The sequence below is a fragment of the Dicentrarchus labrax genome, unplaced genomic scaffold, assembly GCF_905237075.1.
Source record: "Dicentrarchus labrax unplaced genomic scaffold, dlabrax2021, whole genome shotgun sequence".
NCBI classification, from domain to species: domain Eukaryota; kingdom Metazoa; phylum Chordata; class Actinopteri; family Moronidae; genus Dicentrarchus; species Dicentrarchus labrax.
Window position 1 is genome coordinate 6,804,589 of NW_026136707.1, and position 72,089 is coordinate 6,876,677.

Here is a 72,089-nt window from a genome sequence, read left to right on the forward strand (position 1 = left end):
TCGATAATGTGGGGATTCCAACCACAGTGACTGTTTCCCTCACTGTACATATGGAGCAAATAGACTCCAACAATTGTGTGCTAACAAATACTAAGCTTGTAGTCTGGACTTGGCAAAGCCTATATTTGGAAACAGCTTGGCTATTTACACCCGCACCTAATGCACACACCCAAATGAATCATAAGGGAAAAAAAATAAAATAAACGTTCAGCGAGTTATCATCTCTGCTGTTGAATGCAAGCCGCATTTCCATTTTGGAAAGGTAAAAGCAGTCTGAAGGATCCTAAGAAAGTGAAAGATAAAAAAAGACCCGACCTGCAACCACTGAGGTCAATGTGTTGGAACTGGTTACAACCCCATCACTGTGAGGCCATGATCTAAATGCATCACTGAAGCTGTTGGTATTGACTTTGTGTGGTCAGAGTAGTGTTGGCAAACTTCCCGTTGCGGCTCAGTTGTTCCCTCTTTGTTTCTGGTAACACCGAAGCCGAGGCGGGTCACTGAAGTTTAGGGGGTTGTGCAGGGACCCATGTGGAGGGCACTAACGATTTTTAAAAACTTTTTTGGTGACTGTGTCAGGGCTGCATGACCCGAGGAGATTTAAGTCACCACCGGCAGTCTGTCCATGCTGCTGCAAGGTAAATGGAAATGGCAAATGCGCCGAGCTCTGACCTGGTTTATATAATGGCACTGCTGAGGGGAATGGTTTTATTAAGACAAAAACTGGATAGCTGAGCAGTCAAGCTAACATATCAGTGGATGAACAAGTCCTCTCCCTCTACTTCTACTTTTCTACTTGTTAATGTTTAATTTTTCCAACTGAGAGGTACTGTCATTTTTTGATACTTCTGTTGTTACTGGGAAATCTAAAGGAGGATTCTTTTTCACAATTTTTCTGCACTCTTTGGTTGTTTACTACAATTTTGTATATCGTGTTCATTTAATCTGATAAGCTGTTATTATTGTCAATATGCATTTACTGAATGTCTTGTTATTGCATGTTCATTGTACTATTATCTTTAAAGATACCAGTTTTAAGAGGTTTCAAATGGTTTCTTCCTTAATTATTTCCCTCCAGTCAAAATGGCAGAGTGAAGATGGGTGACTGGAACTTCCTTGGGGGGATTTTGGAGGAGGTGCATATCCATTCCACTATGGTAGGCAAGATCTGGCTCACCATCCTGTTCATCTTCCGTATGCTGGTCCTTGGGGTGGCGGCTGAAGATGTGTGGAATGACGAGCAGGTTGACTTCATATGCAACACTGAGCAGCCCGGGTGCAGAAACGTGTGCTACGACCTTGCTTTCCCCATCTCCCTCATTCGCTACTGGGTGCTGCAGGTTATTTTTGTGTCTTCTCCCTCGCTGGTTTACATGGGCCACGCTCTCTACAGGCTGCGGGCGCTGGAGAAGACACGGCAGAAGAAGAAGGCTCTGCTGCGGAAGGAACTGGAGTTGGTCGATGTGGAGTTGGCAGAAGCCAGAAAGAGGATTGAGCGTGAAATGAAGCAGCTTGATCAGGGGAAGCTTAACAAAGCTCCTCTGAGGGGCTCACTGCTGCGCACCTATGTGGCTCACATTTTCACTCGCTCTGTCGTTGAAGTGCTCTTCATGACAGGCCAGTACCTCCTTTACGGCTTCCACCTGTATCCGCTCTTCAAGTGTGAGCGGGATCCTTGTCCAAACGCAGTAGACTGTTATGTTTCCAGACCAACAGAGAAAAGTGTCTTTATGGTGTTCATGCAATGCATTGCTGCAATTTCCCTCTTCCTAAACATCCTGGAGATCATGCATCTGGGTTACAAGAAGATTAAAAAGGGCATCTTGGACTTCTACCCTCACTTGAGAGAAGAGAGAGACGAACTTGACGACTACTATGCCAACAAGTATAAGAAAGAATCTGTTGTACAAATGTGCGCCGGTGCAACCCGAAAGGCAACGATTGCCTCTGCACCCAGTGATTACAACCTCTTGATGGAGAGGGCGCAGGGCACAATTATGTACCCGAACCTTATCAAACCTTCAACCTTTCTACCTCTTCAGGGCGAACTGGCCACTCAGCAGGATCTGGATGATTCCAGATGTTCAGCTCAAAGCCCCCCGGACTGCAACTGCCCCGCGACTACCAACGAGCCCTGCTCTCCGTGCTGCAAGTCCCTGATTAATCCGAAGCAGGAGACTGAGGACTTTTTGCATCCTCCCACACACAGTAAGGAGGATGACAGCAGTGAAAGAGGGAGCCCAGACTCTCCAAAAGGCCCACAGAAGGCAGCTCACACTTCCTCCTACCCCACGCTGCCGGTTAGTGCGACGAGGAGGCTGTGGAGGGCTAACAGCTCTCTCAAATGCTCCACAGTGTTGGAGGGTAAAAGCTCTGACACAGACTCATACGGGGGCGCAAAAGGCAGCAGTGGACCTCCCGCCACTCGAACACAGACAAAATCAGATGGCAGACATCAAAGCCGGCCGTCCACCCCAGAGTCACTGGATGACTCCAGCTCAGGATCCAGACCCAACTCCAGACCACCTTCCTCCAACTGCAAAACATCAATGGCAAGCAATGCAAGCAGCAGACGAGCGCCAGACCTGCATGTCTAAACTTCAAACGTGTTTTAATTTGCATTATTGACACACAGCCATACATAGTTACAGGTTTCTACACTTAACTCATGGATTTAACTGCACTCTAAGCTGCTTTCAAACTGGTGAGACTTTGCTAATATTTCTGTTTGGTCTGTGTTTTTGTTCCATTTTAACACATTTATTAAGTAATGTGGCATGCTTTAGAAACTCACTGCAGTTCAACTAATTCAGTTTAAACGTTTTAAATTGCTTTTGGTGACATATTACAATAAAAAAACAACAGAGGACTTGAACTATATGTTTTTTATATTTTTTCCAATAAACATGAGATTTGTATTGTGACTAACTGCATGTATTGCTACCAAATAGCTTTAAAAAAAGTATTTAAGCATAGTTAATATTTGAGCTAACAGGTTGTAGGAAAAGTCCAATATAATTTCACTACAAAGAGAAGTGGCTGCTAAATTCAAGCTAATTTGCTCTATAAGGCTGTCTGTATCTTTACTTCTGGTAACTGTGACACTTATACCAGTCACATAATTGGTACTAGTTGTAGCATGGCACACATGTAGGCTTATGAAAAGCTTTTGCAATCTGTTCCATAGCAATGTGTACATTTGTACCAGATGCTAAACAAAAGAACATCCAGATATTTTGAAAGCAAAGATAATTTTGTCTGAGGTTTGCCCCTTCATTACGTTTTAGGGAATTAGCAGAAGGTCATCTCAGAAATGTTGAAGAGATATAAAATGTGGTAATATTAGTTCTGTTTTCATCCACAATGAGGAAAAAAGCGGTTCTGTCTCAGCATTGCCATTAAGTCCTGTGTATAAAACACTCCTGAGCATATCAACAAGCAGCTAACACAGCAAGACTCCTCACCAACAAGAATACTGTTTGATTACAATCTTGCTTGATAGTTTTGACTTTGTTTGTCCCTGATGATGTTTTCATTCGTCTCTGTATTACCTGGTTTGTTTCCTGGGGATGCACAGACAGTTATGCATTATTGACATACACAGCTGGAACTCACCACACTAACAAAATCCTCTGATATTCCAATGAAAGCCCTGATTGATAGATTGCCATTTAGAAATGAATACAATCGGTGATACAACAATAACTTAATTACAAGACTGTGCTTTATTTTACCGGCGACTTACATTGTTGAACTTTTTACAACCATTTTCTTACACCACACCTTTGGAAATAAAGGATAAGTGTGTGTTTCTGTATGTTTAGACATTGGTTATATTCTCACACAGAGCCCTCAAAAAAGGTCACATGTCTAAAGAACTTAAGGACACCTACTATTGTAAAGCTATACTTAAGACTGAATGACCAAGAAAGAAAACTTATATACATACATGTACAGAATAACTTAGATTCTAAGAAACTATAAACTATATGGGAACTAAGATTTATATTTCTTGTTGAATTCAAAGTGACAGCAATATAAACAAAAACATTTATTTATTAAACCAAAGCTCTGCTTAGGTCTAGTCAGCTGTGGCTCCATCTTCTGGTTCATAATGCTGCAGCTGGAGAGATAAAGGTACATATATCTTAGCTATCTTTTCAGAAATTCCCTTTGTGTCTATGGCAATTATCAGACCAAAACAACAACAACACCACAAGGCATTACAGTGAAAGACAAGACATTAAACAGCATATTCCTCCATAGTGTCAGACAACATCAACAGCAATCATTTAACGAGGATTTCTATAACAGAGCTATACTGGAGGGTATGAAGGCATGTAATTGTTGTTAACCCCTCCTGTGTTAAAGTCCCCTGAGACAGTTTTACATCGATTACTGTCCCTAGATATTTATTTAACCTCGATACAGTCACCACTGACAGCTACAGGGTGTTTTGGCGTCTTTCTGCTATTTCTTAAATCAAAAATAGTTTCCTAAGAAAAGCGGCCTGACACCAATCAACAAACATATCCTCGGGTCACATGCAACTTTAAAGATAAGAACCCGGGAAAAGCTTACCCTTGTTTTGAGGTCTTTGTTTTCCTCTGTCAGACGTGCACACCGCTGCCTCAGGTCGATCACCTCCTGCTGCAGAGCCTCAGTGTCGGCCGAAGTCACGCCTGCAGCACCGAGATGCTCCTTGACAAATCTGGAAGGAGCTGGCTAAAGAATCTAAAGCAAGCAGTGGCCTCTTTTATCAACTTAATTCTGGAAATTTCTCTTCATTATTATTATTATTTAGTGTCAACTCACTACCAACTAAACAGACAATTTCTCCAACCGGTATACAAGGATACTCCAGGGCATTGTTAGGCTTTTCTTGTTGTTCATACAAAGCCACTAGAACTGAAATCCAGGAGAGAAGAAAAAAAAAAAAAGTAAATGAAATTGCACAAGAGTGGAAACAAATATTGTATAAGTATCAAATACTTTTTTTAGATTGGTACAAACCAAATCTGATACAGAAACTGAGTGATGGCAGCAAATGTCTTTACTTTCTTGTTCTTCAACTAGATTTTTCCTGAGTTAAATAATAATTTTGATCATTTTAAACTGTATTTGTTTAGTCAAAGTTCTTGTACTGCTGCATTAAATTCAGACTCAATTAAAACGGATACATTTGAGAAGTTTGGCATCATTTGATATTTGTTTTGTAAGAAAAAGGGACTTCTGTAGAATAACATTTTTAGATTATGTCCGGCAAAATGTTTTGCTGTCAGTACTGAAAGTCCTAATTACTTCCTAATTAAAGACAGCTGATTTAGTGTCATCAGATAATAATTTGGTGCTGTTCACCACAGGGAATAAATCTCTTGCTATGCATTTGTATTTTCAGTTCAGTCATGTCTTTTAATAGTGTTTAGTAGTGTTAATAGTGGCAAAGCCCAGTGAGAAAACAGGGGTGGAGAAAGTACCATACCACTGGTGAGACTGTCTACAACCCCAGCTTTCTCCAAGTATCTCCGAAACTGTTCCCTTTTGGGGTCTGGACCCTGGAGGAGGAAAAGCACAGACATTTAATTACCAACTGATTACAGTCACCTGCCAGGTGTAGTTAACTCACACCCTATAGGAATTTAACAGCATGGTTAAACATGACTTTATATCTGAGTTCACATCGGTGGTTAATGTGCCTGAAGGTCCTGTTAAAAGTCACCTACACAGTCAGTTAGTGAGTTAGCTGTTCACGTTTGTTACCGGGCATAAAAATAGTCAAATTATGATCAAGAAGCAGTTTTTAGTTGGTTTGTTGACATTATCTTGTAGGTTCACTACTTTACTGAACCATAAAATATTTACAACCCCCTCAAAAAACCAAATGAGGAGCTGTCACAGGTGGTCAGTCTGCTCACTGATGAACACCTTGTAACCTCCCTGGTGGCTAATATTAGCTTAGCTTACAGTTACAAGACAAGAAACAGTTTCTACAGAGCATTAACAATAGTGAAGGCGACGAGACAGCAAAGCAAACTTACTCTATAATGTGCCATAACGATGGAGGCTATAAAGTTCACTTTCTTCTTATATATATACTATGTTTTGTGTCCCGCTTGATGTCGCGAAAACTATTTTGAAAAGCAGGTAAACTGCCGGAAAACTTCAGTTTCGTTTATCGGGTCCTTCCAGCAGCAAGGGATGCTGCCTTCAAGTGTTCCTCGTAAAAGTAAGAATATATGTGAACCAGAGGGAGATTGGTTTTATTTTGCTGAAAGCGCTGGACACCTTTTGTATTTTTTAGAAATCGTAAAGTTATCGATCCAACCTTAGATATAAAAAAAATATATATAAAACTCTAAGTCAAGTGTGTGTTTTTTGTTTTTTTTTAACAAATCACATTCTGTCGTCTTTTGTTTAAATTAATTTGGTTCAGACTTCAGTGGAAACGCTTACATATCCCTGCTTTAACTCGTTTCTATCTATATTCTCTCAACACACGCCGCGTAGTCGAGTGTATATCGTAGAAATTACAATTTTGCGTCTTTCTAGTGATATGCATTATTAATTCCGACACTTTATGAAGACACTGAACTTTACTGTTTATGGCTATCTGACGCCCTCTGCTGGTAATATCGCAGAACATACACAGCTGCCCACTTTTCTATTTGTTTTTAGTTTTTTTAAAAACTTGCCTCAAATTTTCACTTTATTACACCAAATAAAAATAATAACTATTGCTACAAACTCACACTGATTCAAACTGCTGTGACAACAGTGCGTATTCGCCTCTTATTCGGGTGATAGGTCACACAACAAGTCTGAGTACTAGTCAGGTGACAGCGACAAACCTCAGTAGAGTGACAGGCAGCTCGACCAATCATTTCTCGTGTTTTAATTCGGGCAGCCAATCGGAAACAAGGGGGCGGGACTAAGGGGGGGCGACTTTTTTTTTTTTTTTTTCAAGCGAGAGGAAATCCTAAGGAAATGTGTGGGATCACGCTCGGTGTTTCCAAGTAGCCAGGACATTACTGACTAACTATTTTCATTGTGTGACGTTACTCTGTGGTGCACACCGGTCGTCCGATACAAAACACGGGTGTGGTGGCCTAAAAGTAAAGAGGGGGGGGAAGCGGGGAAGCGACCGTCGTTAGGTCAAAATGTCGATTCAGTACGAGGTGGAACAGCTGGCTGACAGCTACGGGGTTGCAGACTCGTTCCCCAAAGATTTCGGTTATGGTGAAGAGGAGGCCGACATCGAGGACAGCCCGGCGCCGTCCGACAGCAAGCCGAGGATCCTGCTCATGGGCTTGAGGAGAAGTGGCAAATCATCCATACAGAAGGTAAAGGCAGAGAGCTAGTAGCCTTTTTTTTTTTTTTTTGAGGCGAGCGGCGCCTTCCTCCCCCCCCTTTTTTTTTTTTGCCCTCACGCAAGTAAATGGGATGTTAGCCAATATGGCTAGCAGAGGGTACATTAGCATGTCGCCAGTGATGATAGCTATCAACCAGCAAGAGTACACGTCCAGCTAACACAAGAGTGGAGTTAAAGAGCTCCCTCCGCAGCTAGTTGGCCCTTTCAGTGTGAGCTAACATTCAAAGTGTAGCTGTAAATTATTAACCAAGGTGTACAGAGACGCTGGGTGCATCTTTTTTTTTTTTTTTTTTGTTATTGACGTGTGGACACAAAAGCATGTGACTGTTTGGTTAACAACTCGTCCAACGTGCCTGATATGTCTGTAGTCGCACCCCAGTTGTAAAAGGCAGTAGGCTCTCACATGATAGCACACTGTGGGGTGGGGTGGGGGGGGAGGGCACACCTTCCTTTCTGCAAGTCATAACACTTTGTTTAAATAAATAAAAAAATAAAAAAATCAGTGCACCAGGCCACAGCACCTGCAGCTTGTGTTTTAGAATCAGGGCCGGAATAAGGAGTTTAAGGGGGCCTCCTAAGGGGAAGAAATGTGTTTGGGGGCCCCCTGCTGACCACCCCTTGTGTAATATATGTATGTGTCCAAGTTCCCAGTAAGTCCAGAGCAGCCTTTAGTGATGTTCCTTTAGCTCAAAGCACCCAGATCCTGACGCAGCTCCTCAATTTACATAGTAGATGAAGGCCTACATCGTAGTCATCCTCATTACACACGTAACGTTTTGCTGTGTGACTTAAGATAGTTCACCTGTGCTATAGCAAACCTGACTTATATATATTTAATTTGTGTTTGGTTGTGGGGACTTAATTAACTGAATTCATTCAGATTATGCCATTTGTGAGACACAATATAAAGTAAAAATTATAAAGCTCTTAAGATTTAATATGTCTCCTCCTACAAGACACAGACACAGCTTAGCTTTAGTTAAACCTGCAGTGTGGGACTTTTGTCTCAACCTTCTGGCAGTGAGAGTAATAACACAAAACACTGTCAGTGCGTGCTAATAATAAATGCCTACAGATGTAATTGTTTGACATTGTACGTCACTTTTCTGGGACGTTTCTTAGTTTTTTTCCCCCGCCGTACTCCTTCTTGTTGTCTACCCCGTCGCCACAGTCGCTCCCGCCCTTCAGCTCGGTCTAATCAATCATTGCTGGTTGACATTAAACTCATCGCCACCAGTGCGCCAGCAGGGGAGTGACGCCACAGACAGCAGATTTTAAAACTCTGCTATATTTGCGACAATACAGAGATATGTACCTGGCAGCGATCGGCACCGCTTGGCAAAGGCTCGACTGTAACAGATGTTTATTTATATGTCAAAGTCCCACACTGGTGTTGGTGTGGTGCGACGTCCTCTGCAATAATCAATTTTACCAAAACCAGCTGACATGCAGTGAACTTGGAGCATTTGGCCCCTTGAGTTGTTGCCCACTTTGCCCAGTTGGTAATCCCTCCTTGCCTTCTTTCTTTTGCGTGATCAAGCGTAAGTCCTACAAAAAAAGGTTAGCTGTCTCAATCATATTCTTCAAACCGCTTTCAGACTGGCACTGTGGTTGAATAATACATGAGATGAAGGTTTGGACTTCTATGATATTTTATTATTTATGTTAAAAATTCAAAGGGAAGTAGAATCAGGCTGGATATAGCGTGACTGGCCAGGAGTCCATCCTACAGACGCTGCCTGAAGTAGAGTAAAGAGTTGCAGTTTTCTGTACTGGACTGCACTCGTACTGTTTAGCTGTAATCCACACACCATCAAGTCTCAGATTAACGTTCTCCTGTAAGCCTCCAGTGTGGGCTGGAAAAACGTGATTTGGCTTTTTTGCTGGTTCACTGGCCTGTGACCTCAGTGGCTCACACACTGATTCAAGATGGCACTGGTGGAGAGATTACTCCCAGGTCCTCCACCATCACCGACTGCAACTCGTGTTCTACCTGTTACTGTATTCAGTAAAACCAAGACCACGATGAAAACGATTTTTAAAAAAAATGCTGAGTGTAGAGAGACGTGTGTTGCGTCAGATGAGTGAGTCTGCAATGTTTTGCCCTTTTCCCTCTTGCATGTGACATTCGAATGATGTGTTTGTGCTTAAATTACACCATAAGACAAAATACAGTACTGTCAGGATTATCTCTCCCATGAAAACAATATTCTAACACACATTTCTACCAGTGTAACCAGTGAAGAAAACCCGTAAGAACAATTAGTCCATATAGTTATATTCTTTATGCATTTGCTGTTAAATTCTTCATATTTGTCTTAATTTTATAGGCAAATGAGATTTAAAAAAAAAAGTCATTTAAAAGATATTAAAACAGAAGAGAGAGAGAGAGAAGAACAGACAAGTGCTGCACAGTATTGTTCAGTTCAGTCACTCGCTCAGACTTTAGGGGTTGTCTGTACCCTTGAGAATATTTTCAGGGAATTGAAACTCAAAATGTTCAATAAAATTAGTGTCTTGGATGAACAATCAATGCATTTTGTGTGTCAGATCACCAAAGAATGTATTGCATTAGACTGTAGACTAATATATATATATATATATATATATATATATATATATATATATATATATATATATATATATATATATATATATATATACCACTGTCTACCAGCGTTAAATTCCTTTTATCTTGTATTATTATTAGGACTCCAGATTACCCACACCAAGTCATTGTGCCAACATTAACATTAACAATTTGGATTTCAGGTGGTGTTCCACAAAATGTCTCCCAACGAGACCTTGTTCCTGGAGAGCACCAACAAGATCTACAAGGACGACATCTCCAGCAGCTCCTTTGTCAACTTCCAAATTTGGGACTTCCCTGGCCAGGTTGACTTCTTCGACCCCACATTCGACTACGAGATGATCTTCAGAGGAACCGGGGCTTTGATATTTGTCATCGATGCTCAGGTGAAGAACTGAAAAATTTGCGGTTAATTAACACGGTCATAAACACAGGAAGTGAATGTGTTGTTTCACAGACAAAGGTCATGCTTCACATAGGTTGACTTTAAAAATGTGGATTTTTGCTTTTCCTCTTCCCTTCCGGGTAATGACTGGACATTTTTATGTTAGTTGTTGTTGTAAGGTACAGTAGAAACCCTCGAGAACTGAGTCAGTAATGAACAGCCAGAGCGGCCGGGGTAAGAGACAATTACATGCCATGGCTTTTATGCCAGTGCTATCCACATGACCCCTAAGTGCTTTCAAGAAGTAATCTCAGCCTCAGCTGATCTGATTGCAGGATTTATTTGTACTCATGGAGGTGCATCAGATTCAATTTGTTTCAGCAGTTGGTCACACAGTGATGACGGAGGAGACTTGTTTTTGTCTTGCTGTTTCAGAAGACAATGCAGCAGTACGTTTCCTCATACCTGTTGGTCCTGTAACACGTTCCAGTGTCTTGTTTTTCCTGTTCATTTTAGCATTGTTCCTATAGTTGATCTTTCGTGTATAATTATTGGCTAATTAAAATATTTAAATTGGCCGTTTCCAAGGTTCATCCAAGCAGAAGATATTCACATGCAATTTTGAGGTATCTAAATGTTTAATGAAGCTTAATAGTTTTGTTCTCAATTATTTTAACTCTGCTGACAGTGTAGCAGAAATAAAGGTTATTAATTATATGTCGGCTGTGTCCATGAATGCAGTCATAAAGCATCGCTGGGATCTAAAATAAGGAAGTTTGCGTTTTGTAATGTATTTATGGTTTTATGTATTAATAGCTTACTTCCCTCTTCCTAAGGATGATTACGTGGAGGCCCTGGGAAGGCTTCACCTCACTGTGTCGCGGGCCTACCGAGTCAACCCAGAGATCAATTTTGAGGTGTTTATCCATAAAGTGGACGGCCTCTCAGACGATCACAAGATCGAGACGCAGAGAGACATCCATCAGAGAGCCAATGACGACCTGGCAGACGCTAGCTTAGAAAAGCTGCATCTCAGGTACACTATATTATTATTATTATTATTATTATTATTATTATTATTATTATTATTATATCTGTACAGGGTGGAAGAAGAAATAACTATTTCCCTGCTACCTCTGCAACCACAGAGGATGCTGATGGTCTTTTCACTTAATGGTGTCTCACACCTACTAATAGATACAGACACATTGTTTTCAAAGGAAGTTTGTTCACACTTGTTATATATGCATGTTCAGTCTTAGTTTTGCTGTCATTTCTCATTACTACATAACTATAAAAGTAATGCAAATAACAGGCCCCTCTCTCTTTCCCCAGTGACATCAGAGACCCTCAATATAAAAATCTTCCATCCATTAATTCATACTGGAAATACACCAAAGCGTATTGGCACATTTGACATCAGGGTGCCCTAGCTTCTTTTGTTGATATAATTTAATTTTCAGATTATTCTGTGGGTTTTAAATAATTTATTTATCCTTATCTCATGAAGAAACACTTAATCCTTCAGCTAGCTGAATATTTCAAAATCCCCAAAATTGGAGCCACATGGTTTAGTTTGGACAGCGACGACTAACAGTCACTGTCACAAAATCAAATCAACAACCTAACTCGACTGCCTACTGTTGTAATGCAGTAATATAACACATGAGGCACAAAGCTGCACAGCACACGTTGTATTAAATGCTTAGAGTAAGACTGTTGTTCTGCAGAGCAGATTAACCCAAATTTGATCAAAAACACATTCTGCTTAGAAATGAGCTCTAACACGTTGGTACAGCAACTAACCAGAAACGTCAAATCCCCTCGAAAATATTTCCAGACTACTTGAATTTTAGTGAACTCCAGCGTAACGCCCTCAGATGTAAAGACATTTCTTTCACTTCAGGGAGCTGATAACATCTTCAGTGGTAATGTACATTTATTTTAGGCGTGGTTTGATTTCCTTTAACATGTGAACAACACTTTGGCAGAAAGAAAACAACATGTACTTCACTCTAAGCAGCTATCTCTCTGTATCTCTTCGTCTCGCTGTAGTTTAAAAGTGGCAATGCCAAACATTGGAAGGCAGTGCAGACACATAACAATATGATGCTACTGAGTAATGATCCATAATAAACATGAGAATGAGGACTATTTAGTGACTTCAGCTTTAAAACTGTGCCACAAACCTCCTTAAAATGGAGACTTTATACAAGCCCCGCTGTGTTTATCCATAACTTAATAGTCGCACTAGCTTAATGTGAACACATCAGGAACAATATCTAATGCTAGTGTTCCCTTTTTTAATTTGCTTCCCACTGACTTTATCTAATTAAAGAATAAGTTGTCATACATACAGTGAAGTATTTGGGTAATTTGTAGTCGCTAAGTTAAACGCATTAATTCAGTATTTTTCTTAACAATTCTCTGTGTTAAAACAACTTTGTGCTACCACAACACATGTAGGTGTTATCATGTCAGCATAAAGTCCATCCAGCCGCACCTCCCACTGCACCAAACTTGTTAAGTTTGAGAGTGAAAATAAGGCTGCATTTGCAAACAGTTTTAAGGTGTCCTTTTTTTTCCCCACTCAAGTCTGAACATGTAATCACAACATCATCGTTATCTGAGTCTTATGACTTGTAATTTAATCCCAGAGAGGAAATTGTTTTCAAGATGATTCTAACTTTATGTGAAACTCCTGTGAGCAGCAGAGTTTATGGTAAAAGTGTGACAGCTTGTGTGCATCAGCAGTAACATGAGAGACAATATGATAACAGTGGAAATACAAATATGAATTGTTATTTGGTAGGTGCTTTTAATAAGGCCAAAACTCAAAGCACACACTGTTGCTGAAACATGTTTGAGGTTTGTGTGTGACTCAGTAATTCAAAGCAGAACTTGATTGCTTGGTTGGCTCTGTGATTTCAGTAGTGTTGATGTACTGTAGACTGTGTCCTGCATGCTCTTTAGTGTTACTGTGAGATTCCTCTTTGACCTCCTAATGAAGAAACAATGGCCCATGCTTCAGATACCGCAGTTGTTATGATTCAAGTTCCAAAGAACTGACATACTGAGGATGTAGAAAGAAAGCTGTGCACATGTATCTTGTTCTGTAGCTTTACAGTAGCCATTGCTGTTGTAGGAGATTGACTGATTGGTTTGTTTTCTTTGGAAAATATTGACAGGTTTACTCATGTAACCTGAGGAAACAGCCCATAAAAAGGCCTGAGTAGAGCTGAAATGGTTACTTGATTAATGGCTTAGTCAATAGACAGAAAGTTAATTCATGACAGTATTGTTAATTGAATAAATAAATTGTTCAAAGGTTCATTGTGTAACATTTAAGATGATATATTGGCAGAAATCATAGGTATGTTTTCATTAGTGTAAGAATTGTTTTGTTTTTGTTACCTTTTAGAACGAGCTGTTTTTATCTTCGAGTCCACCATGTTGATCTGCCGTGTTTCTACAGCCCAGTCAAACGCTGACTGTAGACACGGCCTCTCAAGTTTTTTTCGAGTTTTGTGACCACAGTAGTTTACACTTGGTTGAGTCCAGGTGTTTCAGTTGATTGCAGTCTGCAACTTCACCGCTAGATGCCACTAAATCCTCCACACTGGTCCTTTTTAAATCATTTGTCAAGTATGTGGTAACTGTTTGCTTGTTAAATGTGAAGATTTCTGTGCTTTTCACCATTTACATTACATACATTCTATCACATGACTGAACAAGTCATCAAGTCATACACGACTAATCGAAATAATACATTATTCAGTAATGAAAATATTGTACAGCCTCAATCAAAAAATAAAAATGATCAATAATAGCAGCCTTTGCCCTGACACACTGTGTAGAAACTCTAAATATGTTGCGTACAAGACTAAGCAGGCTGTTCTTGCTGATCCCGGTCAGCTCTGTAGCAGCTTTACTGTTGATGTTTGGGCTCCGTTGGCACGCCCTGCACTGTGTTTTATGTGGGGTGAGATTGTTGTTTATTCCGGTTAGACAGCCAGAGCGGTCCTGGATATATAGTGTCGCTGAGAAGGCTTCTTTTTATTTATTTATTATTTTTATTTATTTTTGCTCTGCCTTGTGGCTCTCTGGTGCTTTCTTACTGTAATGCATTGTAAAGTTGAGCTCCTGCCAAGCGTATGCAGACAGTTCCATTTGGCTCAAGCTACGGGCTTCCTCAGGGGCTGACCTTTTATTTATATATCACAGTAAAGTCCATAAGTCATGTGTGTCCAGTTTTGCCACAGCCATGTGCAGACCGGTTTTTGCTAACATTTTCTTTTTATTCCCGTGTTTTATTGTTGAATCAGGCTTAAATGCGTCGACTAACAGCTCTTTTCTGTCATTCAGTGTCTGTTTGTCATGTGATCTCGTGACTATCTGGTTTTTTACCTGCTTTCATGTGTGTTTTGAGGAAGTGAGAAGTGTTTGCTAGGAGTAACTGCTTATTCACTTCCTTTTTTTTAAATGTTTTTTTAATCTTTTATCTCATTCAGCTTTTACTTGACGAGTATTTACGACCACTCCATCTTCGAGGCCTTCAGCAAAGTGGTGCAGAAGCTCATTCCTCAGCTTCCCACTCTGGAGAACCTCCTAAACATCTTCATTTCTGTGAGTAAAGAACAGCCAACACTTTGAGTATGAACCTTTTTTGTAAGTTTGTCATTGACCAGCATGATTTACGTGTGACAGCCTGCACAATGTGAGTCACTGCCAGCTCCCATGCCGCTGTATGGTTAGCAGTTCCTCCAGAGCCCTTATAATCCTTGATTGTACTGCCGGTTTGTGGATGAGGATTTCTAACTCGCACACATTGGCAATGATCCAATTCGAATTATGTTGCTGTTGAGAACACCTGAAAGACCACAGGGAGAGATTTATCTCAGAGCACACGATATGAGGGTGAACTTTTTCTTCATTTCCCGGGTGCTGTGAAGTCTTCTTCATGAAGCCATTATATTTCATGATTAAATAATGAAAAACAGCATTTGATTTAACTGCTTGCCATTAGACCCCAGCTTAGGACCGACTTGCAAGATACAGCTAACATCCTGGTGTGACTCTGTATCTGTTTCCAAGTGTTTGATTTTTTTGACTTTGTGTATATCTCATCTGTCGACTGTATGATTAATGTTGCATTTAAACAAGTAAAACACTGTATTTTAAAGCTTTACAAAGTGAAATGAACCAGAGTGAAGCCTAGTACTTCTTTTTGCAACCTCTTTTTGTTTGTGGCTGTCTAACAGGTGTGTACATTTATTAATACATACGGTGAAATGTCCGAACATTAGTATGGAGCCCTATAATGATCATTGATAAGTTAAACCATCCGTTAACATTAGCACTGGCCTTCCATATGAATGCTCACACAACATTTGGACCATTTCAATATGTGGATTTATACGTTCTGGACAATCAATTGAAAAAAATTGTAAATGGATTAAATATGCAGAATGTTTTTGAGCAAGTTAAATATCTGACAAATCACAGTACAGAATTATATAAAAATCCAATATTTCCATAAAGCAGTCTTGCTCACTGATTTGTGACATGAGCTGACATTGGCTTAAATACTGTACACCAAGAGTTTATTAAATCAGCAACTATTTTTATAACTTGATTTATCATTTAAGTCTTTTTTTTTTTTTTTTTTTTTTAAAGCAGAAGTACATAAAATGAATCAGGTCCAAATTCTCAAATGTAAGTATTTGCTAGTCATCTTAGTCTTCTATGATTGGAAACTGACTGTCTTTGGGTTTTGGACTGCTGTCATTGTGTGAGGAAATTGTGATTTTACGGTTGTCTGACATTTTATAGACCAAATGAATCAGGAACAAATTACTATAATCTCACTGCATTTGCCTTCGTATCGCCCACCTTTTACTGTCTTAATATGAAATGTCCAATGTATCTCATCAGGTAGTAGTACCATGTTTCTTTATCATATTATCTCCTAACATTGCCTTCTTTTCTTTATCTCTTCCTCTCTGTCATCCTACTATTTTTCACTGACAGAATTCAGGGATAGAGAAAGCCTTTCTGTTTGATGTGGTCAGTAAGATCTACATTGCCACAGACAGCTCTCCTGTTGACATGCAGTCCTATGAACTGTGCTGTGACATGATCGATGTGGTCATTGATGTCTCCTGCATCTATGGGTGAGTGTGTGTTTTATTAGTACATTAGTAAGTAAGAGTTCAGAGTTGGGTTATTGCCAGCTCTGGCATGCATTTGTTGGCTAAAAACTTTATGGAAACTTGGAAGTTTATCTATAGAGTAGATTTTGAATTGCTTTTCTGTATAAATTTACATATTAAATACAGCAAAAAACATATTCACTTCATATCTTAAAACATTAAGAAATTACAGAAGATTAGAGTTCACCCATGAGTTGTCTGAGGATGCTTTCATTGAAGCATAACTTAATTATGCATTTATTTGCTTAATTAATCCACATCCTCATGCTACAATTTTCTTTCTTTTTTTTTCACATTTTCCCCCCGAACATTATGGTGTTTTGTTGTGCCTCAACAGTCTGAGGGAGGACGGCAGCGGCAGTGCCTACGACAAGGAGTCCATGGCCATCATCAAGCTCAACAACACCACTGTGCTGTACCTGAAAGAGGTCACCAAGTTCCTGGCCCTTGTCTGCATCCTGCGAGAAGAAAGCTTCGAGCGCAAAGGTAAACTGTCAGGGAAATCTGTGATCCTCTGGAGCTCATTTGGCTTAATTTGGCTAATGGTGATGTGGCCTTGAGTCAAATGTTTTCGTATTTTCTTTCACAAGTGTATGAAGTCAGAACAAGGGCACCTATACATGTAATGTTTTGCAATTAAGTAACATTTAAGGCACAGATCTGCAATTTAACAGAACTTTTCGTGACATTTCAAGAAGAGACCTTTTTTGAATGTAGGATATCTCCGTCCCCATCTCAGACTTTTGTAATGCAACTATATAGCATATTTTGTTAGACCCTCCTTGTCTGGTAAAGTCTTTCAGACTCCATGCGCCCGCGTTAGTTACACATGCTTTCTTTTAAAAGTCTTCAGCCCAAACCAAGATAACCCTGATGACGTTGTCAGGGATATTTTTTAAGACTTTACAAAGCTCCCTCAAAAGCCAGAGGAAATGAGACAACAGTTTTCACAACCTCAGTAGTATCCCTGGTGATGTGTAAACTGATCTCGTTAGGTCCAGTGTGTAACATTTAGGAGGATCTATTGGCAGAAATGGAATACAATTCATAGATATGTTTTCATTAGTGTGTAATCACCTGAAAATGATCGTTGAATGAGCCTTTTATATCTACAGCTATCGTGTTAAACGGCCATGTTTGTACAGTAGCCAACAATTGACAAAACAATGACTGGCTCTATATAGGGCTGTTGGCCTTTATCTCGCATTTTGCAGCCACTGTAGTTTCTCCTCCTTGCAATCTACAACTACACCACTAGATGCCACTGGTGTTTTAAATAGGTGGAGTGCGTCTTTAACCTTGCAGTAATTGCTGCATTTTGAAGTTTGAGTTTTTGTTTGACACTGTTTCTTGAAAATGCTTTTAATTTTGTAATTTTCTGTGGTTTTCTTCTAATTACATTATTACACATCTGCAAATTGTTTTTATTAAGTCTTCCTGTTACAATGCAATACAATACAAGATGACAAACTGCATTCATCTACAATTCAAGTTAAATGCACTCAGTCTCCACAGGGAGTAAACATCATAACCTTTACAAATGTTGTGTGTTGTTGGGTGTTGCGTAGATTATGTTATTCTGTGATATAGAAGTTGCTTTTTTTGGTATCATATATTTGGATGTAACATAATACCTTGCTTAGGGGGACAAAAAAGCACAGACCCTGAATCTGTGAATGTTGGCTGCATGAAAATGAATACACAGCTTAGTTCTTGAGATTCTTTTATCACTACCCTTTGCTCAGACTTTTCTTTTTCAGATTGCAAATAACTATGAATACAGCAAATAAATCGACTGTGCATTTTTCCAAATAACATAACAAATCTAATCTTTTGTTGTACCTTTCTTGCCTCCTTAGGATTAATAGACTACAACTTCCACTGTTTCCGGAAGGCCATCCATGAAGTATTTGAGGTGGGTGTTTCCACCCAGCGTCCAGCGGGTTCCCAGGCAGTGGGCTCGCCCTGCACCAAGGTTGTTGCACTGAACGGCACGCCGCGCAGCACTGTCTAGACACTGATGCAAAATAAAAAAATAAAAAGAAGCATAAGAGGGTAGAGGAAAGGAAAGATGGAGAAGGGCCAGGGAGCCGGCAGAGGAGAGACTACTAAACTGGGGCTCACCGGCGCGCAAATCACAATCCCTTGCTCCCAGCACCTAAAGTAAAGAGAGACGGCTTGAGCCAAAAGCGTGTGAGACAGTGAACACTGGAGCACAGCGGGGTCTGGCTTCTCAAGCTATAATAGAAGGGAAATTCAAGCATTTGTTTCAGTCGATGCAAGGCACCGTGTTGACTGTGAGGAAGTCAAGAGAGTAAAACTGCACCTGGACAGGAAAAGGTTCAGGATCTTTCTTTGGATTTCCTAAAGCGGTCACAGGCTGTGATAATTAGCTGCTGATCACTCTAAATGAACAATGTGTGGAGGAAAAACAAACCATTGTTGTAACCTCTTGCGATGGACAAACTGTGATGTCAGTTTTCAGGAATCTGTCTAGTGAAGAACCCACCCCGACCACTTCTGTGCTGATTTAAAAAAAATAAATAAAAAATAAATAAAAAGATGGTGGATGTGAACTGCTAGTCCTAACCCACACACGTTCAGAGATGGCCTTATGTAGATAAAGCTTGACTGCAGTGCAAGCTTTCTCTCACCACCACTCACCTCACCCTACCTGAATGCTGCTCAAAACTCGCTTTTTGGTTTCACTTGTGAAGGGAAACAAGGTTTTGTTAGCAGACTGAAAAGGGATTGTGCTGTCCATCTAACTTGGTCTTCTGTGTGTGTATGTGTGTATGAAGGTAGATTTGTATGTATGTATGTATGTATGTTTGAGTGAGTAAGTGAATGAGTGTTTGTGTGTGTCAATGAAAGGTTTTGATTAGGTCCCAGACTGGGCTGTTTGTCTGTACTGGTGAAGGATCTTTACAGAAAGAGTATATGTCCTTCTCAATAACAGCAGCTTAGCAGAATTAAACTCTTTTCAATCAGAAATTAACTTTTCTGTGTGTGCTCCACTGGAAATCAAACTTTTTGATTGACTTCATGATGGGTTGTAAAAATTAAGTTTGGCTGGAAATTTAGAAATGGTCTTTGCAAAAGCACTGCCAGAAATAATTAAGTGATTCAGAAAAATTATGAAAATATGTCATGATTAAAACCTTATTTATTACCATCTAAGAAAGAACTGTATTAAGTCTGGTTGAGGTGCAGGACTGATGGAGGGCTTCACACTCCAGATTGTCTCTCTAAGACATTTTGGGATGATGATATGAACTGTTTGAAACTTGCATGTTTTTCCACCTACAGTTTCAGTCCTGCCCAAAATGATTAACCCATGTTGTGTATTTAGTTTGGCTCTTTTCAGCAGGATTCACAAAAAACAAAAAAATGGACTCATTCCAAGCATGCATACATCAGTGTGTTGTCAACTTGTATCGTTCTCGACCATAACACTGCTCATTGTATTTAAAGGCGAGAAGGTCAACATGAAACTAACCAAGATAATTAAACAGATAATGGAGGAGAAAAAGACCAAATTTAATTACTTATGCCATTACATGACACATATGATGATCATGCCTGCATTTTCTGTTCGTTTATATCAGGGGTGAGATGTGGGAGCTAAAGACCAGGAACCTGACTCAAGAAGCAGGATTAACACATTACCTTGATAACTTTGCTGAGTGAAACGTCAGCGTTCCAGGTTTGAAGGTGTTTTGCGTCTTACTTGAAGTTATTCAGGTAGTTCAATGAAATCGCTTCTTGAAACAGGCCCAAGATCTTGACTGAGTCATTATCACCGGAAAACAAACACTTGCACATCAGAACTGTGATGGATGATTGATTTGGTGTATTGTGATGCTATACTATGTGAAATAAATAAAAATTTACATTTTGTTTTTGTCAATATAATAATTGTCCCAGCAGCGTATTAAAGCAACAACTAATTTCTTAACACTGGATATATTTTTACAGTTATAACAACTAGAGAGGTTTTTAATTTGAAAACCTCTCTAGTTGTAAGTTAAGAGGCAAACATAATTGGTGCTCTTCAACAGGCTGTCTAATCTAATGCAAGCCTAAAAGGAAACACAAGATGGTGCTGTAGGACAGTGTTTTCTCCTGCAGTGTATTGTTACTCATTTTTTCTCATTCTGCAAGCCCAGTAAATAATTGTTACATTTACAGTAAGCATGCATCATTTGCTTTACCTGTACAGTGAGTTATACAGCCTGTTAAAATACGACTAAGTTTCAGCAGCTTCTATAACCACAGTGAACAGCAGTGAGGACCTGTTTTATTTACTGGGCCTGCAGTATGAGCACAACAGTAGAGTCAATTGGATTAATCAGTACTGATGTAACATTGGTTGTCAAGTTCATGTTTCCTGGATATTTTCTATGTGTTAACAAACTAAATGACCTTTTTAACCTTTGTTAAAATGCTCAAAATACTACTTTAAGGGATTCTCTAATATGAAACTAGATACATTGTTAATTGTCAGTTTTCTTGAGTTGGCTGTTGTTCATATGGCATTATAATGAGAGAGAGAGAGAAGGGGGAGGATAAAAATCCCCTCACTGGTTTAGTGCATATAAAAACAACTCACTGAATAGCTTCGCCATGCAAGTTATTCACCAGTTAAGTTAAATAAGCCTCACAGCTACTGTCACGACCCATTATGTGGGGAGTAGGCGAGACAGCTAAACACCACTTCCACACAATTTAGATGCAATAAAACACTGACAGCTTTTTTATCCACTTCATTAAGCCAGTAATTTCTTATAAAAATCTCCCGCATTAATCCTGGCCATGGTTTCCCTGCGGTTCCTTAAGCTCTCCTCCAACCTTAGCCGCCTTGCTTTGATGCTTACTCAAATAGGCGCTAATTTGAGATAAATTATGCATCCGCATGTAGCCTACCCATGCCAAGGAATATAAAGTGTGACACTCTGAAAGATGGTGAATTAAAGCAAAGTGTGATATCTCGACGGCCTAATGGCAGATAGGTTAGGCCTGTCAGCCTGATGGTTTGTTGATCTGCAAGTCACTTCGTATTCAGAGAAGGCGAGAGGTCATGTTTATGATGTTTTGAAGGTCATTTGGAGTTTTTGTCAGACCTCAGGGTGGACATAGAGCCCATAATGCACTGGACCTTTAATGAGGTTAGTCACAACTATTCTGCTGTAATGTTTATTGTCCTTTTAATGTCGATAGAGTGAGATAAACAAGACAATTTTTTCTTTTGATCCCACACAGGGAAATTCAAGTGTCACAGCAGCAGTACAGCAAGTACAAGAACAGATGCACAAATAATTATGTTTAAAAAGCCAAAAATAGAATATTATGTTATGAAAATCCACTATAAAAGTGAAACATTAAAAACTAAAATAAAAGGTACCAAATATATACACCATTAATTGTAACTATTAGGTGTATGGAGACAAAGAAGTTGCAGATGAAGTGAGGAGCCAATGAAGTTGCAATAAAAAGTTAGACATAAATAATCATGAATAGGAAATAACACTTAAGGGAATAAAACTGGGTGATGGTTAAATTTCTCATGTCAGCAGATATCAGTGTTACCAGTTTAAAAACTGCATGCACTTGTAGCAGCAAAAAATGTTAAGTGTGTCTTATAATGCAAATGATTACAGCGGTGTCTATATAATCTACATTAACTAATAATAGATAAGTCTGTGCTGAGCATCTTTTAAGCTTTTATTGCCTTTAATCAATACGGCTAGCTGAAGAGGGGCGAGGGGGGCGAGGGGGGGGAAGACACGCAGCAAAGGGGCACAGGTCAGAGTCAAACCCACGGTCGCTGCAACAAGACTTAGCCTTGGTACATGGGGGACCAGCTCTACCAGGTGAGCTATCCAGGTGCCCCTATGCTGAGCATCTTTTACCATTGTCCCGTAAGTGTGTTGAGCATTTACTTAATGGCATGTGCCATCCTTTGGAGAGTAAGTTCAGCTACAATAAAATCACATCAGCAACCTTTTTTGAATTTAAAGTGATTTAAAAAACAAACTTGTGAGACAAGTCAAAATTTTAAGTGAAAATTTTAGTCAAGAAATTGGTAAAATCACAACTCAATATGAACTATATCGAGTTTTAGTGCACCTGGATCGTCTAATATCCACTCAGTCATACAGTGACTTAAAACAATCTCTAGATGGGGCTGTTGTCTGCTGTTTCAGCTGTTGCCCCTCTCTTTTCTCTTAGTCTTTCTGCTTCACAGTGCAGGCAACATGGAGATCAACATCACATACAGAGTCCTCCCAGATAGAGAGAGCTTGAGAAAAGGGAGGCCGAAGAGAAGTTGAAGAAGCAGCAGAGAGAGAGCTGCGTGATGTACAACTGTAATTTGGCACCGTAGCAGCTGCTGAAATTGCCTTGCTTTATCAAAGGCAATGCTGCTTCGCCCCCTGTCCCTAATAAGGAAGCTTAACCAATAATGAAATAAAGCGAGCAGAACATACTTTTGCCTGTGATGTCACGCTCACTTCCGTACGCCGGTCCGCCCTTCATCTTAGATGTCTTAGTATCATTACAACAATGATATTGCCATTGCTTTCTTAATAAAACTCAGTCAGCGGCGTTATTATCTCCCATCTTTACATTTTATTAGCCATGCTTATGAGGGACGAGGGAAAAATGATGTGACTAAGTGAGACGTCTCAGATAGGTGACAGATGTAATACCGACTTAATTTGTTAAATTGTAAGGTAATGCAGCTCCAGTGAGTGTAATTATGCAACACGGACAGGGGAAGTTGGTGCTGAGATGGACAGTTTAGAGATTGTCTGATGATGAAATTTACAGTTGTTCATGAAAGGGACATAATGCAATGAAAACATACATTATAAGCCTGTTGCCAGAATACCCGGTAATATGCCTAAGAGTAAAGATGTAGGTTGTAAACTTACATAATGGCAGATCTTACAGAATCAATCCAGAGATTCAAATGTAGCTGCTGGATTTGTAGGCACTTGGACAGTCTTCAAAGTCGAAACTTAGATAATGAGGTGTTTTTGATGCTTTCTGATGTGTTTCTATTTCCATCTGGGATGAGAAGAATTTCTGTGACACATTTCTTTTTACTACCCTTCTGTTAAAGATGGCTTTTAATTGGACTGAACACATGTTTCGTTTCAGGTTAAGTGAAGTCTGTTAGAGCTGATGGGATTGGTAGGTTAACGGAGAAGAAATTGGCAACTATCAATTAATCATTTAAGTCATATTTTGAGTGTAAATACCAAACATTCCCTTGTTCCAGCTTCTCAGTGGGCAGAAATGTGCCTGTCTCTCTTTGTCTTATGTGATAATAAACTGAATAGCTTTGGATTTGTGACTGCTGGAGGGACAAAACAAGATATTATCTGCAGTTGGGGTCTTGTCACAATTTAGTAAAATTGAATAGGCCAAATGAAGAATCAGTTCCTTGAGAAAATGATTTATCAATAATTGAAATAACTGTTAGTTCAAACTCTAAAGTCTATATGGTTAATTAATCTGCTATACAAAATTTAAATACCTGTGTTAGAAAACGCTGGGGGAAAAAAGAAAGAAATGTATTTAAAGGGATATTGAGGTATCAGAAATTAATATGATTTAGCCCTGAAAACCAGAACAGAAAACCCAGCAGGAGTCTTCTGTTGCAATCGATTCTAATCTATTATATAACCCAAACACAGCTGCCATTAGATATTCTCTTTTTTAAGATTAAGGTTACACCTTTCCAGCTTACCAAACTACTCAAATCTGTAACAGTGGGAGGAGCTGGAGAAGGACAGGCGCGGGAAGGATAACCAAAGTGGGAGTTAGAGGAAGGGACAGGCGTCTCCTGTATTTTCTCGGTCAGGCAGCAGAGCGTGCAGCGGAGGGGCCAGCGGGCCAGCAGCCAGCTAATGGGGACCAGCAGTGAGCAGGGGCCAGGGACAGCACTGACAAAAGGAGCAGCGACAGATGCCATTATCTCAGCCTCATGCAGATACAATGGAGCTGGACGACACAGGCCCTGACACTGACAGACGTGTATGAATGTGTGAGTGTGGAGGCCCTGTGTGGGCTAAGAGAAGGAGCGTGTGTGTACACTGTGAGGTTAATGGAACACGATAGAGGAGAAGTGGATTATCGTGGAGACTATTTCTTGGTAACACTTGTCTGAGCTCCTCTGTACCCCATGCATGCATGGGTGTATATGCGCGCATGCAATTCGAGTGTGTATTTGGGTATAGCCTACATGACCCTGTCTTGTTACTGTAAGACAGCTAGATCAGTCACCCTTCACTTACTTAGAATTCAGGGGCATCGTGAAAAGCACATCACATTTGGTCCCAAATTTCACTGGGTGCTACTCTTGACCTTAAAATATGCAGCATGCACTTCACCCAAGGATGTTCTGGTCATTTGGAGAACCAAAAATGTGTCAGGGTGGGGTTTTGGGTGGGGGTCATGAGGGGGATATGGCAATGTGTTTAGCAGGATTGGCAAAGGCAGAGAAGGGCTGTTAAGCAGCAGTTTTTGGGAGGGATAAGAAATGTGAGCTTTAGCCAGTGTAGTGCGGTGACATGGGACAGCGTTATTGACTGTGGCGGCGCATGCTGACAGTGGATTGTCAGCCCCTGCAGTCATTTGCCAGACTGAACGAATGCAGGGATCAGAGTTTTTGGAGCTTAGAGAACGAGAGAGAAAAGATGAAGAAAGTGAGAAAGGAATGGCAAGGAAAAAAAAAAAGGAGAGAGCAAAAACTGGCAACCATACAAATGCTTGAATATACACATAACACACACACAGACACACACTGAGCTGTGGACGCCCCGCTGAGTGTCTGACACTGATGCTGCCAGACTAATCAGGGTACTTTCTCTTCTTCTCTTCTCTCTCTCTCTCTCTCTCTCTCTCTCTCTCTCTCTCTCTCTCTCACTTGCTCATTAGTGTTAGGGAAGAAACCAGACAGTTGTGACGTTGTAATGACGTTGTGTCTTGCTGTTGTTGTTCGCGTGTTTGTTGTGAGAAGGTTTGAGTTAAGTGTTAAGTCCCAGTTTCTGCGGTGCTCGAAACAGGTCAGTGTCCTACTTCTAATGGTTGTATCCCACATGACACAAGAAGCAATATTATTATCTTTTACTTAGTGTTGGTATAAGTCCTGCCTTATCAAGACCAAGACTAACTTTTACAAAAAAAACACAAAGTGGTAAAAATAGTTATTTTAATGAGAAAAAAGTAGGCTGATAAAAACCTCACGTAGTAAAAGTTAAATTTTAAAAATCTGTTATTTTGATATATAGATTAGGTTAATTGGACGTGTACAAATTTAAATAAAATTGTGGTTAAATACTCTAAGCCAGTTTGGCAGCAGGTCTGTAGTTTGTTGTCATGAAAAAGAAAAAGTTAAGGAGGAACTCAATGCATCTTTTAAACTGGAAGGAAAGCTAATAGTGGCTAGAGAGTTAGAGGTAATGCTTGAACTGACTGCTGATTCTAAAGGTACAAACAGGATCAGGGAGAAAATGTCTCTGAAACGGCAGCAGTGCTGATTTACAGGGACAAATACAGATAGGTGACAAATGGAAGAACCAACATGAAGTGCCTCAATAACGCTGTGTGCACAACTTAATGTGGTCTCTATTAATGGAGATTTGAAGTCATTCATTTCAATGAAGGGTGGAATCATGAACAGTAATGGACCACTGCCTTGTTAGGCTGTTGAATCCTCTGGATCCGCGACACTAAAACCAGACCGTCAGTAAAACCATATATAGGAAGTGGATTTGGGCTTTTTTCAGACAAAAGACAACTTTTTTTCCACAATAAAAGGTCTAATTATAGTTTACATATACTTGTGATGTTTGAATTTTACTGCAACATGACATTTTTCTTCTAACTCATTTCCTCTAAAAATGTATTTTTAACAGACGTGATCACCGTGATACTCCCCATGGACCATTTTACTAATTATCATAAAGACTGGAAAACCTGAATACAGTAAAGAGTAAGCTCTGTCTTATTTTTGTGGTCCTTTCCATTTCTCATAATCAAAGTGCTCTGTTGTGGCGCTTTAGGAGTGGGGAATAAAAGTCAATAAAAAGGGTCCATTATGGTGTTGGTCCACCACAAGCTACCAGTGCAGATTCTCTCTAAAACTCTCTACTGGAGAGGTGAACCCCATTCTTCTTAAAGATATTTCCTCATTTGTGTTTTTGATGAAGGTGAGTGCTGTCTTGCACATCCCATAGGTGTTCAGTGGGGTTGAGATCTGGTCACAACATGTGATTAACTTCATTTTCATTCACATCAAATCATTCAGTGACCCCTGACCCATTACACCCTGCAGGGAACCATTTGCATTTATTGTTTCTCTACTCTTTTATTCTAATTTTTCCTTTAATTTCTCACACATTTGTACATTCAGAGACTGATATCTGGAGCCTTGTACTTTTTTGGTCAAAGAAAAAAAAATCCTTCTCATTTTTCATGGGAGGCTTTAATTCCACGAGTAGAAGAGAGGTTAACAACTGAGCCAATAACACAGAAAAGGACCCTAGACGGTTCTTCAAAATGAAATTTGAGAAAAACCTGCTCTTGCATTTCATGATATTCCAGTAATAAGTCCTTCACAACACAGACTTTATTAGCCTTTCTATTAATGTTTGGCTTTTTTATGTTTTCTCTTTACAGCCCAGGCATGTCCTTTAGCCACCCGAGTTTTATTTTTCTTGATTTGTTGCTCCTAAAGGGAGCTACAGCAGCACAAAGAATACTGAAGCAGCTGCTATTAAAACAATAAACAGGCTCTTTGGTGTTGAACGGCGATAGGCAGTAGACCAGCGTTGTAATAGCTGTCAAAAAGGCCTCTGAGAATTTTTGGGCACAAGTGGACTTAAAGATGATAGAGTGGACTTGCATATAGAGACTAAAGGGGGGCTGTAATGCAACAGAACATTAGAAACAATTATCCTTAGGTCACATAATCCACAGGTCCCATAAACATAAAATTAAAGGTTTGTGTTTGAAATGTAATACTTTATAAAACATACATGCACTCAATAAAACTGATACAGTTAGGTGTAAGACCACTGGACCGCAGTGGTAGAAGAAGTACTCAGATCCTCATACTCAGAATTAAAGGTAAAGATGCATTATCAGCAAAATGTCAAAACTCACTGGTATATTATTATATATGACATCATTAGATTATTATTACTGATGCATGAATGCACATATAGCATTTTACTGGTTATGCTGAGGTGGAGCTAGTTTTAACTACTTAATATACTGTAAATTGCTAATTCAAATGGTTCCCAACCTAGGGGTCTGGTCCTTTCAAAGGGTCACAAGAGAAACCTGAGGGGTCTTGAGATGATTAATGAGGTAGGACAGAAAAAAAAACAAAGTTCTGCTACACAAATTTGTATTCATTATGCTTCTTGCTCTTTTTTTCTCATCTTTGATTTTGTGGGGGGGATATTGGATAATTTTCCCACTTTGGGACTTGAATGTCCTCCAACTGCACTCAAGAACAACACATGCATAAAAGCATTTTCTGATATCATGCAGCTATCGGTTAGACAATTTGTTATAATTTGTCTGTGCCTTCCAAAACTAGGACTACTAGGTTTTACAATCTGACTATGCTACGGTGAAGGTTTAGAAGAGGTTTAGGCTCAGAAATTACTGTGTTAGGTTTAGAGAAAGACCATGGTTTGGGTTAAAATAAGCACTTGGTTATGGTTAGGGGATTATATTTGAAATAATAACATTTGGTTAAGGTTTAGGAACGATGGTCATGGTTAAAAGAAACCAACATTGATGGTCAGTTGGAAACAGGAAACATAATAAGTAAGAAATGTAGTTGAGTAGAAGTATAAGGTAGCTGGAAGTAGAAAAAAGTAAAAGTATCTCAAAGTTTTACCAAAGTACAGTGCCTGCTGGACAGGCAACTAAAATCAAAAGGTTTACCTTTATGTACATCAGTGGACCTTTTGGGGGAGAGATAATGAAATTAGGCAGATGCTGTAGACTGTAGAGGTGCCAATCATCAAGTGTGGAGCTGAGAAAGGAAGTGAAAGGTCAGAGGATCATGAAACTTTGGAAACTTGGGTGTTATTTCTTTCTTCCCTCCCTTCCTTCTTACCTTCCCTCCTTCCTTCCTCTCTACCTCTCAATCTGGTAGTCATGCTAATGACCCTGCTGTCTGCCCCGGCAGTTCCTCATAACACAACTTATCAGCACCGAACAGGAGTATGGGTATTTTTAAACTCTGCAGCAACCCCCCCCCTCTCTCTCTCACACTCTCACTTACACACACACACACACACACACTTGCATACACTCTTGCTACTATTCAGTCGACTTGCTGGGAACCTGTGCCGAGGTCCAGATTGAAAATGTGATGTGTGCTAATGCATTCAGAACAGAGGTGAGGCCGGTCCTTTCCTTTTCTGTAAGCCAACAGTGGGAACACCAGCCCCAATACGGTAAGCTAGAAAAGGCGAGCACATTACAGTGGCTGAGTAATGAGAACCATGGAGCTCCTAGTCATTCCCACATTCATGCACACACACACACACACACACACCTGCTCACACACAAGCTGGTCTGTGGGAGTGTGTGAAGCAGCGCAAGACTCCAGCAGAGTACTACCAGCGCTATGCTCTCCTCCTGATGGTGATGCTGTGTGAAGTGCAGAGCTGTTCGACACAGACTCCAGCTGCTGCGGCCCTGTATTCAAATGGCACCACAAGACACCAGCACGCCGTCTCTTGGTTCTTATTAGACTCAGCCTCTCACTCTTTTTGTCTCCTTCTTTTTTTCCCCCAAAAGTCTCTCAACTCTCTACACCCGAGGCATCCCACTTTTACTTTGCTTCCCCAACTCTCTTTACTCCTCTCCTCTACTGTGAGCTGTGTCCTTGTGACTGTTAGGCATCAATCTGTGGCACATCACATGAGGAATAAAAGAAGATTGCATGTGGAGAAAGGTTTCTAAGTATTTTTAATTTATTTGCTGACAGCCATCTTAGGGACATCTGGCAATTATAGTGGACTGTAAGTCTTTTATTTCACACTGACTTCTACATGGAAAAGAATAGGGTCAGTTAGGCATAATGTGTGCATAATACATCATGACTAGGTGTTCTGTGACAGCCAACATTTTCAGAAAGTGTAACAGAGAGGTGAGAAGAGAGAGACTGCATCCTCTAGCTGTACATCTGAGTGAGTGTGTGTTTGGTGGCCATAATGCGTAAGATGGATGGGAAAAAATGAAAAGTTGGTGAAAAGTTGCTGATGCGGAATGGTTTCTCTGATTATAAAGAGAGAGAGAGAGAGAGAGAGAGAGAGAGAGAGAGAGAGAGAGAGCAGTTAAAGTACAATGTCAGGGAGTTGAGTGTCAGAAGATTTTTAGATTTTGGGATATGCATTGCATTAAATACAGGATGCACTGACAGATCCTAGACAGAGGTAAAACGTGTACATCTCTTGCAAGTACACTCAGTATCTACTTTATCAGATGCACCTTCCAGTCAACAAAAACTACAAACAATGAGTCAGCTATATATAAAGCACGTGCATCACGTATATGGGGCTGAGGTGTAGTTGCTGTTCATCTAAAGGTCAGAAAGAGAGTTATAATTTAAAATCTTATGTAAATGTAATAAGGTATATTGTATTAGTCACACACAAAAAATGAATATATAAATGTTTATATATTTTGTATTTTTATGTGTATGTCTTTAATTCTGCATTAAAATGAACAAAAATAATTAGTTTTATCTTGTTGAATACTCACTAAAGTATTAATGTATTGAGTTAATCTGAATTATGGTGTTTACATTGTACCTGGAAGTACAGGAGTAGATCCCCCATTCAGCCTGGAATATGTTCAGAAACCCCACAGGGAGTATTTTAACTTTTCACACAAGCTGATGAAAGAATATGAGAAACCCAAACTATGTTCCGGCCACCAGAGGCTGCACCTCACCTGGAGCAAGCGAGGAAAATTATGCGTCATCTTGGGATTTACGGTTGTAACCGTAGCGTTGAGTTTAACGGACTTCACCTGAACTACACCAAATGGACGTGAATTCTAACGAAATGTTGCTGCTGAAAGACGTGAGTTTGTATTTTAAGCTTTTGTCCCAGGTAACCAGCAAGGATAATAATTTTTTGTGCTAATTAATTCGCGTAGATAATTAAACCCATTGTATGGGTGGATAAAGGAGTCAACTCTAAAACAGTTAGCTGCAGCTCCTATCTAACACTAACCTTATCAACAACGCAGGTGGGCAGTTATCACCACTTTCACTTAAAGGAACAGAGGGGCCATATTTATCAATAAAGAGACAGGATGCATCTTTGGTAAGTAGTACCCTCAACTGGGTTCACACTTTTCTTATTATTTCCACATTGTTGCTGGGTTTATCAATTAGTTATTGCTTAATGCATATCATTGTGTAAGACAAAGTTCAGTGCCCTTTATTACAGGCCTTTTTCACGGAAGACATTATGACATGCCACAGTGGGGGGGGAGCACAGGTGTTAATAATCAAATTAACGATGGCTGAATTCCATTCAGCTTGCTTTTGCTACATGATCCTAGTAGTTTTGTTCAGAGGTGGAAAAAAGTCAACACATTCTTTACTGATTCAACTTCTTTATGCACGTAGAAGTAAAAAAGTAAAGTAAAAGAGAGTTAAAAGTACTCTCTTGGTTTCCCTGAAGGACATGGCTGTGTCTTTGCAAAGCTAATGCATGCATTAAAACTAAAGTCATTTTGGAAGTGTAAGGAGTAGAAAGTGCAGATACTTGTGTAAAAATGTAGAGGTAAACAACATAAATATAATATATAATAGTGCAGAAACTTGAAAAAAACAACTTAAGTACAGTAATTGAAGTATTCTTTGTTACTTCCTTACCTCTGGTATTGTGCATGCTGTCTCACTGTCACAGCTTACTGGGAATAGAATGAAGTTGTTAGTGGTATTATTAGTAACACCTATAACAAGTCAAAATGTCTGCTGTGAAAAAGGCATTTTGTTAATGCTGACTTGGTGCTTGTGAATGTGCACTGGGACTCGATTATTAGCTAATCATAGGTCTGTGTTCATTATTGATTGATTATAATTGAATTTGAGAGATACTAGATGTCTCTGTCACTGTCTTGCTAAAGGCCTTACTGTATGGAGGTTGCATGATGCCTGGGTGGTTCGGTTTCTTCCCACCCAAAGACGTGTAGGAAATCATGTCCAGCCCCCACTGCCCTGTACATGATGAGTGGGTATAGATAATAGATAAATGCCAGGATATAATCTGGCAAATACGATTGAAAGTATCCCTCGCTTTGTCTGTGATATTGCATTTGTGTGAGCTCACCGCATGAGTGCTCGTGAGCTTGGTGATGTTCATAATGAGCTGTCCAAATAATTTTATATTGCTGAATGAAAGTTTGGCTGTCACTTGCTGCGCCTGATATAGTGCCAGCGTAGATGGGTTTTAATGAATCCGCTTGAAAAAAAAAAAAAAACTTGAAATGTCTATTATTTCTGTAGGTGAAAAATAAGACTGAAACCCTACAGTCAGTACTCCTGTCCACCTCTGGCCCAGCGCTATATTCAATTTAAAAGACAGGCAGCTCATTTAGTGAGGCATCCAGGGCCACCAGTGCATGCTAATGGGGCGGCTCCCTGGACCTGCAGTTTCTCATCACACAACCTATCTGCACAACACAGTGACTATGTGTGTTTTAGACACTGCTGCAGCCTGCCTCCCTCTCTCTCGCTGTCTCCCTCGCTCTCCTTCCTGTCTCAGCCTTACCATCTTTTCTTAGACTCGCATGTATGTGGATGTTTGAGCACAAGCGAGTGCACCTAAACACACACACGTACACAAAAACACACACACACACACACACACACACACACACACACACACACACACACACAAACACACACACAGCAGGAGCGGGGCCTGCAGCTCCTGGGTGTTTTGCGGGTTGGATTCACACCGATGCTTTCTCTGACTGCACTATTGTTATTTAAATGTGGGAGGGCGATCAGCAGCAAGCATTAATGGCATCCTCAGCACTGTGGATGAAGCACAAGACACACACACCCACACACACAAAAGCATACACACATAGACATCCACACATGCACGTGCAGACACACACACACACTTTTACGCAAGCCTTGTGGATGCACCTTGAGGGCCATATGAATAACAAATACCTCTGCCATCTGCAATACCACAGAGAATTTCCAACCATTTCGGCACATTAGTCAGCAGTCCTTTGACTTAGGCTCTCCACGCACCACTTGGTGTATTAGCAATGCTCTCCTCAGCTACGATACACTGCGTTTAAGGGTGCAGTTTGAAGAGAAGTTTGTTTTCTAAGATTAAACTTTATGTCGCTGCTGATCTGACCTTGTCCTCTCGAGTTTGATGTTGTGGGAGGTGCTTGAGTCGTTTGCTGCGGCGATGTTTTGTTCTGTCAAGGCCAATCAGAGCCTAGTTGGAATACCTGTAGTGATGGTATCGTTTTAAACTGGTGAAGACCTCCCCCACCCTCCCGACACTGCCAGACCAAATGGGATTAGACAGGCACCCCTGGCCATTAACACTTGATCCTTACCTGCTTTCTTTCTCCCTAGAAAACCATTGCTGCAATAGTTGGACATGTTACCTTTCATTTCCACTTAAAATTCTAGTTTTTAATTTAGTCGAATGTAATTCATAGACAAAACAAAAGGAGTTTGATATTGTTGCTCGGGGGTTACAGAAGCCAACCAAGGGCATTTGGATTAGGGTTGGGGTCAACAATTAAGGCTTAATTTGTAGCACAAGCAGTCAAAATAACACATACACATTTCATTAGTTTTAGAGTGATCCAGTCTTTTCCTTAAATTACATATAAGAATAATTTTATTATGAATTTTACAACTGACAAGCAATCTGCTCCACGCTCCCATCCTGCTGTTTTTGTGTTAAAGTAGGTTTGCAATACTAAGTCTCCCTTTTCTTTATTGAGATTTAGGCTATACCATAACTATTTCTCTTGCTCACAGTTTAACATGGATAGTTGCCAGCTCGTGTGCCTCTCATCGCTGTGTAATTAAAGCAACGCTGTTAATTAGCTGCTCAGAGTAATCCGTTGACTGCAACGCAACTGTTTTCACTGCAATTTATCAAAGACAAAGAAACCATTATACTCTATAATTTGAAAAAACACAGGGACATCTCATTAGAAATTGCCAGTTCATGTGAAAGAGATACTGTGTTTATCTCGAGTGTGTCTGTGTCTGGTTATTTTGAAGGGGTTTAGGTGGCACTGTGTCGTATATCAGCTTGTATGTTAAAATCTGAGCTTTTTGTTGCAACAAGCACGACTCTGCGTTTTTTGTGTGTGCACAGTTGTGCTTTTTTGTGAGTCTGTCTGTGTGTGTTGCAGAGTGTTGTCAGAAGTGATCCCATTTTCATTACTCACTGGCTCAAAGAAGGAGGTGAGGCCCTGGCTTGCAGCAGTGATAAATGCATTACCCCAATAAACCCTGTCTCCACTGAGGTGCTGAATGCTGACACACACACACACACAAACACACACACACACACACACACACACACACACACACACACACCTAACACACACACACACACACACACACACACACACTGAGGAAGGAATGTTGGCGACGGAGAGACGAGGGATGGATAGATAAAGGGAGTAAAGAGACAATCAGATGGCAAGAGAAAGACAGTGACAAGTAAGAGGAGATGAGAAAGAGGAGATGGAGGGAGAGAAAGGGGGGGGAAACCAACAGAGATGGGAAGAAAGGCAAAAGTGACAGGTGCCGAGGAAAAGAGAGCGACAGGAAAGAGAGGAGACCGAGGAAAAGAGGCAGACAGGCACTGGGAGGGAGGTGGTGGGTGCAGTGAGACAGAAGGTTAGGGGTACAGGGGTGCTAATGGCTGTATGCAGAACAGGACTGTGGGGCATGCAGGGGGTTGTGGGGGCAGAGGGATTGGTGTGTGTGTGTGTGGGTGGATGGATGGAAAGAGGTATAGATGGAGTGATGGGAGGGAGGTGGGAGGTGAAGGATCAGTGGTGTCCAGCTGGCCTCCTCCTCGGCCCCTCATTAGAGCAGCAGAGGTCTGTCGCGAATAGTAATCCTGGAGGAGACGGGGGAGAAGATGTACATAGTGTGTGTGAAGTGTGTATCTGTGTGTGTGTGCGTAGAGTGTCAGTGTACACCTGAATGTGTGTATATGATACCATGCATTTGTGTGTTTTGTGTACATTTTGAGATGACAGTAAGGTAGAGTGTGTGTGTGTGTGTGTGTGTGTGTGTGTGTGTGTGTTTGTGTTTGTGTTTATGCAAGTGTTACTGTGACTGCAAAAACTTGAGTGTGCATATGTTATTTAATGTGTGTTTCATGTTGAATGTGTGTAAATTAGTGTGTTAAGAGATACTGTATGTGTGTTTACGCACATGTGTGACTGAAAATGCTTGTGTGGGCATATTTTAAGATGAATCTATACAGTATGGTGAAAGGTGTGTGTGTGTGTGTGTGTGTGTGGTGTGAATGCACATGAGTGTGTATAATGATGTGATGTAGGCGTGTGTTTGTGTGTACGCAGTGTGTTTTCATGAATATATTTGAATGTGTGTGTGTGCGTGCGCAATTCCTAATCACCAACTCCTTCTCTCTCCCTCCCTCACTCTCTCTCTTCTTTGCCTCTCAGCCCACCACCTCTGGTAATGAGGTGAGGGTGGGAGCGGATCAGAACCCTTAGTTGAGTGGACCGGCCCCGTCCTCAGTCGCAACTACATGTGGGTCAGGCCTACCTCATTAGCCGCCATCACAGTGACATCACAGGCGAAAGCGCCGGCGTGCAAATTGAAAACACCAAGTTCACCGAATCAAATCAGAACCTCAGCAGAGACCCACGGAGTCTGAGCTTAAAAAAAGAAAAGAAAAAAAAGCCAAGCGGGTCTTTTAATGTCTTTTTGGAGATTCTTGAGGAATTAGAGGAGTCGGACGTGGTGTGTTGGGGGGGTCAGATGGGGAAAACGAGAGGCTGAGAGGGGTGGAGGGCAGAATACAATTAAAAGGGAGCAGAGAGTCAAGGGGACTGACCTGGTGATGGGAGGGGAGAGGAGGGGAGAGGGGGCAGTTCTTAGTGCACGTGCACCACATAATGAAAGGTTGAACTTTTTGTGGCCGGGGTGGCATACCAAATCAACTCACCCTGGGAGTGTTGAGATAGAGAGAGAGAGAGAGAGTGAGAGAGAAAGAGGGGAGAGAGAGCGAACTGCAGGGTGAGAGAGGGAGGAAGGAGAAATAGAAACAACACGCGACCCGAACGAAAGAGGCAAAGGCGAAGGAGAGGCTGAGACTTTAACGAGGGACAAGGGAGGTAGAGAGGGACTGAACATGGGAGGGACAGAGGGATCCAGACCGACTCGCTGAATGAGTGGAGAGGCGGAGGATGGAGAAGGAAAGGAGGGAGAGACAGAGAGAGAGAGAGAGAGTGAGAGGCCCCCGCTACGTGCCTGCCACGGGGGCCTGAGTGACAGAAATTAATAATTAGTGACAATGATTGACAGCGCTCCCTCCATCTGCGGCTCTCTGCCGCCTCACAACGCCTGCCTCCGCCAGCGACCGCGGGCACAATGAGCTCCAGAGGGATTGTGGGAGACGCACTTGATTGACAACTGCCTCCTGGAGAGACAAGGGGGGGTGAGGGGGGTGGGGGGGTGGGCAGAGGCAGAGGCAGAGGAGAGAAAGGAGAGTGTGAAAGAGAGGAGGGGTGGTGTACAAGAGGGAAGGATGGAGGGGAGAGGTGGGTGACAGGGGCAAAGGGGGACAGAACAAGAGAGGGGAGGTTTGGGGGGGGGTTTAGGAAGGTGGTCAGAGATTTTTTTCGCCCTCAGAGATTGAGGAACGAAGCTGCTATCAACTCCTCTCTGTCCTCTCTTCCATTACCGTCCCCACTTTCTCCATCACTCCTGCTCATCTTGCCATCCCATTTCCACCAGCACCTCACACCACTCCACACCAGTGTGCAGCACCATTATGCAAGTGACAAATTTACCACGAAAGGAAGGAGAGGGATAAATAAAGAGGAGAAAATGAGAAAGAAGGTTGAGGCCTCAGGTTTCTGCAGTGAGGGGGAATAGCCTGTAAATAGTCATCAGCAGAGAATTTGTCACTCTCCTCCCATCCTGTCTCTGCTTTCCTCTCTTTATCCTTGCTCCTCCCTTCCATCGCTCCTGCTAGCCATCCCTACTGTCTTTCTCTTTATTGTCAGCAGTGACACCACCAAGTGTCTTGGGTTTCCTATACGTCTTGTCTTACTCGGGACGTATAAATGCATGTGGAGGAGTGAAGTCTTGTATGACGATGCACACACAAGCTGTATGATATGAAGTCAAACAAATGTCAATTCTCTGTCACATTTTCTTTCGTTCTTTTTGTGTCTCTGTTCCTTTTTACTCCTCCCTCACATTTCTCTTCTCTCCCTGCCCTCCCATCCTGTTTTTTTGTTTTTTGTTCATTTTATTCTACTTTGATCCCATTTTTCCTCTTCTTCCCTCTGGTGTAACCTCCCTTCATCCTTTTCCCTTCCATGCCAGGCATGTTTCAGCCTGCCATGACATGGCCTGGGCTAATGTGCTCCAGTACGGCTTAATCGCTGCACAGGTCTCCAAGGCTTACTGCTACACACTGTAACAAAGTACACTATTTACCTCAGGGCCACACAGAGAATGGGCTTGCACAGAGCACAGCGAAATCCAGTGGGGAATCAGTTTCACATCACAACACATTATTGATTTTCCCCCCCCAAAACAGACATGTTATTCATTGTTGCCTGAGCCTGGTTTCCTATCTCTCTGTCCCTTACAGAGGTGGGGTGCGAGCTCAGGATTAAGGTCATGCCCTCGAGGTAAACACTGTAATGTGTCTTATTATTCCAGCAAAACTATCAATTTTACTGGTTAATAGTTATTTTTTTCTGTTACTGTGTTCACAACTTGTCAGTTTGCAGATTCTTGTTGTATATCACGTAGTAACGAACAAGTTTGTTATATTTTTAATGAATCAATTAATTATTTATAAAAAAATAGTGAAACACAATAGTACAAAACTAGATTGATGTCTTTAAAAATTACTCGTTTTGTCCAACCAACAGTCCAAAACCCAAAGATATGCAGTTTACAACGATTTAAGACAGAGAAAAGCAGCAAATCCTTGCATTTGAGAAGTGGGATCCTGACAGTGTTTGACATGCATAGTTGGTTGACATTTGCTTATTAAATTACATAAAAAATGGATTATCAGTAGTGTTGACAGTTTTTGGTTGTTCAGGACGACTAATCAATTAAGTGACTAATTGAATCATCAGTGTGTGAAGAGCTGATCTTGGGGAAGGCGCTTTAATATCATTTAGCCCTGATCTTTGGGAACCTTCCCGGTACATTTTACTGTCTCAGATGGTGTAAAAAACTGTCAGTCACAAACATTTATCTCCATGGCTCTGGTTTGATTTGAGGGTTTCCGCGCTCTCTCGTGCGTTTTAGAAAATTTTTTTTTCCTTTTTTTTTAAAAACATGCTGTTTGTAGTTCATTTGATTTTCTCTAAACATTTTGAACATTTGTTGAATGTACATAAATGTCCTTGAAGGTCCCTCATCACTTTCTTCCTCTCTGCTCATGGTCCAGCTGAGGCGTGTAACTTTGCCACAACCCTTTACTCTTTACACACACACACTCACACACACACACACACACACACACACACTAAACACACACACACACACACACACACACTAAACAGACGGCACAGAACTCGTGGAGTTGACAGCTGGTAACTGCAGGGCCCAGCAGGTGCTGTGTGTGTGTGTGTGTGTGTGTGTGTGTGTGTGTGTGTGTGTGTCTCTGTGTGTGTCTGTGTGTGTGTGTGGTTGGCTGGCTGGCCCCAGAGGGCCCCTGACTCATGGCCAGAGAGGCAGGCAGAGGTGTGTGTGTGTGTATATGTATGTATATATGTGGATGTAACGGTGGCCTGGCTGACTGACTAGCCTGGAGTTGACTTCACTTCAGCTCCAGTGATTGATTGGAATAGGCCTGGACATGGGGCGATGTATTGCCTTTGGTCACTACCTTTGACTACCTTCATTACATCAATACCCCTCTCTTTCCGCTTTCCTGTTTTGTTTTTGTTATTTGTGTGTTCTTGTGGCCTTTTACTGAACTTTGTAGAGTTCACTTTATTATGATAATCAGCACCAGACATGTTTTCCTGGTGCAGGAACTTTTATAGAAGGACTTTCTGATCTGCTTTATCAAAGGGATCATTGCTTATAAGTAAACTGACAAGATTAGCTCGACTTGAACATACTGCAGGTAGGCACATTGAAAAACTCTATCTCTGTATCTCAGTCTCTCTTTATCGCTCTCTCTCTCTCACCAGAACCAGCTTGTTCTTGGTCAGCGTGCCATTTGATGGAGTGTGCTCGCCATCCCGCCTGCCTCTGGCAACGGTGCCATCTTGAAAGGTGCCGCGGCACACACACCTGGCCCGCCGGCTGCCTCTTTGGTCTGCCTCACCTTTTGTCAGCACCATGTTAATGAAGGCCCTGTCAGTGTCCACCGCTCGCACACCGGGGCGCCTTTTAATGAGTTCGCTATTTGATCGCTATAGACACCCGGCACGAACTATACTCGTTCTTTTTTTAATCCCTCATGGACGATGCTCCTTCGCTCTTGTATATGTATGCGTGTTCACAGAAGTGTGTGTGTGAGGCTAAAGGGGAGGGAGACAAAAAGGAGGGGGCTGGTCAGCTGATTAGGACTAGTTTATTATAAAAGGGGGAGGGTGGTTGCCTTTTTAAAAAAAATAAAAAAAGGGAAAGAAAAGAAAATTATTATTTTATCCCCCCCCCGTACCCAAGTGAGTCGTGGCTCTCTCTTTTCAGGGGTAGATGAAAGCAGCTGGGCGCAGGGCTTCCAACAAAAAGTGCCAAGCGATCACAAACAAACCTTCAGATGAATCACATCAAAGGCGCTGCCCCAATTGTTAGCCCTCTCGTATCTGCGGAAAATTGGCTCATTAAGGGCAAAAAATGACATTGTTTACATTAGCCGGGGCCCTGATTAGTGCCAGCCATGTTTGTTGTGTTGCTCTGCTGTCCGCTTACCAACAGACCACTTCAGCTGCCCCGCACAATCGCTCCTTTGAAGGCTTTCTTTCTCTGGAAAAAAAGGAGATAGAAAGAGTGAGGACAACAACAACAAAAAGAAAGGGAAAAACAGAGGGGAAAAATACATCCATACACAGACACACACAAACACATACAATTGCTGTTCCAAACCCACACAAATGGACATGATAGCTGGTCTTTTCTCTCTCTGCCTCTCTACTCTCTTCTGCTCATCGGCTTTTCTCTCTTTACTAATTAGGTTGCTTGTGGAAATGGAGGCGATAGGAGAGGACAGTTGGACCAATGATGAGTCTGTTTGTGCTGTAATTGCACTGATAAAGAGGGCGGTGTTGTTGGCTGCAAAGAAAAGAAAAGAAAGAGCTTGACAATAAAAGGGCCTGGGGCTCTTCTTTACGCCGACGGCCTCGTCTCCATGAAAAGAACACCTTTTGTGGAGCGAGGGTTTTGTAAACTGAGATGATTTCTAATCTGTGGAAAGTGCCATGTGTTTTAGACAGGCATGTGTGTGTGTGTTTGATCTCCTAGATCTGAGGTGTAAGGGTCCTTCTACCTTCTCATCTCCCACTTGAACTCCATTCTTCACTCTTTTCTGGTCCTTTTTCAGTTGTTTAAACCATTTATAGAATCTGTGAAATCATTCAGCATTAGAAACCCAGATAAGATGTAATAAAATGAGTTTTATATGGGAGGGACAGTTTTAGATCTAATAATTTCTGCAGGGATAGTGAACTTCTGTAGCAGCCATAGGATAGATCATATTCTGTGCATGGGCAAAACTGTCCTGTATTCCCTTTATTGCAGACTATATGTACACAGTATAGTTCTCTAATTATGTTTACACATCTTTGTTTGGCTTTGTTGTCCTTGCTTCTGGCTGTATCTGTAGTTCTACCTTCCTGCAAATGGTTCTTGTTGCTGTGTCCAGTACATTGAGAGCTTAAAACCAGAGTCTAATTCCTTGTATATACATACTTAGCCAATAAAGCCAATTCTGATTCTGGTATATATGCAGTGATTCATGAATAAACATTGATAACATTGATCCTTTAAATGAATCTGATCAAAGTCATCATATACCTTTTTGTAAGAACTCCATTTCTGTCTTTTTCATTCTACCTGAGACTTCTTGGCAAACTTCCCCCAACAAGTTCCCTCAATGAAGCATATGACCTATTAAAATTCAGGAGGGGACGTTTCATCTATCCCAGCTTGGTGTGGCAGCAGTGAGAGAACGAGAAAGTGCGTGACAAAAAAAGAAGCATATAAAAAAAAAAAAAAACTTGGGGAGTAAAACTTCAAGTTATAGGTGAGCGGGTCAAGCTGCATCGCTAACGACAGCCGCCGACCCCAAGCTCGCCCCGCGTTACCCTTCACCTTCCGCCGCTCCCCAGGCCGCCTCACCTTTGCCCTGGGAGAAAAATGGAGTCTGAGATAAGAGGGGGTAGGGATTGAGAGAAGGATGGAGAACACCTCCCCCTCAACATAATGATAACCACTGAGATCTGGCCACCGTCCCCCACTGGCCCCTGGACACTCAGCCCCACGGCCCCCAGGTCAGCTCAGCACATTATACCTCCTCTCTCCTCCTGAACTCTCTGACTTCACATTTACATACCCACCACTTTTTCTGTCCTACATTCTCTCTTTTTTTTCTGGTTTGCTACTCTTCCTCCATTTTTTTTTTCTTAGTACACCTCATTTTCTTCTCTGCCTCTCCCTGAACTCCTCCCTTTCTCCTCTTTGTCTTTTGCATTTCATTTGCACAGTCCAGGTAGTGTGTATGCACGCCTGCGAGTGTGTGTGTGTGTGTGTGTGTGAGTAATAATTACCATTTAGAATACTAGCAGATCTCTGAGGGAGGAAACCCAAGTTTGCCAACAGCGAGGCATTGTGGGAGCTGTTTGGTTTGTGTTTAGGTGCCCTTGGTGTGCTGTGCTGAGGAATCAGAAATTTCCTTGACTTTTGACCGCCTTTGTCCCCAGGGGGGAGGCAGGGAGGGATAGAAGGGCACAGACTGACTTCCATTTGCCGTTTGAGGACCCATATGGAAAATATAAATTGGTAGCAGCAGGAAAGACTGAAACCATTGGCATTCCGGGCATTGCCCATTTGAATTCATGAGGTTGTGTTGTGTCTCTGCCCACTTCTCGATTGGAATATTTAAGAATGTGTCACACGAGGAAAGATGGATAGAGATGTCGACAGAGCTTGTTTCTGTCATTGTTTTCCGTCTGAAATGTTTTAAAAGTCTCTTTTTGGGTTTTTGCTCTACTTTTTGGTTGGCAACCCGGGATGAGTTGATTTAGGATCAACAGCGTATTTTGTACATTCACCAAATCCTGCAGCCTGGTGAAAAGCTTGTACCTCCAAAATCTTGCTAATATTTATATTCACATTTATGACCTCTGGCAGATGCTCTCATCCGGAAAAATAATGTTTAATATTTATGATCCGATCAATTGAATATAGAAAGTTGGCAGCAATCAAACCATCCCAGTGAATAGCTGAACGTAAGCACAGATGGAAAAAAAAAAGGAAAAGAATGATTTCCCCTTACTTTTAAAATATTTTGATGCTTGTAAAAATAATACCATTCTGTATTTCACAAAAACTAAACAAAAGCAAATGTTATGAAAAAGGTAGCAGAATAAATGTATTTCTCCTTTTTTTGGTCCCACTAATCATATTGTGGCCTATCAGTTATTGTGTATCCCCCATGTTGGAACCACTCTTGTATAATTAGCTGCTTACTGTCCTACAAATGCTTTATTTTTATTAGTAGTAAATACATAAGATACTGTAAGGATTTAGTAGTGTTATCTTTAAGGAACTATAAAAAGAACAACCATAATATTGAATTATGTCAATATGTTATCTAATTGAATGTCAAAGGGTCGTAGTATTTTAGCATAGCATTAGGACTCCAACTAATGATTATTTTCATGCTCAGTTAATCTGTCAATATTATTTGATAAACTGATTAATTGTTTAGTCCAGAAATTGCCGGACGTAGTGAAGAATGACCATCATCATTTCCAAGAGTTGATATCTTCAGATTACTTGTTTTGTCCAAGTTTGTCGAAAAGCCTAAATTATTAAATTTACAGTAATATAAAACAAATATAAACAGTAGATCTTCACATTTGAGAAATTGAAACATTTTTGTTTTTTAATGACTTACATTAGTCTATTATCTAATTTTTTTGATGATCGATTGTTTAATCGACTAACAGTTTTATCACCGAACAGACCTGTTCTACTCAACAGTCTAGCTTGTTAGATGTATTTCCACTTTATGTGCTATTCCACGTTGAAATAACCCCTAAGTATTCAATAAAAAGGAAACCCTACCTTGTGACACATGCATAATGTCTTAAGTCATGAATCACTATCACATTGACGACATAATAGACCTCCTGCCTTACATCACATTTCCTCCTGCTTCCAGGAACCACACTCAACTAGCACAAGGCAGTGGCAGAAGGGAGTAAAGCTTGCTAGATGGATAGGTATATAGTGCAGTGTGTGTGTGTGTGTGTGTGTGTGTGTGTGTGTGTGTGTGTGTGTGTGTGTGTGTGTGTGTGTGTGTACTGAAGAGGAGGGGTGCTGCAGTGAGTATATGGCAGGCCTAGTGGGGGACTACATTAGGAAGGGGTTGTGTCCTGCTCATGGGACATGGGACCAACTGCGACCTTGTGGATAATAACTGCCACCAGGGGTCACAGCCAGCCGCAAAGGGAGCGAGACAGAGAGTGAGAGTGAGTTAGAAAGAGAGGACAAAGCTTCATCACTTCCCCATTCTCTCCATCTCACTCCGAGTGCCCTGGCGCTCATGTCACCGCTATCAGTTTAAATGGAGCATTATGCAAAATGGAGATGATTTTGGCTTCAGGGGGTGTGATAGGGAGAATTGTGGGTTAATGTAGGGGAGAAAAGAAAAGAAAGATAGGGATTTTGTTGGGTGGGAAGAGAGGGTTACAGAGATAGTAGGAGGTTGTGGGGTTTGGTGGGGGCGGGGGGTGTTGGAGGGGGGTATAAGAGGGTTAATAAAAGTGACAAGTGAGTGTTTCATTCTATAAAAGCCACCTTCCTAGACAGGTAACACACTTAGAGGATTCGCTGAGTGAGGAAGTGAGGCTATTGGGGGAGATCGTCACTTCGGTGTCTGTCTCAATATAAGCCGGAGGCGACACAGGACCCCAGGGTCCGGCCTTCCCATATAACAGCCCACCTGAGAGCCAGCACAATAAAGGCCACTCAGCCAGATGCAATATACCACAAAGAGAATTTCCTGAAAAACTTGATTTAGGCCGGAAAGGAATTGAAAGTTATTTGCAAACAGCGATTTCCTAAAATCATATACCCCAGGTTGACTTAAGGGAGGCATTCATATAAGATTGACTGTTATCTACAAGCTAAATGGATTTGGTTTTACCTGACTCAAAAGAAAAAGTTATTGGAAAACTCACTTTACCAAGTCTCTTGTCTCTTCCTGTGGACTGTTGAGGTGAAGTGCAGCGCAGGATATATCCTTATAGATTTTCCATTTTGGTCGCTTACATTGTTTTGAAACGATATCGGGTTTTAAATATGCTTCCAAATCTCAGATTTCCTGCAAGTTTATTGCTCTTGCCATGAGTCAAAGATGTGATTATTTTTAAAACATTCTGGTTTAGTCTTTACCTTAGTCATGCATTCAACAATACTGAATTCCCAACCTCAAAAGTTCTCCTTTCTTATTGACAATGTGTCTCTCTAGATTATGTCACATTAAAGGCTGACTGCAACTTTTTTGTTGGGGTGAGGGGGATAAGGGTAATTTTCTCTCTGATGGCCATTTTACCAATTACAGTATCTAATAATTAGCCTGACACCTTGTACACACCAATTGCATTCTTACATCTACAGTACAGTTTTTATTACATTTTAATAAAAGTAAAATAAGTGAAACTTAACTCAAATGAAAGGGTTTTATTGTGATTTGAGAGACAAGACCCCACTTAGCGTGACAAATGAGAGTTTTATGTACAATGAGTACCAGAATACCTAATTGGAATAATCATGACATCTTGGCCGGCAAACAGTGATGATTTTTCTTATCAATTTATCGATTGATTATTTTTTGATTATTCATTAATCATCTGGTCTGTAAAATGTGAAATGAGATGAAAAATGTCCATACGTCATCCCAGAGTCCAAAATAACTGATTGATCGTCTAAAACCTGAAGATATTCAATTTACAATTGGATAAAACAGAGAAGAAAATCCTCTGTACGCAGAGAAAAGTTGGCATTTTTGAACAATGAAATGATTATCAAATGTTTATAAGTACTATCATGGTTATAAAATTGTTGATGATATCATATATTATATAATCGTGTTGATTGACTAATACAGTGACTGATTACTACACTACTGCTTGATGGAAGATAGGTGACACTTGTAAAGTGTACACATTGATACATCTGATCTCCTGTATACGTCTAAAACATGGTCGACCTCAGGCAGAGCAGGTTGGAAGTGCAGCATTTTTTGTAGAAAATCATTTGAACTTCTGGCCAATGCACTGACTCAGTTTGTGAGTACATCCCCCTGGGGTGCGTTAAATAGTTTCTGTGTATCGCTATTACAGAGGTTAACAATTATTTTCTCCCTTGAAATGAGGGGCGCTGACCCTAATATGAGGCCACTTAACACCCATAATAGTATGATAATTGGCCAATGATGATGAACTTGCCCCTCCCCCTGCCCACAAAACTGTCAGTTAATTGTAATAGATTACCAGTGTATTAGTTACATTTATCATTTCTGAAATGAAGCACATGGTGTGTGTGTGTGTGTGTGTGTGTGTGTGTGCGTGTACGTACACTTGCATGTTTGAGTGATTATCAGTGGGGGGAGGGGCAGCTGAGACTTGAGATAATAATACTTCAAATAATTTCCTTCTTCCCCATCCTGATATTTTCTTTTTACGCCCGTCGCCCCACTTCCTCACGTGCGCGCTTCACTGATGACTGTCGTAATTGCGTGTTCACGGGCTCGATTTCCCCCGAGGGGTTCCCCAAATTAAAAGAAGTCATCCCACTCTTCCCTCATCTCCCTTTCCTTCAGCACCCTGTTTTCTACACAAGCACACACATACACACACACACACGCACACTCACACACACACGCACACACACACACACACACACACCCTTTTATCTCTTCCCCTTGTTTCTCTCTCTCTCTTACAATCCCGCTCCAGGGATGCCATGCTTATTTGAATGGAACTTTCTTGTCTTTTTTCTTCTTCCTTTTCAAGCTGCGTGTCACTAATGAATAAATAAAACACACACAAGCAGTGGATTGACTTTCATGCATGGGTGCACTGGCTTTGATGAGACCCCCCTCCCCACCAATCTTATAGACAAGCTGCTGAGGACAGTCACTCTCTGCTCTGCTAGGCTACTGTTAAACATTTGCTCTGTATGCAGATGATGCACATTTTGAATTTTACAAGGCTTCTGCTGGGGTCAAATAACTGACAAAGGAATTCGAAATACATGTAGTCTTGTAAAGGACAGTTATTAATCACACCATTTGTTGCTCTCTATCACTGATTTAAGGGTAATATAAGGGTATTTTTAAACCTGGGCCATATTTAATTTATTTATTTGTTTTATATATTGTGGGATTTAAATGAGTAATGGGTACGACAAGTTTGGGTATTGGTCCAGTGGAAGACCTCAGCCTGCAGCTGCAAAACGGGCTGCAGTTGCTGCAATGTAATCCTTGGGGGCAGATGTGCCTGTCAGAGTACGTCTACTAGAAGTGCTTGTTTTTGAATCTAACACAGGCTCAGATTGTTGTTTCCATGTCTGACAGCATTATGGAAAGAATACATACAGAGACAGACCTTTTTGTTAAAGCGTAAGATCCTGATTGTTTAACCAGAAATAGCTGTTACATCACTCTGTTCAATCCCAGTTGCTCACATGGTAGAGCGTGCGCCCCATGGAGGCTGTGTCCTTGGCCCGGGTTTGATTCTGACATGTGGCCCTTTGCTGCATGTCGTCTTCTCTATCCCCCAATTTCCTACCAATCTCAATTGTCACTATCACATAAATGCATAAAAAGCCTTAAACAACCCCTATGGCTCATTCAGTTAGTGTTTTTTAAAGGGCTAGTTAGAACTAGCAAGTCCTGTGTTCTGTGACATAAAATTACTGTTTTTGTCAAAGAAGTATAATAACAATCTGAGCCTGTCACTGGCAGAAACAAGTGCTTTTTGTGGACGTACTTTGACAAGCACATTTGCCCCCAAGGATTACGTTGCAGCCATTGAGGCCCCATTTAGCTTCTGCCGGCTGAGACGATTTACAACACTAGTTCCAAAAACACATTGTGGGGTCTAAATGACCAATATTGTTCATTTTGCCCCCACAATGTGTTAAAAAAACAAGGCCAAAATGGGGCCCAAAACAAGTTAGCATAGGCAGCAATAGCTACCGAAGAGCAACACCTACGCAAACAGAAACGTAAGACAAATTAAGGATAAAGTGAACCAGTTTGTATGTTAAATGGTCTCTGGGGGATGCAAGTATCAAAATAAAATAAAAATAATTCAAAACAGATTGCTGCTTTATATACAATGAAATGATCATTTAAATTGTAGCTGTTTAGAAATTGTGTTTTGAGTTGTAGATAGAAAAATGGCCACTTATGCACATATGAAAGTATAATTTGAAAAAGGATCAAAGTGTAAACAGTTCCAGTGGTGAGATCCGCTTGTGTAATGCTTCTAATGTGCACAGTATTTACTGACCTTTACAGCCACAGTTTAAAAGGAAAATGAAGCCCCGACTGGTACTTGTGCAGCTAAAGCCAGCAGTATGTGCCCTCTCTTAACTGCCAAGGGCCTGGCATGCCGAGCAGGGCAGAGGGATCCTGGCACTAATTAGCTTGTAATGGCATCATAAATTATGGACAAATCAAGGCAGTGCATCGGACAGACGTTTTAATGAAAAGTTGTAATGGGTCACCCCCGGAGGCCTGAGGGCTGAGGTCCTCTCACCTGCCAGGGTTATCCATCACACCACAGCTAGCAACAGGATTGAATCCACAAACTGTGGATGGTCTGGAGGCTGGATTTCCATCCTGGAGTTTCCATTCTCTTCACTACCGGTACCTGTTTGATTGTTTTGTCATGTTTGAGATTCTCTACCTGGCAGAGCTGATATTCCAATGAAGCAGTATTTTCCCTATTCAGCTGGATTACATCACCTTGCATCACATCTAAATAGATGCACACCCATAGAGATTCACACACATGCCCACTTACCACACATGCATCAATTTCGCACTTGTGATGCAGCACAGATGATGAGGCCTTGACTTTTCCTAGACAGAGGTGCCTCTCTTTCACCTAGAAATCTTTAAGAAAATGGACACCAATCCCTGGAACGGATGGTCAAATAAAATCGTTCTGGGACTTATTGATGTTTCTTTTGTCCCTCCGTGAAAGACCCGATAGGGTTCTGGCCGCTGCTGCCAGATGAGCGTCTGAGAATCATTAGCGAAGCTGATTTGATTTACGTCCTGTGTAGATGGGGCCACCCAAATGATCTGCCTCGCCATGGCCGTCATCAATCACCGCCAACCAGAGGGCACAGCAAGCACGCATGGGAAAGAGAGCGGGGTGGCACACCAAAGCACCCACAGGGCTGTGTATGTGTGGGCATGCGTGCACATAGTTTGTACAAATGTATATTCTGTAAATGTTTGTGTGTGTGTGTATGAATGTGTGCACATGAATGAGTGTGTTTGTGGAATGGAATTTGATTATTCATCAGAATGTGTAGTGTGTGTGTGTGTGGGGGGGGGGGGTTTGGTGTTACTGTGTGAGCATATAAGACTCATTATGAATCTGGTATTATTATTATTATTATTATTATTATTATTATTATAAATCTTTAATTGTAAATATAGTTAACATTACCTTTCCTTAAATAAATTCTCAGATTCAAGCAATTGCTTGTTGCTTAACATTCAGTACTTTTATGCCATTTTATGATGTTTTTTAATGTTTCTTTATTATTTAAGTCAGTGGTTCCTAACTAGTCTAGCCTCAGTGTCCTAATTTTTCTGTAGTTATTAAGTCATAGTTCAGACATGGTAGATAACACTGAGTCAGATTTATTTTTTTTATTTTTATCTTGATATTTTATTGAATTCTAGGCAGATATAAGAATATAAGACAATATATACATATACAACTTAAAACAGAAGACTATGGCAGTTTTATTTAAAAAAAATTAACTGCAAATAAATAAATAAATATGCATTTGAGCCTTAATACCCAACAAAATGAGAAGTATTGCAACAGGGATTGAAAACATTAAGTACTGTATAGAAATACAGCAGGCTTAATCCGTTTTAAAGGGATAGTTGGGTAGTTCAAATAGCTTTTTCTGCTGAACCCATCCACAGAAGTACATTACTTAACTTTTCTGCTGGTACTCCTGTCTGCTCTGTTAAACCTCATACAACCCCACTTAAAAAAAACAGAACTATCCCTTTAATGGGCAAATGAAAGCTAGAAAAGGGAGATTATATACATATATTCAATTAAACCTTAAGACTGGCTTATGATTGATCCATTGGGACAAAGAACAGAAAGGTATAATGTGTGTAATACTTGATGTTCTTATGTTCACTCTCTAGGTAGAAATGGTACTAACTACATTTGAGAATAAATATTTTTGATAAGTACAAGACTAATATTAGCAAGCAGGACAATGATATTTGTGTGTATAGATAAAATACACATTTAACTCTAAGATAACTTTAATTTTATCAAATTACTGGAACTTACTTAAGATGTTTCGAGTGCTTGTACGGCATGTCCAGCTGATACGAAGTGCATATATTTTGAATTCTGTACAGTGAGTGAAATTATATTCTAACCTGACCATTTCAGACCCAAGGCAAGTGAGCTAGTGACATTCCCATGCTGTTCATGAGGTCTTGAAATCACAGTAAAATTCTGTGCAGCTGCTGAGGATTAATCAAGACATTCTGGGGCTGATCAAACCTTTCCGCTGAAAGTACTTCCCTTTTTTCTTTTCTTTTTTTATACCACTTTCAGTGCTCCTTTGTGTGTTTGCATGTGTATGAATATCCGCGTGCCTGTCTGACAAACTGAGTGAAGTGGGGGGGCTAGTGAGAAATGGGTGCGTTTCCATTTGAGGGCTCGTGATTGACGGCCAACTTCGGCTTCCCTGGGAGTATGTTGTTGCTGGCAAGAATCCATGGCGCCTTGTTCACTTACAGAGAGTTGGCACAGGTTCCACTCCACAGCAGCGCACAATTCACATGCCATCGCACTGTTGCATCAGCAATAATCTCTTAAAGCCAACAGAGACAGGGAAACGGATCAACGTTTCGTTAATCGAAATGCCTTTATCCGAACCTCCTCCCATCGTAACCACCTCCACGCTAAAACACCATGGCACTTGCATTATTGGAACATGCATGCTCAAATATCTCCCTGTGAAATGCTAATGAAACACTAATCCTTTATAGTGTAGGTCTATTTGCACTTTTATAGCATTCCGAATCCAGTGATTCCATTGGATTCAGGTTAAAGGAATATCGAATTAGATATGCAGTATCAAATCCTGAATTTATGACTCAAATATAGGCCTATTTGTTTTGTTTTTGCTAATACGCGGGAGCAATAGTGAGGATCTTCAAACATTGAATGCTGTAAAATACTAACCCACACACAGAACACACATACTGTGGATTATATTAGCAACAAGAATATCACACATTGGGGAGAGGAAGGTTGTGTGTGTATGTGTGCATGTGTGTGCAGGGGGTGAAGGCCAAATTAGCCAGGTTGTATAAGCAATTATTGGGGCACACTATGTACCTAAGCACCCTAATAGGTATGTAGAGGAGGCATTATTCAATTAGAGTGGCAGTTTGCTGTAGTGAGGAGCAGAGCAGTGGTGACAGCGCTGGTGTCTTCTCCTTATGAAACAACCTATTTAAGCTAAATCAACTCCCACTTAAGAGCTGCGGTAATAAGCGCGTGGCGACGCTCGCCGGCCCGCGGGGGCCCATCCGTCATGCTGTAATACGGAATCAGAATGAGTGATAACACCTAGTCCTGCTACAGCGCCTTAGCTTCTGCCGCAGGAATGGCTTTCAAGCACACATACACACACAAAAGATAACATACACACCTGCGCAGACACACACATGAACACATTGCTAGCAGCAGCAATACTGCTGGATGGCTCTGCTCATTTCCCTCTCCCACCCACCTCCTGCTCCACCAACTTGCATATGCGGAAAGAAATTGTGTTCCTACAGATTTGCAAGTATGAGTCTTTTTTTTTTTTTTTACTTTTAGTCATTGTCTAAGTGTGAGCACACTGTACTGTGTGTTGGTGTAGTGAGTGTGTGTAAGTGTGTGCATCAGTGATTGTATATAGTTAATTAGTTAATAATTGTTTATTATCAATTATTATTATTATTATTGTGTTTAAATGTTAATTAGACTGCAACTAACAATTATTTTCACTATTGATTATTTTTTTATTGACTAGTCAGAAAAAAGGCCAGAACCCAACTAAAGTCTTCAAACTGCTTTTAGACAGTTCTAATCCCATAAATGTTCAGTTTACAGTGATATAAAGTGGATGAAAGCAATAAACCCTCACATTGTAGAAGGTGGAAACAGACTATATGGGACAGTTTTGAATAAAACACTTAAAGGACTAATTGCAAGCAGCAACATTAGCAAACATCTTTTTATCGATTGCTAAAGTGATTATTGTACTAATTGTTTCAGCTCTAAAATATTGTCAACATCTTTTCATCACTCAATAACCACATTCTGTTGAACAGAAAAATATGGTCTCATCGTTTGCATCATACTGAGCCGTAATGTAAAATTGGTATCAATTGAGTCAATCGAGGCATATTTTAATTAATTGGTATTGGCTATAATACGTAAGCCCAGTCAGCCAGTATGTAACATCCCTTTTTCCTGTCATGGTAGCTCTCTGTTACTAGTTACTATTAGTTTTAGTTACTTACATTACCTGACTGTAATTTCTGTCTGAACACTGGAACAGTGTACACTCTAAATCCTTGTTGGATCAATCTGGCAGATCAAGTTTGCAAGGAAGGAATAGTAAAAGAAGAAGCAGCCACAGTGAACTGGTTGGATAAAGAGCTGCAGGCGACAGGCACTCGCTGCAGTTTGAGTGAACCCCAAAGCTCCAACATGTCATGAAGGGAATAAACTTTTACCTTGCAGTTCCTGTCTTATGGAAAGCCACAGTGATCACAGCTGTTCATGGTACACATGGAGCAGTTATTCCAGCTGTATGAAAATTTGGCATCAGTTTAGCCATTAAACATGGCTGGAAGTGATGTCCTGGGGATGAAAAATAATTTGTCAAATGCGCTGGTTGTTGTATTCTTGATCAGAGAATATATCACCTTCTTAAAGCTTTTCAGCCAATCATTGATATATCATTAACATCCCTAGCTCTGTGATCCACAGGGGTGCTTTGCCTTAGGCTGTAGGCATGGCAGTTGCTGTACATTTACACCATCTGCTCACTGCTGTCCTGTGTACAGATAAAACTTATTACAAAGAACCCGGGCAACAAATACAAACAAACAGGAAAAAGATGTCGAGTATTTTCTCGATTTGAATTATGGATAGATGAATGAACAGATGAAAACAACAACAAAACATCTACAGAGTGATGAAAACAGAGGAGGGAAAAACACTCAATAAGCGGCATGCTTGAAATGTTTGAGAAGCCTGGTTTCATGGGCATCCGTCTTTCTTTTTTTGTATCTTGTTTGTTTTTCTTCTCCATTCATTCCCCACCTCTCTCTCCCTCTTTCTCCTATCCCTCTCTCTCTCCGTGGCTCATCAGTGTGGTTGTTCATCGGTAATGACTCCCACTGTGGCAGGGCCCCTTTAAGGTTGAGGTCCCCCCCACCCCTCCATCCTTCCCCCTCCTTCAGTCCCATCCGCCATGCATTATTCATGGCTTCACAATCAAATGAGGGAACTACGGTTGGTAGCAGGAGACATGGTGCATGGCTCTTCCTCTCCAAAAGTCCCCCGAGGTGCCCCAGTCTGGTACCCACCATCACCCACTCCCCCTAACCCCCGCTCCGGCCCAACCCCGTCGCCTCCCACTCACCCCTTCGACACGGTGACAGATTTTTTATTTTTTTTGATTGGGGTGGGGGTCCAGACACATTGACTCCATCCCACCCTTCCCTGGGGTCATTGGCAGTCACGCTGGTCAGCAGTGACCTCCGTTGCCCTTTGGGGCACTCATCACTTCCTCTTCCTCTCCACAGGGATGCACCCAAAGTGTCTGGCACCTTTTTGGAGAGTTGCTAAGGATGGGTGGGTTGTGCTTGGGATAAGTCATCCTTTCTTTGAAAGCTTTTTTTTTTTACAACAGCTAACACACTGGTTTGACATCACTGACAAGCTTGTAAAGATGTTATTTTGGCCAAACTGTCAGCGACAAATCTTAGAGCCCCTCCTTGTTCCCCCTTTAAACTCTGCGCTCTGTAGCAACCAGTAACCATTCGTTTGCTAGGACGTCATCATCTGGGTGACTCTTATAACTTCAGTTCAACATAATACATAATTCATTGCTCTGAAGTGCATATTACCTTTCCCACATCTGCCAGTGCCCTTTTAACACCACAAGGATGGAACATGGTGGAAAAAGAAGTAAGGACAAACTTAGATCTCCTGTAGTAGTCCTCTCAGATCAGCAGACCAGCTGATCATCTGAACAGCAGGCAACCATACACACTCACACACCACATTGTTGTAGTGCGATTTGAACTGAATGGTACAAATGCATGTGAAGTCAGTGGAAAGACACAAAAGGTGGTGAACACATCTGCTGTAATTGATGTTTCAACTTCAGCAAAAAATTCAGTTGTGCTGTATGTGCAGGATGATGGTATGCACCCAGTGATAGCGGAAGGATACTCTCGCCCAGGCGAGCACAGGTATAGGACAGGAACCAAAGTAGCTCTCTCTCTCTCTTTCTCTTTCTCTTTCTCTCTCTCTCTCTCTCTCTCTCTCTCTCTCTCTCTCTCTCTCGCTCTCGCTCTCTCTCCCTCTCTCCTGGTGATCCTGATGATACCTAACAATATTAAGGCTGTTTGGGAAGATTCAAAGATTCACTTTACAATGTATCTGAAAGTACCTTTGCATTTGCTTGGACACAAAAGTGCTATATAACAGGGATGGGAAGTGATAAAAAGAACTAGAAAGAGAATGGGAAAGTAGAAACAAGCAAGTGAAACTAAATTGAATTGAAACTTAACTTTATTTGTTATTTTATTTCATTGCAGTTTCCATACAGACGGGGAACAGGCTTGTTGCACAGATGATGTCTAGCTGCTATAGCTTTAGGTATTAGTGGGCTCCCTCCCTCCATTACACAGATCTTTGTTCATTTGTAGACAGAGCTAATTTTTTAAGCTAAGTGCTTTTGAAAGCAAAGCCTATACAAAGTTTACTTTAAATGATTTTTGTTGTTAAGGTTGTCAGGAATCTTTAAATGACTAGTTGTCGTGGTTAAATAACCAGCGTTCCCAGCGTTCATTCTTGCAACCGGTGCCTGTGGCGCAGTGAGAACTGTCAAGATAGTACTAGAGACAGAGACAGAAGATGGGAAAATTTCTTCAATGTGGTGCCTGTAGTAGACTAGTTGAATGAAGAGGAAGATTACAGATTAACATATTAAATGCCAAGATAGGCCCACCTGGTGTGTGACAGATCTTTCATACCGTGCAGCCAGTGGAAATGGAAATGTATCATAACTAGGTCTCTTGTGAGTAATTTTATTCTGATCACTCCTGGTTTACTCGTTTGCAGCTTCTTTTATTACAGGCTTTATATATGAAGGATTAAGTCCTGTAATCATGTTGGTAATTGAAATCGCAGGCTTTGATATTGCACATTGCTTAAAGCCGCACAGTCTCACACAGTCACCTGTCTCTGAATCACAGTTCTACCCCTTCCTTCCTTGCCCAAAAACACTGCAGCCAGTCTCTTCTTTTCCTGGCCAGCCCATAAATATGCCATTATGGTACTCTTATTATCCTCATTATTGGGGTGGCTGGAGTGGCGTCTGCGTCTATCATGGCCCTCTAATGTGGGTCTAATGGTTCTGACCTGTACGGGACACAGGTGGTCCCCAGAACAGCCTTGATTGGGTCCATTTATTAAGCTGCTCTGGCGCCAGAGATGGTTCGGTTAGTCATTTGCGTGCAGGGCAGGTTCCATTCCCAAGGTTGTTGATGGACTGGAGCCCCCCACTCCGCACCCCCTGTCTCGCCCCATAGCCCCAGCTTTGTTCTTTCCTAATGGCTCAATTAAATGGGTTAATTCGGAATGGGGACCCTCTTCAAATCTGTGATTATCACCTAGCCCCCTACCCTGCCACATCACCACCACTACCACCAGCACACACACACACACACACACACATACACTGCTGATGCTCCATAGCTCACCCCCCAACTGCAAGCCCACACATTTATTATTCATCGCAATCAAATAAGTGGGGTGGTTGAAGAAAGTTGCTTTTCTCTCTCTCACTTTCTTTCTTACCTCTCTCTCTTTCTCTCTACCTCCATCCCCTCCCTGCGCCTCTTCTCCTCCTCTCCACTCGTCACCTCTCCTCTCGCAGGGAAGAATTTCTTTTATTGCGACAAACACTCTGTGGAGCCCTCGGCTTTCGGCAGCCCCAGCCAGTCATTGATGCAGGCAGTCAGGGAAGCAGGCAGCCAAGCAGCCAGGCAGCCCTCCCCGTCAGGAAAATGAGCAATTCTCTCATTGTAATAATGCGCCTCTGTCATCTTCCCATTATCGGCATGATAAAAGATGAAATATTCAGGGAGGCTGGCCTCCTAACCTGATCTGGGCGCGATATTGGGCCTGTGGAAAATGAGTTTTATCAGCTTTAATATACTCCTTGGCAGACTGACCCTTGAAATTAAACATTATTACAGAGCGGATATTTAAAAAACCGGGGCCACAAATTACATCAAAATGAAAATATTAAGGAACATTACGAATATATCAAGTGGCGCTTCTCTCCCTCTCGTCTCACGCTCGCACACCAGCTCTCCTCCTCCTGACACCCCCTTTCTCATCCAGCCTCACCCCCCCACCATTTCACCCCCCTCAACCATCTTCAATGAGGGTGGTCGGGGATGCGGCAGGCGACGTTGTAAGTGTCACTGTTGTTGTGTGTGTGTGTGTGTGTGTGTGTGTGTCTGCAGTGGGCTGGCAGAGAAATAATAACAATACTGCCTGTCCCACCAGCTTCATACGTCTGCATAAACTAATTAGACCTTGACGCTCTCATCACCTGCTTTATTGAGAATGGAGGGGAGAACACTGGCAGGAAGTGTGGGACTTGAGTAGCAGAGAGTGTTCCTACACTTGTGTGTTTGTACGTTTGGGAGGGTGCGTGCAATGGAATTAGTGTTTGATGTGTATTTGAGAGGGAGACTGAAAGTGTGTGAGCTTCTTGGCAGTTGTGGTGGGAGTTGAAATACTGTATATGTTGTACATCTGTGTGTGTGTGTGTGTATGTGTGCACGTATAGTGAGAAAGGTTCAGTTACAAATCTGTCCAATAATAAAGCCTTCCTCTTCAAAATAATCCCAGGTATTTCAGTTGCATGTTTTTGTCAGGAAAAAGGTATCCCTGGACTCCTAATGTGACAACTCATGTACAGTAATGCTCATGAAAAATAATGGAAAAACCAGTAGGAAGTGAGTTTCTCTAATCACTTTAAAAGTAAAAATCCCCCAAATCTATCTGTCCCCCAAAATGGAGAGAAAGTGATGTTGGCTCTGTGAAGTGTGTGGTGATTTGTCACTTTGTGATGGGGGGATATGAGAAATGCAATAAAAGGCGGAGGAGAGATGTGATTTGAATAGATTTCAGAGGAAGTTGGTCCTTGGGGGAGTTGGATGAGTAAGCAGTGTCCCCGAGGACCGAATTAAAACTTTACTTTTGGTCACGGCGCCCCCTCCCCATAGTGCTCCTTCGCTTATCGCCTGCATGTGCGAATGTGTGTATGCATGGGTTATATTATGTGTGTGTGTATTGGCGTATGAGCATGTATGTGTCTGACTTTTGTGTTTGTGTGTGTGTGTGTGTGTGTGTGTGTGTGTGTGTGCGTGTGCGCGCGCAAATGTGTTTTCAGACGTGTGTGTTTCCACTTGTGTATGTGTGTCCCACGCAAATGGAGCGCCCTCCCCTGCCCCTCGCCCCGAGGTTATGGGGGGATACACACAGCTCCCTCTGCCAGGCTCAGATGAGTATTCACAGCAGCAAGCCCCTTTCCCTTAACCCAGCACAGGGGAGCTTTGCATATTGAGGCTGTGTATGTATCTTGGTGTCTGTGTGTGTGTGTGTGTGTGTGTGTGTGTGTGTGTGTGTGTGTGTGTGTGTGTGTGCACACCAGCCTGTACAGGGGTCCAGTTGATTCCATGCACATGCATTGTTATTATTCCATTGGTGATTCAGCTGGCTTGGTTGGTGCCAAACTCATACAGTTGCATGCATGCATGCACAGTGGCCCAACATGAATTGATGCATGCTACCAGCTTATATTTTGCTGTGTGTACATTGTGTAAATGCTCAAAGCTGCCTTTCTCATTTGGGCGGGTTAATACTGTTTGTCTGGAGCAGAGACAGAGAGGGCATTAAACAAGCTCTGTGTAGTGTCCAGTCGAACTTGTTATGCCTGAATGCTTGGTGCTAATGCCGTGCTGAAGGAGGGAGCAGCTATCTGACCAGGCCATGCAAAGAAATTAAAGGGGGGGCAAAAGGGGAAATAGGGAAAAAAGGCAAATGCAGAATAGGGGGAATAGACACCACAGGGGTTGGTTGCAGAGAGGGGAGAAAACAGCAGAGGGAAAATGGCTTTCTCCATCCCTTACTCCCTTCCACCCTCCCTCTTCCTCCTTCTCTCTCCCTCTCTCTATTTCTCTCTCCCGCTTGATTCATTATGCTGATATACACAGTATTTGCTTCCTGAGTGAGCCCCCCTGCACTCCCGCCCTCCTGGAATGCTCACACTGGTGAATGTACACACTTGGAGACACACAGCCACACACACAAACACACACACACCGAAACACACAGCAAGATGGTGGTGGTGCCATAAATATAGCAAACGACACAGCCTAGCAGCCGAGCAAGGTCAGCCGCGGCCCAGGATGACAGTGCCGTGGGCGCTGCACCGAGCTCTTGTTAGAAATGCACACAGATAGCTCATTAGGACGGGCCCCTGAGGCCCCCCCAACACACACATGCACACACAAACATATACAAACATTGATCCATTTACTATTTAATTGCAAAGTTACAGTGTACGCTCCGCTGTGGAACACAAACCCCTCTTTGACAAGATTCAATCTACTCCCCTCATCAGTTACTGCTTTATACCGTGTGTGAGGATGGCTGCTGGTTTTCGGTGTGTGTTTATAACGTGTACCTGGAAGAGTGTACATGAAAGGTGTGTTTTTAATTTGAATATCTTCAAGGTAAGTGTTAGACTCATGTATTTACACATTACATATATATGTTGCATTTCCATGTATGTGATATCCCATCCCCCAGTACTAGAGCTACTGTTTATTAGAAGCTGTGGGCACTGCAAACTTGGCCTCCTTCATTGTCGAAAGGATAAGCACTTCTCTGAATGCAAAATCTGTCATGTTTACATAATAATGACAGCTTTTGAAAATATCACAAAGATACACACAGGCAATATAGAGATATCTTTGTGTTTTCTTCCCTATGTGAAAGAAGACATCTTGTTAGAGAGTGAAGGGGAGATGTTGAGGGGGGGGGATGAGTAGGAGAAAAGCCTTTAGAGGGATGTTCTCAGTCCTACTGGAACAACTGGGGAAAATGTACATGTCCAGTATGACTTTGCATGAACTTTATAATTGCAGGGTAAAAGTTTGAGAGTGTGTCGGTGCGATGAACTAGCAAGCATGTACGTCGCTGTCCGTTTTATGTGTATGGGTGTGTAAGGTGAGGGAGGGATACGGCAGGTGTGCATGAATTGGAGAGTGTGTGTATTTGTGTGTGTACTTGAATGTAGTAGAGGTACTTGGCTCATGCTCTGGACACGCCTGAGAGACTCTGTGAGTGTTGCCCTCCTCCCTCCTCCACGCCAACCTCAGACACATGCTGGGACACACACAACTAGTTTTTCACTCTCCTTTATCCTTTTTTCTCCCCTATCTCATTCTCTGGCTTCTCTCGCAGATAATACATGACTAGATTTCTTTCTGACTCAACTACAATGCTATTGTAGCTACGTATTGCGTGTATAGCTATCTATCTATTATATGCTGAGTAATTGCTGTCTATTGCGTTTTCTCTCCCCCTCTCTCTCTCTCTCTCTCTTTCACCTGAAATAACCTCACTCATGCCAACACTGGGCATAGTGGCACACCATTGACTGTTCCTTCTCTCAGTGTCCTCTCCCCCTCAACCTACTGTATGAAATAGATAAATGCATTGGATACTGATTGTCCCCTATGCCAACCTCCACCTCCATACACCCCTTTTCCTGGCCCCCTCCCCTGCCCCCTCTCTACCTCCTGCCCGGCCGGGGGTGGTGTCAGTCTGGCAGGCCTTGGGGCCCGTCAGGCGACCAGTGGGCTGTGACGGGCAGCAGCTCTGCGTCCCTCTCCCTGCAGTCTGGCGCCCGCTGGGGTCTCGTCCGGGAGCTCAGGCTGCCAAAGTGACCTCACTCCAACTGAGAGGGAAAAAAAAAACACTCACACAGGCCGCAGTTCACGGGATTCTCACTCTGCAAACTGGACAACACTGCAAACAAATGAACCAACACTGATTACTTTCTGATAGAAATTCATATTTTACTCACAATAAGTGCCTCATTAAATTTGGCAACAGAAATGCTGACTCATCTCGCTAGTTAATTTAACCAGTATTTTTACATATATTTTTTTGAAATTTTCAATATTTTTGATCATTATCATAGGTTATCGGAAAATGGTCCAGTAATGGACAAAAACAAAATAGTTAATGGTACTCTTAAAATTAATACAATAATACAATAATATAAAGTTCATTATTATGCATCTCTAATAGAATTTTTTCCTTTACTTCTGCAAATGTTTTTAGATTATTTCTGCTTGTTTGTTCTCAAAACAATTCTTAATGTGAGATGTGTTGTGTCTTAATCTTGAGATGAGTCATTCTACTCATTAAATCAAAGTTAAAATTTCATTGTTTCATTGGAAAAAGATGAAATTATCTCAGCTACTGACACATTGTTTATTAAATTTATTTTTATCCATCAGTACTATAATGAATAGATAGAAACAGTAGTAGTAATCTTAGACAAGTAAACATGCTGTTAATCTAGTTTTATGTTTGAGATGCCACTCACACATTTTCAATCATCATCTGATGGAGGCACTTCTAAATTTCTAAATCTTAATTTTGAGGACTTTCGAGGCAACATTTAGCTGCTCTTGCAGCAGATGAGGGGAGTAATTATTAGTGTGCCAGAAAAGATCCAGGTGCATTACACAAACAATTTCCCTGCCACCATCTCTGGTGGCAAAAACACAACATCGCAGTCTCTCCTGTGACCGAGCGTTGAGCTGTGCCTGCTGAGGCGAACCTCCCCCCTGCATCCCTGAGAGGGTGATGCAGCGAGGTGACACCGTTAGGGAGGAGAGCTCTGGGTATGTGTGTGTGTGTGTGTTTGTTTATCTGCATTAAATATAATGTGTGTGTGTGTGTGTGTGTGCTGCATCAAGTGTGTATTTTTTTGCTCTTCCTTTTTGGTGGGAGTGCTGGTACTGGCTTCACATCCAGTTCAAGTGCTCTTTCCGGTGTGTTTACGATACAGTATGTGTGTGCAGTTTGGTGTCCCACTGTATGTGTGCATCCAAAAGTGTGTTTGTGTGTGCGTATTTGCAGTGTAATGTACTGTGCTTTACTTCCAACCCCCCCCCCATCCCTGTGCCCCGCCCTACCTCAGCCCCATGGAGATGCATCGGGGTCAGGGAATATGGGGAGAGGAACACAGGGAGGCCGCACTCCACAACTTGAAAGGAATTCTAATGAACCAGCACAGTCGCACTGACTATTCCCACGACAACAGGCCCCAAACAAATAGCTGCATTTGAAGTCCCCTCGTTTTATGACTTTGAAAATACTGTGTGTGTGTGTGTGTTTGTGTGTGTGTGCATGCATGTGGTTGTTTTTGTTTTTGGGGTACAGTAAGTGTCTGTTGTGTGTGTGTGTGTGTGTGTGTGTGTGGGTGTGTGTGTGCGTGTGTCTACCTCTAAATTTTTTCTAAGAAATTGGCCTGGGAACTGATTTACTTTAATGTCTACACAAGAGGATGTAATTATTGTCTGCTATGACCAGAGATAGACTTTTTTTTATTTGTAATTACCAGACTCATATCGGTGTGCTTCCTCCCCCAGTACACATTTAACATGTGCTGTGAGAAGATGCAAAAGTTTGCTACGCATCTATGAGAGGATCATTAGAGGATAATTTCTATTTTATATTTAACATCAAGAAACTTATTTAATCCAAGAGGCGGGTAATCATTGATACATTTTGCTTTCTCAGTGCAAATCCTATCAAGTACAGGTATATTCACATATGTAACTTCAGAGTGTGAGTTACAGATGTTTTTCAACAGATCATAATAGAAAATATTGTTTACCTGCTGGGTTTAATAACGTTACTGATTTAAGCAGACCTTAAGAAGGATCTGAAAACATTAATAACTTGGATTTTATGTAGTGTAGCTGGTTTTCAATCCTGTGTTTTGAATTTTGGTGGCGTAGTGAACATTTTGTTATCACTGGATCTCAGATTAGGACTTTAGATCATGTTGCTTTCAGCTATAAACCCATCCTGCATGAGTAAGAATTTAAATAATTCTGAATCATTTAGTTGAAGTAGGGGATTTTCTTAATGTTTTTTTATTACCTCAGTATTACCTTAGAAAAACAAAAGCAGTTTTATGTCATTCTTACTTTTGTTCTTAGGCTAAGAAAACACTCTTATGTCACATGACATGCAGTGCTTCAACCCTTTGACTCATTGTTCACCTGTCATGATGCAGGATGCACACCCCTGCACCATCCTTCCTTAAATCACAAAGAACCAAAATAAAATTAAAATTAAGAAACAGATGAGTAGGGTGGTGGCCAGTTAGGTGTCTGCATACATATTAATATCAGCCCCCCCCCGTGCCCCTCCCACTCCCACCCTTTTCCAACCCCCTCTGTGCATGTGTGTGTTTTTCTTTGACAACCTCAGGATGCATGTACAACGGCTCCTATGAACCGAGATGTCTTTTATTTCTCAGTCCAGTGCCTTTGCACCAACTGAGCGTGGCGTGGAGCGCGTGGCTGCCCGGTTTGGTTGGCTGCCTGCTTCGGCTGGCGGGGCCGCCTTGTCTGTCTGCGCCGCGTGTTGTTTTCGCCTGCTCTGCGCAGACGGTGCGGGTGAGAATGTCACTCCACAAAAGCAGCATGAGTTGAGCTGTGTAAACAGTAAATAATAAACAAGTGCTCTAATACATTATTGAGAGAATCACTTTAGGCAACTGGGACAGCATGAAACGCAAAACCCCCTCCCTCCCTTGCTTTCTCTTTTCAAAGTTGCGCTCTTTATGTTTTGAATTGGTGATACTGCAGATAGGCTACAGCACTGTAGCGCTTGTATGTATTGTCACTGCCTATTAAAGTCTTTTTCTTTTGCTGCATTAAAATAGCTTGGATAGCTCTTTAGGTAACATAGATGTGTTTTGATTCTTTTTGACATGTGTTATGTTCTCTGTATTTTGAAATGGTGATTCTGCAATTATTGCTACCCTGATAAACTGAGGTGTATGGCTTTTAAAGCTGCAACTAATACTTATTTGGATTATTGATTAATATGCAGATTTTTATTTATGATTTAATTAATTGTTTAGCAAATTAGATGTCAGAAAATGAATAAAAATAGCCATCACAATTTCCTTGAGCCCAAGGTAAAGTCTTCAGTTTGCTTGTTTTTGTTGACCAACAGTCAAAAACTCAACAATGTTCAATGTTATAAACAGAGAAAAGCAGCAAATGTTAACATCTGAGAAGTTGCAAATTCTTTGCTTGATAAATTAATTAATTCATAAGTTCATTATCAAAGTTGTTGTTCGCTAATTTTTCCGTCATTTTGCTGATTGACTAATCATTCCAGCAGCAGTGGCTTGGTTGCTCATACAGCCTCTATAATTTGATGATTTCCAACTTATCATTTCCTCCATCTTCACCAACAGTTCTAAATGCATATATGCTACCCCATCAGCAAACAGCAAACCCGTTTAAAAATGCATGTGTAATTTTTTCCCCTTAACCAGTAGCATGTTTGCTTATATTGTGTGAACATAAAACAGCATCTGAATCTACCTGCTTTAGAGTGTGTAGTAAATGGAATATCCTCCTCCAGTGGCTTATTGAGCAGAATAATTACATTGCACATATTGAATTCCACTAATGCTCCAAAGGTAGGTCTTATTTAATACCACAACTCCCCGAGGGTGCAGAGCATGATTTGAAGCACACATCTCTTCACTGTACCTAATGCTCCAGATAGATTTATACATAAAAAAAATATGTCCTGAGCCGTTTCAATAGTAAACTTGGCAGAATTGGTCTGAAAGGTACCTGGGAATTGAGACATTATTTCTGTGAATATCTCTGTGATGGTTTAAACCACAGTGATTATTTTGCCTTCAGCATGCTATATATTTATATGGTGACTCTTCTGCTGTTCATTTCCCTCACATAAACCATTCACGCTTCTGAGGAAAATGATTAAGATGTGTATAAATCTGTAAGAATTCAAGCTGATGATGTGCATTTATGTAAACAGATGCCAAAGTTAATGATTATGTGTAATGTAAGTCTTAGGGTTATGGCTTCTACAAAACCTTGAATGAAATTAGAAGAGATTAGGGGTGGGGATGTCTAATTTTCATGAAGGAACAATCACCATGTTTAGCTCTAGGGCTTGTAAATCCTGTCTATGTGTTGGGAGGGTAATACTGACAACAGCCTGAAGATGGCAGCCAAAACCTAGTTAGCTGCAATGTGAATTTACAGGCCCATTTTCCTAATATTACTTCATAGGTCAAATGTATCTTCTGTGTAAAATCATGTTTTACCTGCATATGTTCATTTTACTTAAAACACAGTAGTCAAAGTAGCAATAAGACAAATTTAAGCTTTGTTACCTCTTAAGTGAGATGCATTTTCAATGTTCTGCAATAAAAGGAAGGTTAAGCATGATGGATGACATTCAGAAAACACAGTATAGTAGTTGCTACAATGAAAACAGGAGGAAGAAAATTTGTATGATGGGGCAGAAAAGAAATTGAGGATGCCTGCTGTTTTATCAACACTTTTGGGACTGAAAATGTAAAAGTTGTGAGATGGGAATGAGTTAAAACATGAAAATTACACAAGGTCTGTGTGCACTAAATAAAATGGCAAAAGAGTTATGCTAATTTCTAATTAAATAAAGTGTGAATTTGTTTTCAATTAAAAAGAAAAAAACAATTGGTAGTGATGCCGGTAATTTGCTACCAGATGGATTTTACCCATTGTTGCAGTCTCACTTTTCTAAGTTGAGAGTTTGCAAAGAACACATCAGCAAACCATTTTTTTTTTTGCCACAGACTGTATGATGAACCTTCCAGCAGACAGTTCTCTACATCAGCATCCTGCTTTCACCGGCTGCTCATCCCTCCATTCTCAGCTGAGACAATGGAGGAGAGCAGAGGAAACAATGGGAGGTTTGGGTGGACGAGTGAGGAGAGGGGAGGGACAGAGGGGGTTAGGGGAGGAAAGGGGTCTGTATAGGACACAAACACACACACATGCAGGACAGCATGCGCGCGCGCGCACACACACACACACACACACACACACAGGTCAACTCACAGACAGAAGGATGGTGACGAGGAGGGAAAGGTCATATAGGTCAGCGATCAGGCTCTTTATCTGTGTGTGGGTGTGGGTGTGGGTGTGGGTGTGTGTCATTTGGTGCGAGCTTGCAGGGTTGTATGGATCCTTACACACACACACACATACACACACACACACACGCGCAAACTCATGGGCAGTCTGGGTCATGCCTGTCCCTTCACAGTCCACTGCGCCATTATTGACGGCTTGAACTGATACCCCAACAATGAGGGTGTGCACGGTCACGTGTTGTGCGTGCATGTGCTCATGTATATGTCTCTGCACATGCTTCTGTGTGTCTGCTTGTGTGAAGGTGTGAGGGTGAGGGGATTGGGGCGGTACTCTTACAGATGTCAAGAAGATCCAGGGTCCAGACTCCTCTCTTTATTTCTTTTTTTTTTTTTTTTTTCCACACACACAGCCTCTGTTGACACACCAACTGCTGGTATTTTGCACACATGCACACGCAGGCACAATAGGAGCTGGGTGGGGAGCCGAGGAATGGGGCCCCTGCGGGAGGGGCCTCCTCCTGGTCCAAATCAATATATGAGAAGCCATGCAAGTATAACAGAATCATTACTCTCACAGGGCTTAGGAGGGTACAATACACAGTATGGTTTGTGTGTGTGTGTGTGTGTGTGTGAGAGAAAGTGTGTGTGTGTGTATGTGTCTGTGTGTACGCTTTGACACCTGTTGTCTCCATCCTGCTGGTGTCATTTTTTAAGCTGACTTTCTTTGATATCATTAGTGTTAAGAGGGGAGGATTGTCAGTATGCATATTCATCGCTGGTTCTTGAGCATCTTCAGTAGTGTTTCCTCTCACAGAGCTGAATACAACAATGCAACCGCACACTTCTAAGTACCCCAGTGTCAAACACATGCAATACTGTAGGTTCAGTGCGAGGAACAACAAGCTATCGCTGCCTGAACCTGTGTCTAACAAGACTTTGTATTTTTCTCACTAATCATGATTACTGCCACAATCTTCCCCTCCAGCCCACCTCTTTCTACCCCCTCACACATCAATGACAACCTCCTTTCATCTGCCGGCGTACAGCCCCACATCCACGATGTATTTACAAGGCCTGAAATGAACAGAGCAATTATTATCAGTCATGTTAATTCTGCAGATAATGATCAAAAGCCGAGTCCTGCTCTTCTTTCTTTCTCCTCTCTTCCTCCCTGTCTGCTCTGGGGAGCTAACAGCGGTGACAAACCTCCCCTTTTATTATTTCATGGCCTGTTTAAAGATTTAGTGAGGCCCACAAACCACTACTTTTAATGACCAATTAACAGGAGCAAAGCTCTCTTCGGAGCACCGCGGCCTCGTTCAGGATTTGCTAGAGTAAACAGTGGTGCGGCACCGGTTGTGGTGGTGGTGGTAGAGGGGGCGTATGTCTCGTTACCGGCTCACCGTTCAAACTTGCACACATACAAACAGCCACACATGTACACAAACCACACACACACACACAAACCCTCTGCTCCACTGCTTATTAAAACCTGGAGGAGCAGCAGTGCTTACCAAAACCTTGAGAGAGAGAGAGTCAGTCAGCAAGAGTCAGAGTGAAGAGTCCCGCTCCCACTGGGTATGTGTTTTTTTTTTTTTCGTTTTTTTTTCTTGTAAGGGTTGAAATCTAAAATGATAAAGCTTGTTGCAAAGTCAGCCAGGCTAAATCTGATACGAGAGCCGGCGAAATGGTGTTGAAGAGAGAGTAAATGAGTAGAGCCTGGATCATTAGCATTGCTCAATAATGTAGCTGGGGGGTAGGACAGCACCACTCAAGGCCACAGGCTTTCTGAGCGGCTAATTTGGACCCGTCTTGTTTATGGGTATAGCAAGCCGGCCCCTCAAGATGACTGTCAAGCTGAGGCTCGCTCCCCAAACTAAACAAACACAAATGAATACACACTCCTTGATGAAATCCACAACATGCATGAGTGATCAAGCATATACCAAAACACATCCATAGATGGTTCACCACTGTAACTTCTCAGCAGTTGGGGTTTGAAGTGCGAGCGATGCTTCTTGCACTTAATCGGTGAAGATGCTACAGTTGATTCTGCAGACTTTTTATGATCTGTTTTAAAGCAGAAATTAAGATAGATATTTTGTGCAATGTATGGACTCTAATATAGCCGACATTAGAGTTAAAACTGTCAAATAATTGATTTGTGGACTGACAGATGATCGTCAAGTATTTTGATAATCAATTAGTGGTTTAGGTCATGTTTCGAGCAAAAACAACTCACCGGTAACAACTTCTCTAATGTGAATATATATGGATTTTCTAAGACTTCTCTCATAGTAAAGTGAATGCTCTTGGGTGTTGGACCGTTAGTTAGGCAAAACAAGCAATTTGAATATGTTAACTTGGGCTTTGGGAAATTGTTGTGTGCATATTTTTTCTTTCTCTTTTTCAGTTTAATTGATAAACAGAGAAAAAACTTTAAAAAAAAAAACACTAAATGAATCTGTACTGTAAATGTGATTTGTACCTTTTTTATTTAAGTATTATTAAGTATTGAAGTATTAAGTATTGAAAATAATCATGGTTTCTTCAATGTTAGTTGCTTTTAATGTATTTTTACCTTTTATCCATTTATTTTGTTTCTTTACTAATGTTTAACAATGACGATGTCTTCTTGAAGCACTTCAATTCTAATATTGCATCTAAGGCACTATATGAATAAAGTTTGATTTGTTTTTTTTAACACAAACACCAATACAGAGATACAGTGTTAGACTGAAGAACCTTCATTTTGCATTTGGCTGCTCCTCTGTTTGCTTTGTTCAAACTAAGTGATGGACCTAATATTGCTTTGCATCATAGTCCCTATATCCCCTTACTTTTTCCCAATTAAAAAACGATGTTGTATTGTATGCATATGCAAACCTGTATTTACATTCACTTCACAGTCTCTCCATCGGTACTTTGTAGTGTACAGAACACACATGGAGACGGTGTATTGTCTAGCAGAAGAGGTGGTGGGGAGGATCAGACAACCTGGTTAATAAGACAGTGTGTTGATTGTATTTGTTTTCCATTTGTCTCTCATCGTTTGCATTGAAGATGCTCAGCGGTAATTAAGCCACTAAGTGAAACTGAAACAGGAGAGTCATGGGGCGAGCGCCACAGCAGCATTATGAGATGAGAACAACAGACGCAGAATGACAAGAGCTTGGTAGAACAATGCAGGGAAATGGAAATCCCCCCATCAGGAATATCCTATTGTAACAGAAAGACAAAACTAGAATAAACGAGAAAGAAAAGAAGAAAATAATACCACAATGTCGGATTGATGCCAAAGTGTTTAGCATAACATAATGAAAGCATGACATTTGTTGGTGCGCATGTGTATGAATATTATAAAACGTTTAAAAGCCACACAGGTTTAAACCTGCATGGGAGGCTCGCAGGTGGAAGAGACATACAAAAGAAACTGGAACTGAAAAAGCTACAAAGTGAAAATGGCCATTACATGTTCTGTGAGACTTACAATGACTAGTTTTGTGCAAAAACCCAGTTATTTAAAAAAAAAGATGTATATATTATTTTTTGTGATATAAAACAGTTAAAAACAGCAAATCATAATGTTTGAGAAGCTTATATCAACACAAATGTGGTGTTTTATTTAAAAATGTAATTATAAGTGACTAAATTTCTATTTTTCAATGAAACCTATCACATACAATCCCACAAAAAACATTGTACATAACACCTACATAAAATAATGAACACAGTTTCCATCTCTCCCTCCCTCATCTCGTGTCTCTGGAGGTCCAAGAGAAGGACGAAGACCCTCTTTCGGCGTCTCTTGAATTCTAGTCTTTGGTCTACCATCCTTCCCCTTCTCTCCCTCTTACCCAATGAACCCCAGCAACAAATCAATGGCCAGGGATAAACACAAATCCCCCGTAGAGGTGACTTATAGAAAACAATTTGAACCTGCGCACCTCACTTAGGCGGCCCTGCTCAGCCTTTTTACTGTATGGTTGTAACCTCAAACCTCCTCTGTCTGGCAGTCAATTGAAATTAGATTCCCAGGTAGATGGGGGGGGAGTTTGGGGGATTGGGGTGGAGTGTCAGGAGCGCCTTTCCTACGCTGGAGGAATACATGGTTGTGTAAACACAGCTGACGAATGTTAACATTAACAAATGCTGCAGCCTTTGAAAGGAAACAGGTGTTGTAAGTGAGAGTCAAAAAGGAGATCACTGCACTTTTGATGGCAATAGTTCATTATCACAGATTGACCATACTGATTCACTGCAAGATGTTTTGATAAATTACTGGATAGTTAATGAACATGTATATGTATGTAGAGGAAGTGTGTGTATACTTGTGCGTCAAGGGAGTTCAATGTCATTATCGATCTTATTCTGTTTAATTCATCCTCTATTTGAAATGAACTCTGCAATATGTAAAAATTCATCTCATAGTATTATTTTACCTCAAACACATAGCGACCTTATGGAACCTAATGACCTACAAAATCAAATATTACACGCAGGATCTAATGAGAGCAAGTGTGAAAAAGACACAGAGATGAGGCCTCAGCTTCCTCGGGGGGAGACCTGGGCCCAGGGCTCGCACTGGGGAACTCTGGGAGGCGACGGGGGAGTTAGAGGAGCTCGGGTGAAGAGGCTGCGAAGGGAGGAGGAGTAGGTTAGTAAGACCAGGGCCTTGTGCTGAGTGGGCCCTCAGAGGGCTCCATCCACTATTTGCAGATTTAGTGAGGTGGGGGTGCTTTTGCATTACCTCCTTCTTTATTCTGCTCAGACCCCCCCCTTCACTCTCTCTCCCAGTCTCTGTCTCTGTCTCTCTCACTCTCTGGTCATGCTAATTGCTCCCAAGGTCAGAGCGTCGGCTGTGCTCCCCTGAACGCCCCCCACCTCAGCCCTGGCTTTGAATGGCATGTTTTGATCAGGCCTAATTTGATTGGTCGACGCTGTCTGGGGTGGATAGGGACAGCGCTTTACAGCCCACTGCTTTTGATGTGCGTGGATGTGTGCATGTGTGTGCGTGTCAGGGTGATGCATGTCAGGTTATGAAGTGTCTGTGGATGAGTGCATGAGAGTGTTACACGTCAGCAGGGAAGTGTTTTTTGAGGGGTGTCAGAGTGTGTAAAGGGGAGTGTGTGTAAAGGGTGGTTTATGTCACGGGCGAGGGTGATTTTGTGTACTTGAGTGTCAAGGAGAGTTTAATGTGTTTTGATACAGCATATGGCAAGTGTGTTGGGAAATATGGTCCGACATGGATTGAAATGCTGCTGGTCAAATAGTAATCCTCATATTGCCAATATTTGACAAAACTCAACATGTGCAGTGTGTAGAATGGAAATAGCCCCATAATATTAGTTTTATTGTAGGAAACAGATTAAAAATGTGCAGTTCTCTTAGTATGGCTTGCAGGGTGGGTGACTGGTCCACTTCATCCTATAAAGATTATTGTTTTCATTAGTAAATTAACTAACGTATTGTTTTTTGATTAATAAATGTATGATTTATTATATTATTCATTTGTAGACTGAAAAATAAATGTATTTTTCTTTAAGGTTATGAAGATTATTTTTAGTTTGAATAAATTACATTGAGTGATTCTTCTTTATTTTGCATTGTCCATCCAGCACTTTTTTTATAGTATTCTTTAGATCTAACGATACGTTGTTAAACTTTTTTTTAAATCACTTATTGATGGTGTCAGATATTTGTGACTTTTTTAGGCCTTTTGCCTTTATTGGACAGTGACAACTGAAGAGAGACAGGAAAGGGGATGACAAAGGACCCAGGCTGGAATTGAACCTAGGCTGCAGCAGAAAGGACTCGGCACAGTGAATATGCTCTACCAGGTGAGCTACTAGGGCACCCGGATGTGACACATTTTTGATGGTTGGTGGCGTATTTATTTAGCTCTGCTATAAAGATGTTTCATATTGTGAGTTTTAAGCCTAACGAAGGACTGAAATGGAAACGTTTTATTTAATATGCACATTTTACTGACATTGACAGGAATTCAGACTTTATTTTGAAATATTTAATCTATAAAATGTGAACTGTAGCAAATTCATACATTTGAGAAGCTCAAACAGGCAAATGTTTAACTACTTAATAGATTACAATAGCTTATTAATTGTTCTGTCTATTGACAAATGGAGTGATTATTTCAGCACTGAAATAGAGAATATTAAAAATCTTGACTATAACTAGCACAGATCTGAAACATTAAAACATTGCTTACATTTTCCAATGGCTTGAAAGGAGAAACATATTTGAACTTTCCAAACATCACGCAAGTAAAACAAATGGAAGGATTTTGGCTTTAACTTTTTTCACCCCTGTTCAAGTCCTGCCAGCAGCATCTGTATGCGTAGGACTAAAGTATCTCCCTCTCTGGAGTTCAAAAACAGCAACATCCCCTCTGTGGGTCTCCCTATCTCAGCTACAGTCAGATCCCCAGTGAGTGCTAGTGCGCAAGGTACAGTAGGAAGTCCTAGGCAGGCAAACAGGCCATGTGTGTCTGCTGTCTGACAGCAGCGCTGATCCGGCCCCTATGAGTGAGATTGATAGGGCCTGTGATCAGGGACGCCGCGCTCCCTCCATCGCCGGCGAGATGGATCACATCACACTGCCGTCTCCTCCGCTTCCAGGATAAATGAACTGAGGGGGAATCTATCACTCCCCAAGAAGGAGAGGGAGAGAGAGAGAGATAGAGGGAGGGACAGAATACCTTACAAAGATACTGATGAGAATACAGAGGTAGAAAGGGAAGGAAAAAGGTAAAAAGTAAGAAAGGCAAGCTGAAAAAAGATAGGGAGGGAGTGTTAAAGAAGAAGTGAATCAGACATAGGGAGAAACAGGCTAGAGAAAGAGAAAAGGAGGTATGATGGAGACAGCTGTGGAGGCCTGCTGCTAGGTCAGCCCCCTCCCTTGCCCCAGTCCCCCTCACAGGTTAGGTGTTAGGGTGTGGGCTTTTTTGTGTTCGGCTGTCAGCCAGCTATTTGTCACAGTGAGCGATCTGATGCTCCGCTGAATCAATCACGCAGAAGCGCTGTGGGTTGTGTGTACTGTATACATGTGTCTGTGTGTGTCCGAACATGAAACTGTGTTTGTGCGTATACATACATGAATATATGTGCATGGAGGTGCGAAGCCAAGAAAAGAAGCACGTTCCTCTCAACAGGAGGCCATACTGAGCG

At 41.4% G+C, this 72,089-nt stretch overlaps 3 protein-coding genes across 4 annotated transcripts; 2 read left to right on the plus strand and 1 right to left on the minus strand.

The window, feature by feature from the left end:
* Nucleotides 1–585: 585 nt before the first annotated feature.
* Nucleotides 586–2,862, plus strand: gja9a (gap junction protein alpha 9a). 2 transcript variants are annotated; one of them, XM_051405900.1, is made up of 2 exons: nt 586–638; nt 1,079–2,862. In XM_051405900.1, exons 1-2 carry the CDS (start codon nt 586–588, stop codon nt 2,595–2,597), a joined length of 1,572 nt encoding a protein of 523 aa, XP_051261860.1. In that variant the 3' UTR covers nt 2,598–2,862. The 2 variants fall into 2 exon arrangements, with proteins under 2 accessions (XP_051261860.1, XP_051261861.1); XM_051405901.1 differs by lacking the exon at nt 586–638 and adding an exon at nt 719–826.
* Nucleotides 2,863–3,706: 844 nt separating this feature from the next.
* On the minus strand, nt 3,707–6,207 carry LOC127366707 (c-Myc-binding protein). The gene is made up of 5 exons (XM_051405904.1): nt 6,039–6,207; nt 5,483–5,555; nt 4,860–4,908; nt 4,582–4,711; nt 3,707–4,123 (listed from the first exon to the last, which is right to left on the minus strand). The coding sequence occupies exons 1-5, from the start codon at nt 6,051–6,053 to the stop codon at nt 4,082–4,084; spliced, it is 309 nt and encodes a 102-aa protein (XP_051261864.1). The 5' UTR covers nt 6,054–6,207; the 3' UTR covers nt 3,707–4,081.
* A 741-nt stretch (nt 6,208–6,948) lies between these two features.
* rragca (Ras-related GTP binding Ca) lies at nt 6,949–20,456 on the plus strand. Its single transcript, XM_051405902.1, has 7 exons — nt 6,949–7,340; nt 10,142–10,345; nt 11,181–11,380; nt 14,856–14,970; nt 16,375–16,517; nt 16,894–17,042; nt 18,416–20,456. Exons 1-7 carry the CDS (start codon nt 7,158–7,160, stop codon nt 18,568–18,570), a joined length of 1,149 nt encoding a protein of 382 aa, XP_051261862.1. The 5' UTR covers nt 6,949–7,157; the 3' UTR covers nt 18,571–20,456.
* The last annotated feature ends 51,633 nt before the right edge of the window (nt 20,457–72,089 follow it).

Bases quoted from the DNA above. Each gene is read 5' to 3' on its own strand.
- gja9a (XM_051405900.1), top strand. From the start codon at position 586: ATGACCCGAGGAGATTTAAGTCACCACCGGCAGTCTGTCCATGCTGCT. The intron at 639-1,078 runs GTAAATGGAAAT...ATTTCCCTCCAG, and splicing joins TCTGTCCATGCTGCTGCAAG to TCAAAATGGCAGAGTGAAGA.
- LOC127366707 (XM_051405904.1), bottom strand. The intron at 4,712-4,859 runs GTATCCTTGTAT...AGCTCCTTCCAG, and splicing joins AAGCCTAACAATGCCCTGGA to ATTTGTCAAGGAGCATCTCG. The intron at 4,124-4,581 runs GTAAGCTTTTCC...TTATCTCTCCAG, and splicing joins ACAAAGACCTCAAAACAAGG to CTGCAGCATTATGAACCAGA.
- rragca (XM_051405902.1), top strand. From the start codon at position 7,158: ATGTCGATTCAGTACGAGGTGGAACAGCTGGCTGACAGCTACGGGGTT. The intron at 14,971-16,374 runs GTGAGTAAAGAA...TTTCACTGACAG, and splicing joins TCCTAAACATCTTCATTTCT to AATTCAGGGATAGAGAAAGC. The intron at 16,518-16,893 runs GTGAGTGTGTGT...GTGCCTCAACAG, and splicing joins GATGTCTCCTGCATCTATGG to TCTGAGGGAGGACGGCAGCG.